The 71,119-nt window shown below is 45.4% G+C and overlaps 3 protein-coding genes across 8 annotated transcripts in view; 1 reads left to right on the plus strand and 2 right to left on the minus strand.

The window, feature by feature from the left end:
• The window catches only part of Cdc5l (cell division cycle 5 like), a 46,410-nt gene extending 45,090 nt beyond the window's left edge, over positions 1-1,320 (minus strand). Inside the window, exon 1 of the mRNA XM_027387423.2 lies at positions 1,182-1,320. Coding sequence (XP_027243224.1) covers positions 1,182-1,226 — 45 coding nt within the window. The 5' untranslated portion in view covers positions 1,227-1,320. The remainder of the gene's footprint in view (positions 1-1,181) is intronic.
• Positions 1,321-1,404: 84 nt separating this feature from the next.
• Positions 1,405-7,833, plus strand: LOC107978680 (Friend virus susceptibility protein 1). 3 transcript variants are annotated; one of them, XM_027387425.2, is made up of 3 exons: positions 1,405-1,542; positions 3,906-4,060; positions 4,378-7,833. In XM_027387425.2, exon 3 carries the CDS (start codon positions 4,597-4,599, stop codon positions 6,109-6,111), a length of 1,515 nt encoding a protein of 504 aa, XP_027243226.1. In that variant the 5' UTR covers positions 1,405-1,542; positions 3,906-4,060; positions 4,378-4,596; the 3' UTR covers positions 6,112-7,833. The 3 variants fall into 3 exon arrangements, with proteins under 3 accessions (XP_027243226.1, XP_027243225.1, XP_035308111.1); XM_027387424.2 differs by lacking the exon at positions 1,405-1,542 and adding an exon at positions 1,598-1,697; XM_035452220.1 differs by lacking the exon at positions 1,405-1,542 and having other exon boundaries at positions 3,573-4,060.
• Positions 7,834-12,435: 4,602 nt separating this feature from the next.
• On the minus strand, positions 12,436-58,896 carry Spats1 (spermatogenesis associated serine rich 1). Of its 4 annotated transcripts, none has more exons than XM_035452859.1 (10): positions 58,116-58,896; positions 54,425-54,543; positions 50,895-51,029; positions 37,951-38,101; positions 35,941-36,092; positions 27,197-27,358; positions 23,993-24,113; positions 22,690-22,752; positions 16,992-17,107; positions 12,437-13,346 (listed from the first exon to the last, which is right to left on the minus strand). In XM_035452859.1, exons 3-10 carry the CDS (start codon positions 50,923-50,925, stop codon positions 13,162-13,164), a joined length of 981 nt encoding a protein of 326 aa, XP_035308750.1. In that variant the 5' UTR covers positions 50,926-51,029; positions 54,425-54,543; positions 58,116-58,896; the 3' UTR covers positions 12,437-13,161. The 4 variants fall into 4 exon arrangements, with proteins under 4 accessions (XP_035308748.1, XP_035308750.1, XP_035308749.1 ...); XM_035452858.1 differs by having other exon boundaries at positions 50,659-51,029; XM_035452857.1 differs by lacking the exons at positions 50,895-51,029; positions 54,425-54,543; positions 58,116-58,896 and adding an exon at positions 45,964-46,221 and having other exon boundaries at positions 12,436-13,346.
• Between the last annotated feature and the right edge of the window lie 12,223 nt (positions 58,897-71,119).

Raw genomic sequence — 71,119 nt, forward strand, 5'->3', positions numbered from 1 at the left:
CCACGACAGGCTACAGAAAAGACCCAGCAAGATGTAGGCCCCCTGACTCAGCAGCTGAGCCCTCGACCTTGCCCGACCCCGCCAGAATTACTAGGAAGCAACTGCCAGATGCCCTCCATGAGGTAAGGAGCCAATGGCGGGCTCTGGACGTGCTTTATTGATAACAGCGGGATGCAGGGTGAGGTATCTAGCACAGATGGGAACCTTTCTGCAGCTGCAGCTGCAGCTGACCAATCAGGGCAGGTTCCCCCAGCCCGGAGGTGCACCAATCCTGAGACTGTAAATTAAAAACAATCTTTGCTTTTTTTTCCACCGGATCTGGTCTCTGGGAGGTTCGGGGAGTTCAGACTCCGGGCACAACGCTGGAACCACACACAAGTGCTTGCAAAACAAAGTAAGCTGTAGCAAATGAAAACGGGTGCCACAAAACCACTAGACAACTGACTCTTAGCAATATGATTAATTAGGCGGCGGACTCCAAGAAGTGCTCTGAGCTAGTCTGGAGGGTGGTCAGCAAGATGCCAAGCAATCGGAAGATATCTCAAGGGGGCACAAGACGTCAAGGTATTCATTCATTCATTCATTCATTCATTCATACATTCCGTGCGTTCGATCAAATGCACGGAAACTTAGGTTTCTATTTTACTTCCTTTCTTCTCCCGCTCCATTCACCCCTGGCATGATCTACTACGTTCCTGGAAGCAAACACCTAGGTTGTCCTAACTGGCTTCTATCCGGGCAAGGGTGGTGCGACTCAAAGGCAAGAGAAAAAGCCCTTGGGATCTGCAGAACGGACAGATTGTGCCCCGGTGCCGGATGAGCACAGAGGTGCAGATGTAAACGCGTCCCCTGTGCCGCCGTAGGTAAGGGGTCAATGGAAACCAAAGTCGCGGCCCCAGGGACTCCATCACTGCTGCCAAGCGCCGCGTAGGACGGAGCTGGGGAAGAGCTGCGCTCCCGCAGTATCCCTGGGAAGGGTGCGCGGCGCGCCCAGGGCCTGGCGGACGCCTGGCGGCGGGCGCGGAGCCACCAGACGGCCCACGGCCGCGCCCGCGCCCCGCGAGGGTCCCCCGCCGAGTCCCCGCCGGACCGCCTCGGCGCCCGGACCGGACCGCCCCGCGCGTGCGCACACGCTACCGGACCCGGCGCAGGGCCGCGGGCGGCGGGGAGAGCGCCCTCACCTCGGTATTCCTCCACACGCCCCCCTTGATCATAATCCGAGGCATCCTGGCGGCGGAGCGCGGCGGCCAGAGGCGCACAGGAGCTTCGAGAAGGTAGTAACGGCGCTCCGGTCACGGGCGCAGAGAGCCACTGCCTCCCAGAGCGACCTTCCGCTCCAAAGAGATCTGCGCAGGCGCAGCTGGGGGCCGCCCGCTAAGTCTCGCGAGATCCCGATGGTCCAAGCGGGGGGAAAAGATGCGGCCTGTTTGGAACCTGAGGACTGACAGAAAAGTCATCAAACCGCGGGCGCCCAAGCGCCCGACGTCGCGCGGAGGTCCGAGACGGGCCGGAGGGAAGCAAGACTCTCGCGAGATGACAGAGGTGGCGCTGGGCTGGGAGGGATCGCGGGGGGCGGGTACGTGGGAAGGTCGGGGGCGTGGCCTTCTAGACCCGGATTGGTAGCGGGGAGCGAGCCGCGGTAGCGTTCGGTGCGCGCGGCCCCCGGGAGCCGCGGGAGCCGCCTCTGCTCTAACCCGGTAAGTACAGTCTGCAGGGCCGAGCTCCGGGGACGCTGGGCCGCTCGCCGTCGGGTCCCCGCATTCCGTGTCGTCATCCCAAGAGTGGAGCAAAGGACGCCCAGGGTCGTAAATTCAGAGGACAGCTGCAATGCAACAAAAACTCGGGTGAAGTGGCGACCGTCCTCAAGCCCCCTGCCGGCTCCTCTTCCTGTTTTTTTTTGTTTTTTGTTTTTATTGGAAGTGGGAAATTATGTATCTTTAAATTTTCGCTGCTCTCCGTTGAAAGGGAGGTAGTGTAGTGTCATGGAGAACACGTGGATCTGGTCACCCACAGTCTCATTTCAGTGCTTCCTTGTAAAGATGTGTAACCCTTCCCTCCTGCCCAACCTTCCGACACATGTGCTCGGCTGTTAGGCTCATCACACACACACAGAGGCATACACACACATGCGCATACCAGCTGGTTAACCAGATCAAAGCAAAGCTAAACACACCTCCCTGAGGATTTTAACACAAGGATCCCAGAGAGGTTAGGTTAGTGTGTCTTCTGGCAGATGGATCTCCAACCTACCATTGTGTGACACCTACAAATTATGCACTACCTGTGTTCTGAACTACAGAGACAAAGATGGGAAGACATCACAGATACAGTGGAAAAAAAAAAAAATCAAAGCACAAACTCTAAAGACTTAGAAGTAGGTCCTGACCTCAACATGGTCCCTGGTTCAAGAACATTCCCAAGTCATAGCAGCTTCCCTTTTGGATTTGGCCATTGGAGTTAGGTTTCCAGATTTGTAAGCAAGAGTCCTAATTATTCCACGGTTGGTCCAGTCCTCTCCCAGAGCACTTTCAAATAGAATATTCCAAAGATCCATGGTGATGGCTTCTTCCCCTCAGGACCATTTCTATATCATCAGTTGTTACGCTAACTTGAAAAGGGTGTCTCTTCAATACGACATGTTAATGTCACCTGCTAGAAAGTTGTCACAAAGGATTGGTGATTTGAGAACAGGACACTCTTCTGCAGCCAATGTAGATGTACCATGTCTGTGGTGTGAATTAGAGTCAGGTGCACAAACGCTGCCCCTCTTATTATGTGAATTGGGCCTCTCAGTGATATGCATGCCCTTTCTGAGCACAGCAGCCCTGTCAGCTGTCCCTGAACACCTTTGAACACAGAGACTTTGTTTTCCCCTCAGGAACCAGTAGGTGGAAAATCCGAACCTCTGAGATGAGAGCCCCACATAAATCTGCTGTCCGAACTGTATCACTCCAGCCTCATCAGCCAGAATGAGATCCCCAAGTAAAGGGTTCCTCCAGCCCAGGGACTGCCACCACCAAGCAGCCAGACTGTCATCACAGGGAACCTTCAGCAAAGCAAATGGCCACTTCTTAAAAGAGGCTTAAAGAGAAAGGCTCCACGTCTTACCCAACTTTACTTTTCCCCAAATGTTCCTCAGAAAAATCAGTAACATGGAAAACTCCATAAATATGTTTCATGATTTCACTTCAAAAAAAAAAAAAAAAAACCCAGCATTTCCCGTCTCCACTGTACCAAAATGAAAGCCAGTAAGAACTTGTTAGATGAGGAAATACGTTTCTCCTTGTTGTATGTTGAAATACATCTCCAGATAGATACAGTCAAATCATAACCCCTGGCTGTATATGCGAACACATTTGGAAATAGCATCTTCACGGATGTGATCAAGTTAAAATGAGATTATACTGGTGTGGGCATAACTCTTTAGTCAGTGATCAGTGTCCTCAAAAGAAAAATGTGATATGCATTTTTTTTTTTTTTTTGGTTTTTTTGAGACAGGATTTCTTTCTCTGTGTAGCTTTGGAGCCTATCCTGGCACTCGCTCTGAAGACCAGGTTGGCCTTGAACTCACAGAGATCTGCCTGCCTCTGCCTCCCAAGTTCTGGGATTAAAGGAATGCGCCACCAACGCCTGGCTACATTGTGATTTTAAATTAAATTGTGATTAAGGTTTTTTTTTTAAAACCTTAGACATCAGTGCCTTTAGTTACACACCAGAACATATACATACGAAAAGATCTGTTGGAATGATTATTGCAGTTATCATAGCTTCCACAGTCACCACTGCAACTGCCACAGTGGCCTTAACTGCTTCTAGCCAAACTAGAACAACTGCAAAATCCAATTTTCAAATAAGCACTTGAAAATGGTGTTTGATAACTGACTGAACCCTTGTATGGTTTTCAGGACTGTGACGGCTATTCTTGGTTGTCAACTTGACTACAATCCAGACATGGAGGGCACACCTGGAGGGATTGTCTCCTTGATGTGAAGTAGATGAACCTTCTTCTAGTCCAGACCTTTGAGATAGGGAGACGCACACCTTTGATCTGGGTCTTGAGGTGAGAAGACACACCTTTAATATGGGCCACACCTTCTGCTGGAAGTCTATGTAAGGACACAGAAGAAGGAAGCTTTTGCTGTTGGACTGCTTACCCTCCCCTTGCTAGCCCATTGGGTTGGGTTGGTTTGGTTTGGTTTGGTTTTTCAAGACAGGGTTTCTCTGTGTAGCTTTGGAGCCTATCCTGACACTCGCTCTGGATAACGGGCTGGCCTCGAACTCACAGAGATCCACCTGCCTCTGCCTCCCGAGTGCTGGGATTAAAGGTGTGCGCCACCACCGCCCAGCTTAGCCCACCCATTCTTTCACTGGCATTAGAACCTACTTCTTTGGGATTCCAACCTATGCAGAAGATGAGCTGAGACATCCAGCCTTGTGAGCAACTACTGAGTTCTTGGACTTTCCATTCACAGCTAGCCATGCTTGGAGCCATTCCATGAGAGAGAGATTCATTCCGTAAGTTCTTTGACTCTAGAGAACCCTGACTAATACAGATTTTGGTACTAGAAGTGGTTCTAGAGAAACAGAAGTATCAAGATGAATCTTTTAAGCATCTGGAATAGGCTTTTCTATTCACCAGCGCTTTCAACTACTGAAGCCTCTCCAGTCAGGGAGAATGCTGAGAGCCCATGGTGTGAACTGTATTACAAACTTAAGGAGATGGATGCATTTGATTATCCCGATTCACCCATTGTAAATGGCAGTGAATTTGGTAACTCTGTATATGAAACTTTTGACAGTTTGGGGGAAAATAAGGAAAATGATGCTGCTGGTTGGTTGCTCTTAGGATCTCTGGGTAGACTGATAAAGGATAGGAATGAGCTCCGTGAGAAAATTAACCAACTTCAGAAGATGGTGAAGGGCAACGAAGAACTTAGTGATAAAGTTGACCAGCTCCAGATGCAGATAAACAGTCTAGAGGTTTCTAAGTGTGTCCTGGAAGAGAATCTCCTCGCCAGCAGCCACAGAGCTCAAGTTGCAGAAAATCAAACTAAAGCCCTCGTTATAAGGTTGGCTGAACTACAGCAAAAATTCAGGTCCCAGCCTTGGAGGGTGTCAGCAGTTAAAATAAGGGCATTAGTTGGTGAAGAATGGGATCCAATAACTTGGAGTGGGGATGTGTGGGAGGACCCTGTTGACAATGAGAACTTTGAACCCTCAGATGCTCCAGAGTTTATCTCACCTGACGAAGCGGTGCCCTCAGCCCCGCCCCTTGAAACATCGCCTTTTTCACCTTTGACTGAGAAAATTAATCCTCCATTGTCTGCTAAACCAGCAGTGACTTTCTCTGAAGGAGATGCCAGCCAAGACAATACTGATGTCCCTCGGGGCTCTAGACCTGAAACTAGGCCTAAAGCAAAGCAGGCTTCTAGCAGGAAGGTAGAGCGTGTAGTCCGTGGGAAGGTGCACTACACTACTAAAGAGCTTAATGAATTTGCTGTTTCATTCAAGCAGAAGTCTGGGGAGCATGTGTGGGGATGGGTGTTAAGGGTGTGGGATAATGGTGGAAGGAACATAAAACTGGATCAGACTGAGTTTATTGATATGGGCCCTCTGAGTAGAGATTCTCGGTTTAATATGGAAGCCCGCACAGTTAGAAAAGGTGTCAAAAGTTTGCTTGAATGGTTGACTGAAGCATTTATTAAAAGGTGGCCTACTGAAAAGGAGTTGGAGATGCCTGATCTCCCCTGGCTTAGTGTTGATGAAGGGATTTTAAGGCTCAGGGAAATTGCAATGCTAGAATGGATATACTGTGTACAACCTAATCCTCCACAGTGGGAAAGCCCAGAAGACATGCCCTTCACTAACCCTATAAGGCGAAAAATGGTGAGAGGGGCACCAGCACATTTGAAGAGTTTTGTTGTCGCCCTTTTCCTTGTGCCAAACCTTAGGGTTGGCGATGCTGCTGCTCAATTGGATGAATTAAACGCAATGGGTTTGATTGAGCCCCCAGGTGGCAGGGGCCAAGTGGCAGCACTGAATCACCAGAGGCAAGGTGATCATAGTTATCATATTGGCAGCACAGACAAAACAGTGTCCATAATGGCCTGACCAGTCAGAATAGTCAGCATAGGAAAAGTGAATTTCATTTTGGCATGATTCGTACAGCCATTTAGTACTGGCTAATCAATCATGGTGTTTCCAGGCATGAAATGGATAAGCCTACAGCATTTCTGTCTGATCTGGATAAGTAGAAAATTTCTCAAACAAATGAAAAAAAAAAAAAAAAGGCTACATTAGATCTTGATAAAATGTAGTCTTGCCAATGAATCAATTTCCAGATTTGAGCTAGTTTGCAGACGCAGAACCTCTTGAATGTAGGGGTGGCTGGGTTCCTCTGAGGAAGAACCCTGATCAGATACCTAAAAGTTTTTTGTTGTTGTTGTTGTTGTTTTTGTTTTTCGAGACAGGGTTTCTCTGTGTAGTTTTGGAGCCTATCCTGGCACTCACTCTGGAGACCAGGCTGGCCTCGAACTCACAGAGATCCACCTGCCTCTGCCTCCCGAGTGCTGGAATTAAAGGCGTGCACCACCAACCCCCGGCCAGATACCTAAAAGTTTTATACTTAGTCTTTCTCCAGTCCTTCCCCATAAGAACCAGAGGCCTTTCACAAGGGTGACTGTACACCGGGGAAAAGGAAACAATCACTTTCCAGGGTCTGTTGGATGCTGGTTCTGAATTGACAGATTCCAGGAGATCCCAAGAAACACCATGGCCCTCCAGTTAAAATGGGGGGCTTATAGAGGCCAGGTGATTAATGGAGTTTTGGCTGAAGTCTGACTCACAGTAGGTCCCCAAACTCATCCTGTGGTTATCCTCCCAGTTCCAGAATGTATAATTGGGATAGATATACTTAGAAGTTGGCAGAATTCTCACCTTGGTTTACTGACCTGTAGAGTGAGACTATTATGGTTAGAAAGGCTAAATGGAAGCATTTAAGAGTTGCAGAGGCAACTGCCAAGGAAAATAATGAATCAAAAACAATATTGCATCCCTAGAGGAATTGCAAAAATTAGTGCCACCATCAAGGACTTGAAAGATGCAGGGATGGTGGTTCCCACCACATCTCCTTTTAACTCTCCTATCTGGCCAGTGCAGAAGACAGATGGGTCATCATGTTAAGTGCTCACCAAAAGATGATGTCAGCTGAGGAGGAGTTCAGTAACCTAGTAGATAGCATGACACATTCTATAGACAGTTAGCCTCTTTCCCTAGCCATTCCTGTCATTGCCCAGTGAACAAAGTGGCCAAGGTGGCAGAGATGGGGTTATTCGTCAGCTCGACAACATGGACTTAGCCTCACAAAGGCTGACCTGGCTACAGCTGCTGCTGAGTGCCAGATATGCTAAGAGCAGAGACCAGCACTGAGCCCCAGATACGGCACTATTCCCTGGGAGGACCAGCCAGCAACCTGGTGGCAGGTTGACTACATTGGACCACTTTCTCTGTGGAAAGGACAACACTTTGTCCTTACTGGAGTAGATACTTATTCTGTTTATGGGTTTGCCTTTTCTGCACATTAATGCTTCTGCCAGAACCACCATCTGTGGACTTAGAGAATGTGTGATCCACCGACGTGGTATTCCACACAGTATTCTTCTAACCAAGGAGCTCACTCCACAGCCAGAGAAGTGCATCAGTGGCCCACGATCATGGAATCCCAGGGTCTTACCATGTTCCCCGCCATCCTGAAGCAGCTGGCCTGATAGATGGAATGACTTTTGAAGATGTTGGACCCAAAAGTGAAGTCCAACTCTGGGAGACGCACCCCACAGAGTCACTCACAGGACACAAGTTCGATGCAAAAGCAAAAGGATTTTATTCCAACAAGTTGGGGTCTCTCCCTGGGAAGAGAACGACCCAAGTTTCCAAAGCAGGCAGTTTTTATGTCTTTTTGGTCACTAGGCAAGAGTATGATAACATATTGATTGTTTGGCTATAACATACATGAGTCATTTACTGATTGGTTGGGAACTGAACTTACAATTTTGCCCACCAGGCGTTTGGAATGTTATTTTGTTTTTTACACCTGCAAGGCCATGGGACAGCTAGTGGTTTTTCTGGGAACAGAGTGACTTATACTTATTTTCAAAACTTGGGTGCTCTGGAGCAGGATAAACCTTAACAATTTTTAGAAACCAGACAGTTGTTGAAGATAATAGAAACTAGTAATAATAACAATTTCCAGAGACTGGTCATCATGACCGACCATTTCATGTGTTCTTCGTCCCAGAGCTGTGTGTGTGGCCAGAGTGATTTTCAAATATATGCTGGTGGGTATCAGGCTAGGCTTGAGTTGGGGTCTTTCAAAGACACAGTTACAGCATCAATTACATGGCAGCAGCCTGGAGGGCTGGGGCAAGGTTCTCTACAAGGTGGTATATGCATGGAATCAGTGTCCATTGTATGGTATGGTTTCTCCCATAGCAAGGATCCATGGATCCAGCAATCAAGAGGTAGAAAAGGGAATAGTTCCACTCACTATCACCCCTAGTGACCCACTAGGAAAAATTTTGCTTCCTGTGACCCTAAGTTCTGCTGGCTAGTTTTGGTTCCAGAGGGGAGAGGAGTACTGCCAGGAGCACAGCAAACATTCCATTGAACTGGAAGCTCAGCTTCCCTCTGGTCACTTTGGGCTTCTGATACCCTTAAACCAACAGGCTAAGAAAGGAATAACAGTGTTAGGAAGGGTGATTGATCCTGATTACCAAAGGGAAATTGGATTGCTTGTCCACAATGGAGGTAAAAAAGGATTATGTCTGCAGTACAGAAAATCCTTTAGGGCATCTCTTGGTGCTACCATGTCTTGTGATTAAAGTCAACAGGAAGCGGCAGCAGCAGTGAAGGTATGGGTCACTCCTCCAGGAAAAGAGCCAAGACCTGCTGACATGCTTCCCAAGGGTGGAGGAAATACAGAATGGGTACTAGAGAAAAGTAGCTATAAATACCTGCCAAGGCCACATGACCAGTTGCACAAAGAAAAAACAGAGAATTATTATTGACATGAGTGTTTCTACTGTATTTTGTTAAGAACATGTGCAGCAGAGGCAGATTGATCTCTGTGAGTTCAAGGACAACCTGGTCTAGAGCTAGTTCCAACCTGGTCTAGGCTACACGGGGAAACCCTTCCTCCAAAAAAAAAAACAAAAAACAAAACAAAAAACAAAAGAACAACAATATATGCATAGATACTTGTATTTTCTTTCAATTTCCTTGTCATATGTTATAACATTAATTAAAAGAATACTAATAGGATGTCCCCCAAGGGACATTGCCACCTATTCTAAATGCATAATGTGTTTCTGGTTGTATGAGGGATAGTTATGTTAGGTGTAATTATGACCTGGTTAAATACATAATGCATTTGTGATAGTGCATGGGATGATTACATTATGTTTAGGCATTATTATGGCCTGGATGTTGTCTTCATTTGGAAATGAATCATGATATAAGGATATATGATTGTATGTCAGGTTGACAAGAGGTGGACTTGTGATGACTATTTTTCATTGTCTCCTGTGAGAGATTTTTTACTTGGTTTGACGTGGATGAACCCATTCTCCTCAGAATCTTTGAGATAGGAATATACACCTCTGATCTGGATGTAGAGGCAGGAAGACACACCTCTGCTGGAAGTCTATGTAAGGACACAGAAGGAAGCTTTTGCTATTGGCCCGCTTGCCCTCGTCTTGCTAGCCCATCCATTCTTTCACTGGCATTGGAGCCTGCTTCTTTGGGATTGCAGCATATGCAGAAGACCAGCTGAGACAACCAGCCTTGTGGGACTGAACAAGTACTGAATTCTTGGACTTTCCATTCACAGCTAGCCATTGTTGGAGTAGCTGGACTGCAGGTTGTAAGTCATTCCAATAATAAATTCCCTTTATATAGAGAGTGAGATTCATTCCATAAGCTCTGACTCTAGAGAACCCTAACTAAGACAAGGACTTAATCTTAAGGTGTGATCTTTTACAAATACAGCCATTCTGTTTGTCTTCCTTCTCAAAGTCTTACTGTGCATTTGCCAACCTTTCAGAAGGAAAAATAAATGAAGTGGTGCAGATTCAGGCTATCCCTATAGTACACCATGCCTTAACCAGTTCTTTGCCAGTGACCGAATAAATCAGGAACTGTAGCAATGCATTATGATAAAAATATCTCTTAGCCAAGTGGTGGAGGCATACACCTTTAATCCCAGCACTCGGGAGGCAGAGACAGGTGGATCTCTGTGAGTTCAAGGCCAGCCTGGCCTATAGAGTGAGTTCCAGGACAGGCTCCAAAGCTACACAGAGAAACCCTGTCTCAAAATAAAATCTTTTATATTCTAAGAAAATAGAACTTTTCCTGGACTTCACAGACAGTTAATCATATACCTTGCGGTCACTTAAGACTGCTATCCTACTCAGTTTGTTTGTTTAATCTGCCTTTAAGAGAACAATGTAAAAGCCAACTTTACTTGTCTTGGATTTCCCATGTGATCAACTTTTGGTTTTCTTGTTATGTTTTGTTGAGGTTTTTTTTGGTTTGGGGAGAGGTTTGTTGTTTCTGAGAACTGGATCTGTGTAGTCCTGAGAGCCCTGGAACTTGTTTTGTAGACCAGACTGGCCTCCAACTCACAGAGATCCTCCTGCGTCTGCCTTCCAAGTGCTGGGATTAAAGGTGTGTGCACATGCCCAGCCCATATGATCAACTTTTACAAATTAAGCTAATACATAGATGTAATCTTGAGTTATCTACTCTCCCATGCTCCTGACCCAAGAGTCATGCATGTCTGTTTGACCAAGTGTTGTGCTGGAAACAGCTGATGGGCAGAAAGCAGTCTTATAAAATGAATATCCATAAATGTTGACGACAGTATTCAGATATTTCTTGATACAAAAGAAAAAGACGTGACATGGATCCACAACATAAACAGTATGTGAAGAATGGGGCAGCCGCGGGGATGCTGGTTCAAAGACAGAGCACCTGGTTTTCCCAGCAAACACTAGAGCAGTGGTTCTCAACCTTCCTAACGCTGTGCTGAGACCCTTTAATACAGCTCCTCATGTTGTGGTGACCCCCCAACCATAAAATTATTTTCATTGCTACTTCATAACTGTAATTTTGCTACTGTTACGAATCCTATATGTGTTTTCTGATGGTCCTGGGTGACCCCTGTAAGGATTCAGGCATTATGCTGGCCTGCCCCTGTCACCTGGCAGAATGTTCTCAGGCAGAGCTCTGGACCAGGGTTTCATGAATACTAGTCAGCCAGCAGGTGCAAAGGACCCCTTTAAAAGATGGACCCCACACACACACACTCTCTTGCTCTCTTTCTGCTCTTTCCGGCTCTCCTTTCTTTCTGCTCCTGTCTCCCTCTTCTCATCTGTCCGCCCTCTGTGTCTCTGTGTCTCTTTACTTTGTCTTTCCTTCCCCCACCTCCCCTTTCTAATAAAAATTCTCACTCTGCCAGGCGTTAGTGGCGCATGCCTTTAGTCCCAGCACTGGGGAGGCAGAAGCAGGCAGATCTCTGTGAGTTCAAGGCCAGCCTGGTCTCCAGAGAGAGTGCCAGGATAGGCTCCAAAGCTACACAGAAACCCTGTCTCAAAAAAACAAAAACAAAAACCACTTCTCACTCAAGCTCTGTCTGCCTGGCGTATTTCTCCCCCACCTCAGTCACCCTTTGCTGGCCAAACAGCATGCCACCCCCCCCCATGCAGGACCCCCTTCCAGCTTTATCCTAACCTAAGCAAAAGAACAACCCCTATGAAAGGGTCATTCAGACCTTCAAAGGGTCATGACCCACAGGTTGAGAACTGCTGCACTAGAGATAATAGTCATGAAATGCACCTTCTCCTGAACCTCCAAGAAGGACCCAACCCTGTGAACAACTTGTTTTCTGACTCTGCTTCTGAAGTCGGGAGAGAATCCATTTCTCTTTTTTCAAAGATCTTTTTAATGTGTATGGGTGTTTTGCCTGCATGTATGTCTGTGCACATTTGTGCAGTACCAAAGGAGGCCAGATGACAGCTTTGATCCCCTAGAACTGAAGTTACATACTGTTGTGAGCCACCATGTGGGTTCTGGGACCCAAACTTGGGTCCTTTAGAAGATAAGTCAGCACTTGTAACAGCTGAGCCACCTCTCCAGCCAGAACCCACTTCTCTTGTGTTATGCCATGGCAGCTCTAGAAGATAACACACTTTTCTTTTCCTTCTTATTTGGTATATATGAGTGTTTTGTGTGCATGTATATTGGATGCCCTGGAACTGGAATTACAGATGGTTGTGAGCTGTCAGGTAGGTACTGGGAACCAAACCCAGGTCCTCTCTAGGAACAGTATGCACTCTTAACTGCTGAGCAGTCTCCCCAGCCTTTTTTTTTTTTTTTAAGAATTTTCAAATTGATCTGACACAGAACCCTCTTTCACACAATAATACCTATTGACATGCAGGAAACACAATTTGGGAGCGCCTGGCTCCAAAAAGACAATAGTGGTGTACCTGACTTACAAAGGAAATTTGAAGCTACTTCATTCTCCATTTTGCCACCATAATCACCTTCTAGAACTGGATCTGCCTAAATTGACATTTACTTACCTAAGGAAAATACTTAAAATATCAACTTTATTAATTACTGGGGGGGGGGGTGCTGCAAGCCACAGCATACATGTGGAGGTCAGAAGAGTACCTCCAGGGTTGGGTCTTCCCTTCCACTGTGGCTTCCAGAGATCAAACTCCTGTCACTGGGCTTGCTTGGTAAGTGCTTTTACCATTGAACCATGTTGCCAGTCCTCAGCTATCTTTTAACATCAAAAGACTACACAGAAAAGGCAAAAATGAAAGTCAACAGCAACATTTAGACATAGCTGGGAATAGTATTAGTCACCATCCATAGTCCTCACAACCTCCCTCCCCAAATAAATGTACTCAATTTAACACAAGCTTTCTAGCTCTGCTCCCAACCCCCCAGACTGGCATCCCTAGACACCTCCTCTTATTTACTAATTAGCCCTCACTGGGCAAACTGGTGTCCTAGTGTCTTGACTACAAAATGAATTGCATGCACCCTACCATAGTAATTAATACCATATTGCAAAAACATTCTTTAAAGATTTATTTTTTATTTATGTGTATGTGTGCGTAAATATGTACGAAACCCGTGTGAGGATATCCGATGAGGCCAGAAGGTTTCAGTCAGCCTGACACTGGAATTACAGGGGGTTGTGAGCCTCTTTTTGACAACTGAACTTTTTTCTTCTGGAAGAGCAGCCAACAACCTTAACCGTGGAGCCATCTCCCCAGTCCCTGCAAAACAGTCTTAGTCACCTAATCTGGCTTGAGTTTCAGCTACCAGCATACTTTGTGGTGGACCCAATTGTGATTTTTCATTTTTTTTTCCTCTGGAGTTCATGTTTGTGGGTCCCTGAGGTGGGACAGTATTCCCAAAGAGAATTTGCTTTTCCTCAGGCCCCAGGGATTCAAGAGTCATTTTAATTCATTTCTTTGTTTGGAACCAATATCCCAGTCTGGTCATTAAAACTAGACCCTGACTGGACAGTGGTGGTGCACACCTTTAATCCCAGCACTTGGGAGACAGAGGCAGGTAGATCTCAGTGAGTTCAAGGCCAGCCTGGTCTACAAAGAGAGTTTCAGGATAGCCAGGACTGTCTCTGAGAAACCCTGTCTCTGAGAGAAGGAAAAAAAAAAAAAAAAAAAAAAACTAGACCCTGAATCCACATGTCCAACAGAGATTTTCTTTCTTTTTTTGTGGGGGGGTGGGGGGGTTTCAAGGCAGGGTTTCTCTGTGGCTTTGGAGGCTGTCCTGGAACTAGCTCTTGTAGACCAGGCTGGTCTCGGAGATTTTCTTTTTCACATACATATATTTATACCCCAGACTTTTATGCCAACTACATCATAGGCCTTTTTATCAGTGTATGTCACAGGCATCTCAAAATCAGTTTGCTTGATATTTGTTGCAAAATATTTGTTGAACTATGTAAAGATGTGTTGCATTTGGTTAATTATGTAAAGATGTGTTACTGTTTCACCTTGCCTGCCTAAGGCACCTGATTGGTCTAATAAAAAGCTGAATGGCCAGTAAATAGCAAGGAAGGAGGTATAGGCAGAAATTCCAGGCAGAGAGAATAAGTAGGAGGAGGAATTTAGGCTCAGGGAAGAAAGGAAGGGAGAAAGAAAAGAGACACCAGGGGCTGACCAGCCAGCAGGCATAGAGGAAGCAGGAAAGTAGGACATGGGGAGAAATAGAGATGAAGAGAAACAGGTTCAATTAAGTAATAATAAGAGCTAGTTGGGAATAAGCTTAAGCTAAGGCCAGGCATTCATAATTAATAATAAGTCTGTGTGTCTTTATTTGGGAGCTTATTAATGACCCAAAGAAAAATCCAACTACAGATACTGGCCTTCTCCTGGAAATGCGGTTCCACATGAATTTTTTATTTCAGGAAAAAGTACCAGACTGATGTGTGTGGGTGTATAGGAAGTTTACTGAACAATGAGCAAATAAGGTTTGAAATTTGGTTTACAAACAGTTCACTTGTATATCCCCTAGCTGTGCCCACTGAGAGGGAGATGTGTTTTGTTTTCTAATTATACAATGATACCATATGGGCTACAAGGGGCCCAATCTCCCTATAACTACTTTTCCTCCCCTCACCCTCAGTTCCAACATCCCAAAGGCTCCCTTAGTCCTTCTGTCTCCTATGTCTTCTCCCTTATGGTCACAGTAAGCTGCTGAATCCTGGTAATATGAATGCAGAATTCTGAGTTCTATTTGAAAAGAATTCATTTTAGTGCAACTATGCTCTGACCTACAGAATATGGCATTTAAAATGGTTTGTTAACTTAGGACTTTTCATGACGATGAGACACATCTGTTCCTGGCATCACCAATTACATCAAAGAGAATGATGGACATTGAAGAAACTTGTTACCGAGTTTGCCTTCAATATGGCAGAGAAAGCCATTTAGACAAACTGCTCTTGCCTAGACTGCTTGACTGTATGCTGTATGGAAAGTACTGTGGGATGCTACAGAATGTCTATAAATCTTTTATGGATTTGTGAAGTATAATATTGCTATAGTTTGGATATAACTTGGTCTTTGTGGTGACTGGCCATATTGTGGTAATAGATTTAGAAGATTGTCTGTGTCTCTGACAGTGTTTCCAGAGACATTTAATGGAGGAGAGAAACCCACCCTGCATGTGAGCAGTTTCAGCCCATGGGCTGGGGTCACAGATGAAACAAAATAAACACCAGCGTCTCTCTCTCTCTCTCTCTCTCTCTCTCTCTCTCTCTCTCTCTCTCTCTCTTCTCCTCCTCCTCCTCCTCCTTCTCCTCTCTCCTCCCCTCCCCTCCCCTCCCCTCTCCCTTCCCTGACATGCTAGACTATATCCCCTCTCAATAAACCTTAAGTTGCTTCTCATCTGATACAGCAATGAGAAGTGAAACTAATTCAGAACCCAACCCAAAAATGAAAAATTGATTACAGGCTTGCATTACCACCACCTGCCACTTGGGAGGCAGAGGCAGGCAAATCTCTGAGTTCAAGGCCATCCTGGTCTACAGAGTGAGTGAGTTCCAGGCCAGCCAGGGATACACAGAGAAACCCTGTCTCGGGGAGGGAGGGAGGGAAGGAGGGAGGGAGGGGGAAAGGGAGAGGGAGGAAGGAAGGAAAGAAAGAAAGAAAATGAAACTTGATAGGACTTTGGCAGAGCAAGGCATAACAGGAGGTGATCTAGTGGCAACTGTCCATGAGAAAAGTAACTCAAGGGGTCTTTCAGGAGGAGATTAGGTCCTTAGGAGGGGAGCATCAGGGAAGAAAGTGGGTCACTGGGAACAGGCCTCCTGGCTTTATTCCCTGGTCCTTCTTCCTGTTCACATTTGGACTGTTAATACAATGTGACCACCCAGCCTCCTGCTCCTACCGCAGTGCCTTCCCTGCCTGCTTCCATGTCTTCTCCACTGTGGCTGTCTGTATCCCTCTAGCCCTGTGAGCCAAAATAAATCTTTTTCCCTTAAGTTGCAAGAAGGCAGTGCCTCATCAGATACCAAATCTACCAGCATCTTGGGCTTGGACTTGCCAGCCTCAAGAACCATGAGAAGGAAATCTCTTTGTTTATAACCTACCCAGTCTCTAGTATTCTGTCATAGCAATCTGAGGGATCTGCCTATTACCATTGACCTATGGGCATTCAAAAAACAAACGTATCTGAGTAAAACCAAATGTGGGCTGTATGTTACTGTTAGGGCTAAATACCTTGCATTGAAAATTTACATACACCAGGTAGAAAATACCCACCACTTCAAGAGACATACACTTGAGGTATGAAGTCTGAAGCTGTAAAGGATTATGATGTGTGTCACTAGCTCTCAAGTGGGTCAAAAAACAATAGGAGAGGGGGAGAAAGAGAGAGAAATGGGATAAACGCTGCCAACAGTAGACTCTAGATGAAAGATATGCTGGTGTCTACTTTATGATTTGTGCAACTTCTCTATACATTTTGAAAGTTTCCACAATTGAGAGTTAAACAAGACAAATCATAGTGATTCCTTATTAGAGTCACATAAATGGTTTAGGGCAGAGACACTGTCAAAAACAAAGAATAGAAAAACCCAGCACTGGCAGAGGCTGGATGGAGGTCAGTCAGTGCATGCTTGGGGACTCATTTCTGGTCAGGGATGTCTCACAAAGTTGAAAATACCTGTGGATAGAGGTACAGCATTACAGAGTGCATTCCCTTACAAGCCCAACAGCTCTCAGCCAAGACATACAACTCTTAAAGCCTGGTGGGGACCTTTGCCCAGAGGATCCCATGGTGCAGAAGACACACCCACTTCAGGAGAGGCTCTGCCATCTCTGAGCTCCACATGGAAAAAAAAAAACTGCTTTTGAACAGGTCCTATAGTCTTTGAGATTTCGTATACCTACCAGAGGAGAAGAAACTTGATAGGAAGGGTGATGATGCCTGCCAGCTGTCCAGCTCCTCAACTTCCTTTATCTCATTACTCAAGTTGTTGGCCTTCTCCTTCTCCAAGAAAGGCAAGCTGGAGGAAGAACACAATCCTGTATGTCTTATTAAATTTACAAACATCACCAATAGATAAGGCACTATACCCCACAAAATGAAAGAGGCCTCCACGTCAGGGGGCTGGGGAGATAGCTCAGTGAGTAAAGTATAGTTGGACTTTCCTTTGGGCCACTAGCTCACAAATAAAGACATGGAGACTTGTTAATTATGAAAGCTAGACCTTAGCTTAGGCTTGTCCCACTATCTTTTATAACTTAATTAGCCTACTTTTATTAATCTATGTTTTGCCATGTGGCTTCTTACCTTTCATTCCGTATATCTAGCTCCCTCCATGTCTGACTGGTGTCTCCTCTGCACCTTACCTCTTCCTACCCACAAGTCCTCTCTCTGCCCACAAGTCCCGCCTATACCTCCTGCCTAGCTATTGACCATGCAGCTCTTTATGAAACCAATCACAGCAATATGTCTTCACACAGTGTACAAATATTCCACAACAGTAGATTGCCATGCAACTACAGGACCCGAGTTCAATCCCCAGAACCCACATAACAAAGCAGGTTGTGGTGGTGTGTGCTTGTAATCCCAGCACTGGGACAAGCAGAGACAGGCAGATCTAGTGGCTCTCTAGCCCAATCAAAAACCTCAGGACAGTTGAGAGTCCCTGTCTCAAAAAATAAATAAATAAATAAATAAAAGATGGCCAACACCTATGGATAACACCTAAGGTTGATCTCTAACTGCGACATTCACACATTCAAACAAAAGTATGTGTGTGCATGCATACAGAGAGAGAGAGATGGAATAAGTAAATAGACATATATATATGAATATAGATGTATATATTAAAAGGCAGACCTAAATACAAAGTAATTTAAAAGCAAAAGAATGATCTAAGATATATCAGCTACATGAAAATGAAATAGGAGACTTGTAATCTTAATATTTATAGACATGGATAATGAAAGTAATGCAATTGTATAAAACCAGGCTGGAGAGATGGCTCAGAGGTTAAGAGCACTGGCAGCTCTTCTAGAGGTCCTGAGTTCAAGTCCCAGCAACCATGTGGTGGCTCGAAATTGTATAAAACCCATTCATCCAGTAACATGGGAAATAAAAGGCCACCTGCAAATTTTGTTTCATAATTGAGGAAATGGGTAATCCAAGCAGACAGAGCACAGTGTTCTCAACAAGTCTGAAATGCCAGAGATAGATAAGTCATTAGAGAATCTTCAATGCACGGAAACAGCAGGGCAAAGCTGTGGGAAAGAAAGAGCTACACAGAAAATGAGCTTCTGAAACTTACATAGCAGTCCCCTTGAGTTTTGCTAAATGTTAAGACAACCATGTATAAGGTGGAATGCCATAGAAAAATGAAGTGGTCTATTGTGAGCTGTGCTGGATAGTTGTATGTCAACTTGACACAAGCTAACACCATCTGAGAGCTGGGAATTTCTCAATTAAGAAAATGTCTCTATAAGATCGGGTTGTAGTCAGGCATATAAGGTATTTTCTTAATTGGTGACTGATGGGGAGGGTCCCCAGCACATTCTCAGTGGCACCATCCCTGGGCCAGGGGTCCTGGGTTCTATAAGAAAGCAAACTGAGCAAGCCAGTAAGCTGCTCCCTTCATGGCAACTGCATCAGCTCCTGCTTCCAGAATCCTACCCTGACTTCCTTTGGTGATGAACAGTGATATGGAAGTGTAAGCCAAATAAACCCTAAGCATGAGCTAAGTTGTTTCCAGCTCTCGAAGAAAACTGAAAGATTCTTCTAGATCCTTCAACTAAGTTGAAGACTTCATTACTCCAAGCATTTGGTAGAGACTCCAAAGAGAAGGGTTAGTTACTCTGCACTATCCTAACAATAGTCAAAACATACTCAAAAAGGGTCACACCTTCAAAACCAAAGTATGAAAAGGCGGGGCATTGGTGGCGCACGCCTTTAATCCCAGCACTCGGGAGGCAGAGGCAGGCAGATCTCTGTGAGTTCGAGACCATCCTGGTCTCCAGAGTAAGTTCCAGGACAGCCTCCAAAGTTATACACAGAGAAACCCTGTCTCGGAAAAAAAAAAAAAAAAAAAAGTATGAAAAGATCATACCAAACTGCAAATGACTGTCAGAATAAAGCTGAACATTCTTTAAGGGACGATAACAAAACTCAGACACTCAACACCTTAACATCACAATGTTTCATATTCAAACAAAAATTACTAGGCCTCGCCAAGAATCAGAAAACTGTGATCAGTAATCAGATGAAATATCAGTCAGCAACAACAGACCCAGAAATGACAGAAATCATTTAGCAAACAAAAATACTAACATAGCTATGATAACTATGCTGATATATTTAAGGAAAATGAGGGAATCAATAAAAGATTTAAAAAATCATGCTGGGTGGTGGTGGTGCATGCCTTTAATCCCAGCACTCGGGAGGCCAACACAGGCAGATCTCTGTGAGTTTGAGGCCAACCTGGTCTACAGAGTGAGTTCCATGACAGCCTCCAAAAAAAGCTACACAGAGAAACCCTGTCTCAAACAAACAAATCAGAGTCAGCTCAGAGGATAAAAGCAATTTGCCAACAAGTGTGACGGACAGCCCACGTTCCATCCCCAGAGCCCACAGGACAGAATGAGAGAACCAACTCCCAAAAGTTGTTTGTCCACACACATACTCATGCACACATACATACACACAATACATAAATCAATGTAAAAAGTCACATGGAACTTCTGGAAATTAAAAATATTAAGCTGGCCATGGTGGTACATAATCCCAGTGTAACAATAACTCTTTCTGCCAACTGCCTGAGCTCCGCCGCCATGTTAGGCCCCCAAATAACACACAGAATTTTATATTAGTTACAATGCTGCTGGCCAATGACTTGAATTTCTTATTTGCTAGCTCTGCCTTAAGTATCAACCATAACCATTAATCTATATATTTTATAAAGACTTATCAAGGAAGCCAGCAGCATACTTCCTCTCTTCCCAGGATCACATGGTAGCTCTCCTCTTTACTACATTTCCCAGAATCCTCCTTCTCTCCTAATTCTGCCTAACTTGCTTCCCTATTGGCCAACAGTGCTTTATTTATCAACCAATAAGACAAACATATACACAGAAGGCCCTCCCCCATCATGCCAGCACTCAGGAGGCAGAGGCAGGTGAGTCTCTGTGAGTTTGAAACCAGCCTGGTCTACAAAGAGTGTTCCAGGACAGCCAGGGCTACACAGAGAAACCCTGTCTCGATAAACCAAAAGAAAAAAGTACTGGTGTCAGCTGGAGAAGTGGCTCAGTTGGTGGAGTGCTTTTGTAGCATGCAGGAAGCCATGGCTTGGTCCCCAGCACCACATAAACCAGGCGTGATGACGCCTATAATCCCAGCACTTGGGAGGTGGAAGAAGGAAAATCAAAAGTCCAAGGTCAGGCTGGAGCGACCACTCAGCTGTTAAGGCTAGGCTCACAACCAAAATTTCAAGGTCATCCTTGGCTTGAGTTTGAGGCCAGCCTGATCTACAGAGCAAGTTCCAGGACAGCAGGGGCTACACAGAGAAACCCTGTCTTGAAAAAACAAAAATAAATACAATATAATATGATAGAAAAACCATGCTGCTTGGTATTTTATGATTTATACATACAAATATATTTGCATGTATTTACAAAAAACTAAAGTAGTTGTGTAGAATGGCAAGATTAGGAGGCTGGTGGTATTTTAGGTATTCTTGAATAGTGTGTATAAAAAAGAAAGTACAAACATGAGAAGCCTAATTGTATGTTATAAGGAATAGGGAAACATAATGAAGGCGTTAGAGATGCCAAGTTTAGAAGAAAAGCCTTTTATTCCCACCGAGCTCTGGGGTTTGGTACTTCCACTGAGCCCTGGTGTGTGAGACTCGAGAACATGGGCTACCTCACCATACTTACATGAGACTATATTCGAAAATAGAAAGAGAGAAAGAGGAGAGGAAACTAAATACATGAGGTTCACACTGAGGCAGAGAAATCAGGGGTGGAGAGATGCTCAGTAGCAGTTAAGAGCACTGGCTGCTCTTGCAGAAGACCCTGGTTTGATTCCCAGCACCCATGCACTGGCTTGAGAATTCAGTTCCAGAGAATCCAAAACTCTCTACTGGTGTCTCTGGGTACTAGGTATACACATGGCATATGGATATACATGCAGGAAAACCACCCACACATGTTTAAAAACTAGTTAATTCTATAAGCATGTAATTAGGACCACTGAGATGAGCAAGTAATGACCCCTGCTGCCATGTATAAAAATCTGAGTTCCATCCTTGAGACCCACAGAGTAGGAGAGAACCAGCTCCCTAACTCACGGCACATGGGCCTCCATACACGTCTTAACACACTGTACATGTGTCTCCATACACATGTCTTCCCTTTAATTTAGTATAAAACAGAGGGATAGTCATTGCCTAAGTACAGGGTGTTCCAGTTGGGCAGTGATGGCACACGCCTTTAATCTCAGCACTCAGAAGGCAGAGGCAGGTGAATCTCTGTGAGTTCGAGGCCAGCCTGGTCTACAGAACAAGTTCCAGGGCAGCCAGGATTACACTGAGAAACCCTGTCTCCAAAAAACCAAATAAATAAATAAATAATGTGGAGTGTTCTATTGGGTTTCTCTTTGAAACTCTAACCAAGTTCCGCAGGTGCAATCATTAGACATGTGCTTTTCTTTCCCAGAACACTCTGTGATAATACTCTGAAAACAGGGTATTATCAATCTTTTTGCTCCATGTAAACTCCTCTCCCATGCAACCCAAGCACACTATGGCATCTGGCAGTCAGCTTGCATCATAAGTAGAATTTGCCCTCCTGTTGCCAGATGCCACAGACACTTGACCTCTGTGTTTCTCTCCTACTGTCCACATTATGTACTGCACTGACCCTGCTGCTGGGACACAAACGGTCCCCATGGCTTGACCGTCTGCAGGCCTCTCCATGGGAAAAGAATGTCTTTTTTTATGTAATATCTTTTTTTATTTTTTTATTTTTACTTTTTTTTTTCGAGACAGGGTTTCTCTGTGTAGCTTTGGAGCCTATCCTGGCACTCGCTCTGAAGACCAGGCTGGCCTCAAACTCACAGAGATCTGCCTGCCTCTGCCTCCCAAGTGCTGGGATTAAAGGCATGCCCACCAACGCCTGGCGTAATATCTTTTTTGTAAAGATTTATTTATTATGTATACAGTGTTCTTGTCTGCATGTGTCCCTGAAGGCCAGAAGAGGGCACCAGATCTCATTACAGATGGTTGTGAGCCATCATGTGGTTGCTGGGAATTGAACTCAGGACCTCTGGAAGAACAGTCAGTGCTCTTAACCTCTGAGCCATCTCTCCAGCCCATCCTTTCCTTAGTAATTTTCGTTTGTTTGTTTTACTTTTTGTTTTTTGAGACAGGGTTTCTCTGTATTGTTTTGGAGCCTGTCCTGGAACTAGCTCTGTAGACCAGGCTGGCCTTGAACTCACAGAGATCAGCCTGTTTCTGCCTCCCAAGTGCTGGGATTAAAGGCATGTGTGAGCCACACCCGGCCATCTTTTTAACAGAGATAGGACCATAGAAAACTTGGTGAGAAAACTCACTTGGGAATTGGTGGAAGTGGCTCCAGTGGGATAAACGTATCAAATTTTTTCTCATAAGGAGTCCTGAAAAAAAAAAAAAAAAAAGAGCAGTGGCAACAGCCATAAAATTGCAACAACCTCTTAAAACATGGAGACCAATGCATCGGCATTTCCAATATATGTCTGACCTTCCTTCTTGTATCCGTTCTCAAATGTGGGCTTCAAAACTGGATGGGGAATAATGCTTATTTTTTTGTTATGTTTCATCAAGGTCATTGACTCTCAAAACAGCTGTTTTCCTTTTTAGTTGAATGACTGTTCTTTGATCATATTTTCCTAAGTTCACCTCCACATTTAATGTCAACCTATGTACTAGTCACTAGCGATCAGACTGGGTCTGAAAGTTCTGAAGTCTCCAAGTATGTGGTAATAGAAATCAGACTAATGAGCAACTACTTCTTTCTTGTTCTATCAGCTTTTGAAAGTATAATATAATGGGTTTCCTGTTTCCATACATGTGTATCATTGGAACTGGATCATATTCAATCATCCATCACCCTCCCTTACCCCCCTACCCACTATCCCTCTTCCTTCCCCCAAATACTCCCCTCCCAGTGATACACTATACATACATATACACATATATATGCTATTGGAGTTTGAAGTTAAGGCCTTGCCTATGTCCACACCACCAATAAGCTATATCCCCAGCCCTTTTTGTGTCTTTTATTATTTCAATTCCACAATGTGTATAGTCACAAATTAACTAAATATGAACTTCTTAAGGAATTTTTCACTCCATCATATCTTATTGTTATCCACCCCTTAAAAAATAATTTCTATACAAGGAAGGACTAGGAAATGGTTCAGTGGGTAGGAGGCTTGCTATGAAAGCAACAGAACAAATCCCCAGCACCAGCATAAAAAGGCAGGCACAACTATGTGTGCTGTGACCCCAGCATTAGGGGGCAGACACAGGCAGATCTAGGAGCTCACTGGCCAGGCCAAAATGCTTTGAGTTCAGTCAAAACTCAAAATGCTTTGAGTTTTGTCTATTGTCACTTTGAGTCCAGTCTAAGCCATAGGGTGGAGAACAATTGAGGAAGACACCCAATGTCTTCCTCTGGCTTCCATCTGCACACGCAGGAGTGTACACACATGCACACATAAGTGCTCACAACACACACACCCACAGACACACACACACCAGAATACATAACTAAAATAAATAACCAGTTAATTAAATAGCACTAATCTATATGCAGCAGCAGACATTGGACTCCTTGACAGTTAATAGACTCCTCTGGAAAGAGCATGCACTCACAGCGAGAAGTTGACTGGCGGCAGAGTTGCTCCTGCTTTGAAGAACCCTTTACTCTGTTCTGGGAACATGTACGGATTATCCCCTGGTGTTAGCCTCGGGATTCCATTTCTGGGATCAATGTCTGTGGGAAACGTTTGAAAACATCACATGTAGGGCTGAAGCCAAAGCAGTGACATTACAGTGACAATCAAGTATCTCTATGCTTATTGTGAGATGAAGTTCTTGTCACCCTGCCTTAGGAAAGTCAAGTTCCCGGTGACTTTTTCCCCTACACTATGTTATCAAATATGATTATTTTAAAACATGGAAGACTGAGGAAGAGGGAGTGGAGAGAAGGTAAGAGCTAGAGGGTAGTGAGAAGTGTTGTGAAATATGGTCCCCTGGACGTGGTATGGCGATTGTACACAGGCACTCACAGTAGCTATGCAAGATTTGCATAAGGTCAAGCCAATTAAAATTTCACATAGATTGGGGGTAGTTTCCAAGGCCCTAGACCTGAGAATCTATTGTCACTTTTATTTAAGAGTATGGCCACTGGCAGGTTCCCCACACCCATGGATGACCTCACACATATGGGCAGCCCCAGTCGAAGGCTAAAAAAAAAAAAAAAAAAAAAAACTAATTTTTTTTAAAAGAAAAAAATAGGGTTGGGCCAGCCTTTAATCCCATCACTCAGGAGGCAGAGGCAGTCCGGATCTCTGTGAGTTCAAGACCAGCCTGGTCTACAAAGCTACACAGAGAAACCCTGTCTCCAAAAAACCAAAAAATAAAATAAAATAAAGCTGGCCAGAAGATGTGATAGGGTGGGGGAAGGGGGGCCCAAGAAGATTGGAGGTGGGAGGTGAGGTGTGAGTATGATCAAGACACACTATATACATGTGTGAAATTTTCAAATGATAATAAAAATCTAACAACAAAAGGAAAACACGGAGGATTGGGAATACAGTTCACTCATCTAGCATATATAAGGCCCTCGGTTCAATTTCCAGCACCACAAAAAAAAACCGAAAAGGAGTCAGGTGTTGGGGCCCATAAAGATGGCTCCACTTCATCTTGGCTCAAGGTCAGAGAGTTCAAAACTGTCTCTAGTAAGTCACAAGACCTAAAGGTCTAAGGTGTGGCTACAGGAGGATGATGGGAATGTCTTCTGTACATATGTTTATCTTATTGGTTGATGAATAAAGCACTGTGGCCAATGAAGCAGGATGGCAGGTGGGATTGGAGACAAGGAGGATTCTGGGAAATGTAGGCAGGGAGGGAGAGACACCATGTAGGATGCCAGAGGAGAAACAGGTCCGGACTCTCTCCGGTAAGATAAGACCCTGTGGAGATACTTAGATTATTAAAAATGGGTTATAACTTAGACAGAGCTAGCCAATAAGCAGCCATACCCAGGCCGGGCGTTGGTGGCGCACGCCTTTAATCCCAGCACTCGGGAGGCAGAGCCAGGCGGATCTCTGTGAGTTTGAGGCCAGCCTGGTCTCCAGAGCGAGTGCCAGGATAGGCTCCAAAACTACACAGAGAAACCCTGTCTCGAAAAAACCAAAAAAAAAAAAAAAAAAAAAAAAAAAAAGAAGAAGAAGAAGCCATACCCAGCGGCCAACAGTTTGATAATATAAGTCTTGTGTGTTTATTTGGGTGCTCAAAGGCAGCTGCAGAACCTGGCAGGAAGAATGTACCTAACAAAATGGTACCCTCAACGTGTGGCATGAACTTCCACTTAAAATTTGGCAAAAGCTTAAAAAGGGATTTAGAAATAAAAGAACAGAGGCAAGCACGGCTTTCTAAATGTACTTGGGTGTATATTATACACATGTGTGTGTGTGTGTGTGTGTGTGTGTGTGTGTATATGTATATATATATAGTATGTGTGTACATGTGCACATAGGTGTGCAATATGAATGTGCGGTTCTACCTGTGGACATCAACGGCCAATGCTGAATGTTTTCCTCAATTGCTTTTTTTCTTATTTTTTGACTCAGAGTCTCTCACTGAACTCATTTGTCTATATAGGCTGGCCAGTGAGCTCCAAGAGTCCATCTGTCTCAGCTCCCTCAGTTCCAGGGTTCCAGTGGATGACCCCTGCGCCTGACTTTTGTGGGGGCTCTGGGGATCAGAACTTGGGTCTTCAGCCTTGTGCAGCATCCATCTCTCCAGCCTGCATTTCCTCTGATTTTTTTTTTAAATTTTAAGTGTATGAGTGTTTTGCCTGCAGGTATGTCTGTGTACTACATGAGTGCCTGGTGGCCACAGAGATCACAAGAGAGCATTGGATTCCCCTAGAACTGGAATTATAGATGGCTGTGAGCCACCATGTGGGTGCTGGAAATAGAATCAGGTCCTCGGAAAGAGCAGCCAGGGCTCTTAACCACTGAGCCACCTCTGCAGCCCTGCATTTCCTCGTGCTGAACAGGAAGTTTAGGGTCTGGACAAGGCACGGGGATCCCGTGAGGACCCCACATCAATAGCCATGCTTGCAGGGTCCCCGGGATGGTTCTTTCTCCAGATAAAGCCAACCATAATTTGAAAATCCATTTGCCCTTTACATGAGTTTTACAAGAGAAGCTGCTGCTTACTCCTCTTTGCACAGCGTCTACAGAAACCTTATTCATCACTGAGGTGATGGCTGCCTCCTCCTACATGGGTATTTCTATAAGGAGGTGCCAAAAATGGCCCAGTGCGCAGCAACATCTTAGGATCTTTTTGAGAAGTCTATTCTGAGAGAGTAGGGGCAGATAATTCACCAGGTTATAAACCAAGGTAATCCATGGATTTGAATATGGTGTATGTATAATATTTCATCTTAGTTGTCTTTAATTAAAACTAACACTGTATACTTCATGCTAAGGCTTACATTACCAGTGGCATCTAACTGAAACACACAGGATTTTCTTGGGACTTCAATGAGGCTTCTACTAATGATCTGAAGTGACTCATTTGGTGACTTAAATGTCCCGTTAGCATTTCATGAAAGCTAGAGAAAGACAAAAGTGTGGATCGGTGTGCATTCTGAGTCCTTCATTAAGAAAGTGTCGCCTGTGAACTAGGCTCTCTGCCTTCCTCTCTTCCTGGCTGCACTGTGGGCAACAGGGTGACCCTGCAGAGCTGTCCCCAGGCAGAGAAATCAGAATCCACAGAGTCACAACTGAGAGCTTGTTGTCTGTTTGTTGTTTGTTTCATCTTGGATGGAATGAGACATATTACCATATTTCTTCCTCCCAAGGCTCTTGTCCACGGTGCTCTCCGCCACAGACTTCCTGTTGCCCCGGAAAACCCCACTGAAGAAGCACTGCTTTCCAGTGTGGTAGGTGTGGATATTGCTGCTAAACCTTGGATAAAATGTCCACTCAGGACGATGCCCGTCTTCTGCAAGATATCAGAAACCTTTTCATTAGCCCTGCTCTCTGCCCTCAATACAATTAGACAAGATGTAAAAACTCCTCAAGCTCTATTTAGCCTTCTCACATACACACTTTTTTAAAAATGTGGAAGAGTATTTGCCTGCAAGTATGTATGTGGACCACAGGCATGCAGTGCCCACAGAGGCCAGAGAGGGCCTGGATCTTCCTGGAACTGCAGTTACAGGCAGTTATGGGCCACCATGTGGGTGCCAGGAACCCAATCCAGACCCACTGAAAAGCAGACAGTGCTACTAGCCACTGAGCCATCTCTCCAGCCCTCACACTCTTTTGGCATTTAGATACAGTCTCACTATGTAGTCTAGGTTGACTTGAACTCTTTTGTGTGTGTGTGTGTGTGTACATGTATGTTTGGGTAGGTACATATGTGTAGGTGTACTTGTGAGTTTATGTACCACAGGTCAACATCAATGTCTTCCTCAATTGCTTTTTCATCTTTTTTTAATATTTATTTTTGTGTGTGCATGGGTGTGTTAAGGTGGAAGCTTCACCCAAGCCCCTTCCCTATCTCCCTCCAAACCCTGCTGCATCTCAGAAATCCCACCAAATGATGACCCCTCCCCCAGAGATGCTCAAGACCACTCCCACAGGGTATTTAAACTGTTCCCCAGAAACCAGACTTGTGGTTTTTACCGTCTCCCTTTCCTGTCTCCTCTCTGGGGGGCTGGAAGGCCTTCTAGGAGTGCTGTATCCATTAACAGTGGGCTTTTTCTAATTCAGTTTGATTTGATCTGATTTGGATTGCTGTATCAGCGGAGAGACTTATCCAGGTGTAGAAACTTTTCAGGGTGTTTTGCCTGCTTGTATTGAAGGGCACAGACCCTCACCCAGCCACCTGCTTTGGCAGCCATGACAGGCTACAGAAAACACCCAGCAAGATGTAGGCCCCTGACTCAGCACATGTGCTGAGCCTTTGACCTTGCCCAACCCTGCCCTAATCACTAGGAAGCAAGTGCCAGATACTCTGCATGTGGCAAGGAGTAGAAGTTAGCTGGCGGGCTCCAGATGTGCTTTACTGATAATAGTGGTGTGCAGGGCATAGCAACTGTCCTGGAAGGGCCTCCGGGCATAGCAACTTTTCTGCAACTGCAGCTGACCATTCAACTCAGGATAGGTTGCCCAAGCCCGGAGATGCACCAAACCTAAGACTGGACCCCCCCAAGACATTCCCCTTGCTCTACCCCAATATATGCCTGAAAGGAGTAAACTAAAGGATTCACTTCTAATAATTTACACTGGGGAGAAATTGTATAAATGTGACAAAGTCTTAAGTTCCCATTCAACTCTTATTATTCATCCTAGAGAGAAATAAAGGGACCAGACCCTCACTCAGACCCCTGCTTTAGCAGTCATGACAGGCTACAGAAAAGACATGCAGGCCTCTGACATAAGGAAACTCCAGATCCCCTGCACCAGCCCTGTCCACCTGTAGCCTAGGGCCAAAACTGAACACAAAGAAACTTCAGGACCCCCCCCTCCAGCCTCCTAGATATTTGGTTCCTGGGAACTGTTTGGCCACAAAAGAAACTCCAGGAGAGACCAAAACCTCCCCCGTAGTCTCCAGAATACAGTTCTGAAAACTATTGGTATCTATGAACAACAGGCCACCTGCAGGTAACAAGACAAAGCCATAGAAACCACAGAATGTTCCCTCTCAGCACTGACCAATGAGAATAATTGGTCCACAGGTATTTCATGCCAAAATATGACTTTGAAAAATTCTCCTAATTGTTCCCAAATGTCAACCAATCAGAAACCAACCTATACCTGAAAGGTTCAGGCTTTACACTGGCCTGGCCCTGTAACCTGGCAGAATCCACTCAGGCAGTGCCCTGGTCAGCCTAGGGTTTTATGAGAACTAGTCTGCACGCAGGTGTAAAGGACTCCTTTAAAAGACCAACCCCCCCCGCCCCGCCCATTTACTCTTCTCTTATCTTCCTCTTTGCTCTCTCACTCTCTCTCTCTTACTTTCCTATCTCTCTCTTACTCTCTCTTTCTCTCTCCCTCCCTCCCTCCCTCCCTCCCTCCCACTCTCGATCTCGCTCTCCCCCTCCCCCACCTGGAATAAACTATGGTTAATGTACTCTCTAGTTCGTGTCACAGTTTCTTTTCTTATATTTTTAAACTTTTACAAAATAACAATACCTACTGATGTAATCCTGTAACTTTTGTCTTTAAAACCTAGCAGTAGACAGGGAACATCGCTTTCTCTGGTGGCTGCTCAGTCAGCCAGCCAGCCAGGTCCCTGTCATGGTTGGATGAAATAATAAAACCTTGCTTTTACAGTTCAGTGGATCTGTCTCCATGGTGGTCTTTGGAGATCCTCACAACTTGGGCACAACAATGTCCTGCCCCAGTGCTGCTCAGAGTCCCTCCTACTCCATCCGCTGTGTCGATAGACAGAGGACCCTAGTTAACTTGTAAACTAAAAAGACTCTCTGCTTTTGCATAAAATCTGATCTCTTGGTAGTTTGGGGGTTTCAGTGTCTGGGGACAACAGTATGTCTGGGTACCACGTGAAGGCCTAGTGCCCAGGGAAGTCAGAGAAGGGCATTGACTCTGAAGGGACAAGCTCCCCATTTCGGCAGCCATAACAGCCTAACACGTGCTTGCCTGACCTTGCCTTGGTCACTAGGAGGTCAGATGCCTGCCTCGTGGCAAGGAACCAATCAGAAGTTAGCTGGTAGTGCTATGCTTTACGGCTCTGGGTGTGCTTTATGGACAAGTGCACAGCAATGACTTGAGCAATTACTTGAGAAATAAACAGGACTTTTTAAACAGAATTAGCTTAATATGGTTAAAATTTTAATTTATATTACCATTTTTTAAAATTTACTATTTGTAGACATGAGAAACCATAACAAACAGTTTACATTTTTCTCTTTTAACAATCTTTCCTCTGACCTTCTATGACTTGCTTTAACCCTCTATAACTTTCTATATACCCTTGGTTTACTCCTCCGATTTTCTTAGACATTCTTAGACAAATTTCTCTTTCCCTTTTTTTTCTATCACTTTACTACATTCTCATTTCTCAGTCAACATAAAAATGTTTATCAAAGTCCTTTCCATAGTTTTTAATAACTTTAAGGCCTTTTTTTTTTTAGAACATCCAAATCAGACCAGATAGCTCACCCACCCGAGCTCCACGTGCTCAGGGGAGAGACCAGTGGTCAAAAGTCAGACTGAGGGGGGTGGTTAGTACAGAGACAGACACAAACAGAAAAAACAGGACAGACATCAGACAGGATAAACTGTGCGGCAGAGGAATGGTGCCCCAAACCAAAATTACAAACAACCGTTGGACTTTCGTCCAGGGCGGGACTTCAGAGTCTAAACAACACGTCTGTTTCCCCCTGAGGTCCGAATACCAGTACAAATACGAGTCCTGCGCAGGTCAAATCAAATTCAAGTCATGGCACCAAACCAACAAAACAGCAGGAGACATACAGAACATTGAACATATAAGTTGTGAGCTCGAATCATCTTTTTTTTTTTTTTTTTGGTTTTTCGAGACAGGGTTTCTCTATGTACCTTTGGAGCCTATCCTGGCACTCGCTCTGGAGACCAGGCTGGCCTCGAACTCATAGAGATCTGCCTGCCTCTGCCTCCTGAGTGCTGGGATTAAAGGCGTGCGACACCAACACCCGGCTAAGCTCAAATCATCTTACTTCCAAGATCTAATCCACTCAGGTGAGGGGTGGTCACAAATCCAGGACGAGCCCCCAAATGTTAGACCCCCGGAAAAACTCAGGTATCCGGTGTCCCAGGCCACAACCTCGGTCACCCCAATCACCTGGCAGATTCCAGAGCTTGATGCAAACTGCATGAGGCTTTATTGTTTTTAACGAGCTAACCCCATGTTAGCTCAGGTCTTTCACCCACCCGCCATGGCGGATGGCTAGCAAAGACACCTCAAACCAGCTGCGGAGCGATCTTGTAGGGCAGCGTAAGGGGAGTGTCTGGGAGTACACACAGGCTCAGGATTGGTGTGACTCCAGGCTTGGAGGGTTTGCCCTGTGTTGATTGGCCAATTGGTTGTTATGGCCCATAGGCCCTCCCAGGGTGTTTGCTATGCTCTGCACATCATTGCTGTGCACTTGTCCGTAAAGTACACCCAGAGTCGTAAAGCATAGCGCCACCAGCTAACTTCTGATTGGTTCCTTGTCACGAGGCAGGCATCTGACCTCTAGTGACTAAGGCAAGGTCATAGCCAGCACGTGTTACTGTCATGGCTGCGGAAGTGGGGAGCTGGTCCCTTCAGTAGCTACTGTTTAAGGAATATAAAGTAACTATATGCAATTTAAATTCAACTGTGCTAAGTTCCAACTATTTTACTAAGTTAAAACCAGTTACAGTCAGACTGAAAAATTAATTAATTACAGAAATAAGGCTTTACCTAGCCACCTATGTGCTTAAGGCAAGTAACTAAAACAGACAGACCGCTAATGCTTCAGAGACCTGCAGAATATGGCATTTAAAATGTTGTTTTAAAAGTTTATAATATCAGACAGACTGCCAGATCCTGACAGTGACCCAAAGATTCCAAAGAAGATTATGAGGCACCCCAGTTCCTGCACCTGGATGATGAGGACGCTGACCAGTGAGCGAGATGCTCAAATATGACACCTGTTGCCTGCCAGAACCTGACTGTAGACAAAACTGCTGGACACTGGAAAATTGATTGCACCCCCTTTGCCTAGACAAAGCAAGGTCAGTCTTTTCCATGTCCCTCTTCCACATGAAAAAAAAAACAAAAACAAAAACAAAAACCTCTCATCTTACAGGCCTGGTGAAGATTGCTGTTCTTTGAGACTTCTGCCTCCAACAATAATGGAGAGACTTGGGTATGGCTAACTGTATATGGACTGTCTTCTAACTGGCTTCTGTTGCTTTTTAGTAGATTCGGAAACTGTATAAAATTTACCCTTCTCAGATCTCTGAAATTATTAATGGTTGTCAGCTTGACAGCATCAGGCAGTCAGATCCACTATAGACTATAGTCGGCTTGGTAGCTGATAAAGTAATGAGTACCTACTGTTCAGGCACAAGTTAAAGGTATTTAGGTTTATTTTGGTTGTCATCTAAGTATAAACTTAAAGGGTTTTTCATCAGGCTAAAGCACCTCTGTCCAATCCATGCCTAACTCTCTGGACAGAAGACAAATGTACATGCTTCTAGTCCAAATCTGTAGTTTTTGCTAGGACTCAAAGTTATAAATCTGTTCCTGCTGTTTGAACAGATATCCAGATATCTGCTTTTTTCTGCACTGTGGGTTTCAGTAAATAAGTTTTAACTTCTGTTCCTAGTTTAAACATGTCTTAAACAGGTTTCTGCTTCTGGCAGACATCTGAGTATCAGTTGCTAACTACAGGCTGTTCCTAAGTAGACTGCGAGCCCTGGACTTGCTGTGGATGTGAACCAGTCCAGCTGATGTGGACACCCCCTGTCTCTGCAACAGAGTCTGCCAACCAGAAGCTTCTGATGGATTCCCCATTGCCTAAATTCCCTTTTTGCTTTTGACTAGCATTTTAGCCTTCTTGGGTCCCTAACTTTTTCCCAAAGCCAACAGGAAGTAGCATGGGAAAGAATACGTTGCCCATTTTCCCTGGTTGAAATGCTAAATCAAAAGGAACTCTCTTACATAGGGGACGCCAATATCTCTCACTCCCTGATGGGGATGCTGGAGAGACAGCAATTCCATGATTGGAATCTCCTAAAAGAAAATGGGGGAATGAAGGGACCAGCTCCCCATTTCAGCAGCCATAACAACCTAACACATGCTTGCCTGACCTTGCCTTGGTCACTAGGAGGTCAGATGCCTGCCTCGTGGCAAGGAACCAATCAGAAGTTAGCTGGTGGCGCTATGCTTTACGGATCTGGGTGTGCTTTATGGACAAGTGCACAGCAATGACGTGTAGAGCATAGCAACCACCCTGGGAGGGCCTATGGGCCATAACAACCAGTTGACCAATCAGCACAGGGCAAACCCTCCAAGCCTGGAGGCACACCAATCCTGAGCCTGTGTGTACTCCTAGACACTCCCTTATGCTGCCCTATAAGATCTCTATGCCATGGCTTCACAGAGTCTTTCCCAGCCATCTGCCATGGTGGATGGATGAAAGGCCCGAGCTAACATGGGGTTAGCTCGTTAAACAACTGCAATAAAGCCTCTTGCTGTTTGCATCAAGCTTTCTCCTCCACCTGGTGATTGGGGTTGCTGTGGTCCTGAGCTGAGATCCTGGGGGCCTGAGCCTCTGGAGGGTCTTTCAACTCCTGGAACTGGAGTTACAGTTGTTAGCCACCATGTGAGTGTTGGGAATCAAACCTAGGTCCTTTAAGAGCAGCCAGTACTCTTAGCAGCTAAGCCATCTACACAGCCCCCTTCCATCCTACTTTTTGAAACAGGGTCTCTCACTGGACAGAGCTTACCCATTTGACTGGCTGGGACCTTCCTACCCTTGCTTTCCTGCTGGGATTACAGGCACAGCTTTTTTACATGGGTGCTGTGATCTAAACTCTGGTCCTGATGCTTGTGTGGCATGCACTTTGCCTACTGAGCCATTTTCTTATCCCCTCCCCCAGCCCTCACGATCACCCCCACCCCCACCCCCAATGAAGGAAGTACATTACTGGGGTTCTATGGCTTCCTATTTTCCACCCCCACTGCTTCCTCTCTGCTTCCCTAGCATTCTGGGGTCTATCCCTCTGAAACCGTAAGCTATAATAAATCTTTCCCCCCTAAGTTGTTTTTGGTCATGGTATATTATCACAGCAAGAGAAACATAGCTAATACTGGGGCTGCAGAGAGGGCTCAGCAGTTGAGAGCACTGACTGCTCTTCCAGAGGACTCAGGTTCAGTTCTCCGCACCTTGGACACCAAACACAGACCAGATGCACATACATACATGCAAACAAACACTCACATACATAAAATAAAAATAATAAATCTTTTAGGAAAAGAAAAATAACCAATGCAAACAGTCAGGAAAAGGTCTGTGAGGGAAAATACTTTGTATACCACAGCTCAGATATTCTCATGTGTGTCACTTGATGACTTGAGAAATGTGTCATTAGGCTGCTTCGTTCTCCTTTGAATACCACAGTGTCCTTACACAGACATACACAAAGAGGTCAGTGTGGTAGCTCTGGTGTCACCTTGATGAAATCCAGAGCCACCTAGGAGACACAGCTCTGAGCACATCTGTGAGAGCTTCTAGATTGGGCTAGCTGAAGTAGGAAGGCTTGGCTGTGGACTGAACCCTAGATTGAATGAAGAGGAGAAACAAACTGAGTACCAGCCATTCCCACCAACAGCCCTCTCCTTTCTGACGGTTGACACAGTGTGAGCAACTGCCTCCCAACCCTGCTGCCATGTGTCCCCACCACCATGTGGACTGTTGAGTCAAAACGAACCTTTTTATTTATTTGTGTTGTTGTTGTTTTTTGTTTTATCGAGACAGGGTTTCTCTGTGTAACAGCCCTAGCTGTCCTGAAACTCGCTCTGTAGACCAGGCTGGCATTGAACTCACAGAGATCTGCCTGCCTCAGCTTCTCGAGTGTTGAAACTAAAGGCGTGCACCACCACCACCCGGCAAAATGAGTCTTCTTTTTTAAGGTGCTGCTTCACCGGTGTGAAAAGGAATTAGTACAGTTGTTCACCCATATGGTTTCTTGATAATATCAAGAGGCACCCTAAGCAAAATGTGTGAGGCAGCCGTGTAGCCCAGCATGCTGTTGTATGGTTAACATTGTATTCTGTGCACTCGTGTGTGCATGCATGTGTGTTGCAGACCAAGAGGACAACTTCCAGGAGTCAGTTCTTCCCTTCCAGCATGTGCCTTCTGGGGATCAAAACTCAGTCTTAGACACAAGGGCCTTTGCCCACTAAACTGCCTTGCCCAGACCCCTTACCTTCTCATAATAAGTAGAGAGAGTACTTTACAATGCTGGTATAGTGTAGTATACTAAATATCTAAACCAGTGGTAAGGTTATTTATCATTGTCAGATAGGATGTGTGTGCTATGTTTTTATAGGACTGGCCACCAGTATCACCACAGGCACAAGTCATGTGTGTGTTATGACATCACCAGGCCATGGGAAGCTTTCAGCCACATCATATTTTGGTGGAACCACTGTCATATATGCAGACCACTATTGGCTAAAGCTGCATTATACAACACATGACTGCTTGTGTATGTACTCAGGTGTACATATTTCAAAATTCAGCTCTTCACAGCTATAGGGAAGAATATCGTTGGAGAATATTGAATAAGAGAGGGTTTATAGTCTATGAACTTCTTTCTATATTGCTTAATACCTTTTATGGCACTTACACTAAGGCCTTTCATGCATGAAAACCGTATGATCATATTCACCTCCCACACACCCATCCTGAGGACCCAAGAGGAAACATGCCAAAAGCCTGACACTGGGCAGGTCTTCCCTGACTTGGTCCATAATATGACAGATTTCTGAAAAGGTCGCAGGGGCAGAGGCCTGTGGAGGAAGGCCTGGGACCTACTCACTTGTCTGTGACTTAAGCAGGCTGAGTTCCTCAGGATGTATTTCCTTCTGGAATACAGGCAGTGAAACTTGAGAGGGGCACTTAGACTGTGCAGAGGAAGAAGAGGAGGAGGAGGAGGAGGAAGAGGACTTCTGATCCATCTCTGAAGCTTTGCTGGAAGGCAAGTGGCAGGGTTAAAATTGCCTCTCTGTTCAAACTGGCAACCAAACTGATCTTATACTAGTGGCACACAGAGTTCTCAGTAACAGAACTGGCTGGCCTCACTCTCTGTAAAATCCCTGAACGTGTAGTTTACTGACTCACAACTTGAAGGTACTAAAACGTAATCAAAAGATGCAAAAAGATGCATGCTTTAAAACAATCAGGTTAGCCTGGTGGTGGTGGCGCACGCCTTTAATTCCAGCACTCAGAAGGCAGAGGCAGGCAGATCTCTGTGAGTTCGAGGCCGGCCTGGTCTACAGAGCGAGTGCCAGGATAGGCTCCAAAGCTATACAAAGAAACCCTGTCTCTAAAAAACAAACAAACAAACAAACAAACAACAGGCTAATCAATTAGGAGCACTTGCTGATTTTATAGAACACCTGGGTTCGATTCCCAGCACCTACATAGTAGATCACACCCACCTGTAACTCCAGTTCTAAGAATCTGATGCCTTCTTCTGGTCTCCGCAGCACCAGCATGCATAGGATATACATACATACATATTTAAATCAATTTTTAAAAAAAAATCAAGGCACTAGCCCCTCATACATGGAATTGCTCCATGATCCAGGAATTCTACCCTTATGTGTAAACCCACAAGAACAGAAAACAGAAACTCAGGCAGACACTTGCCTATGGGCATTGCAGAAAATGAATAACTCCCAGCATTCGTCAGCAGGCAGGTGAATAATTGAAGTTCAGGGTACACAAAGGAATACAAGTCAGTCTACAAAAAAGTGGGGCTCTGCCACATGCTACCACATGGGTGAGCCGAGAGAAGGTGATTTGAAGTAAAGATTAGCCAGACGTAGAAGGACAAGTCAATATGGCTCCACTAAAGGAAGGGCAGAGAGCAGCTGAAGGGGAAGGGATACCCTTCAGTGACACGGTCTGTGTTGGGATTGGTGAGTTGTTTTGGAAATCGGCAGCGGTGGGGCTGGAGAGACGGCTCAGCAATTGAGAGCACTGGCAGAATTCTAGAGGACCTGGGTTCAATTCCCAGTACCCACATGGCAGCTCACAACTGTCTGTACCTCCTGTTCCAGGGGATCTGACACCCTGACACAAATATACAAGCAGGCAAAACACTAATGTGTATAAAATATAAATAAATATTCTTTTTTTAAAAAATAGGCAGTGTCGATGGTTGTAAGACACTATGAATGTAATTAGTGCCACTTCATTGTGCACTTAAAAAGGGATAAAATTGTATTTTAAAGATTTATTTTGTGTGTGTATATAATGTTTTACCTGCATTGCAAGGGTACTATGTACACACAGTGCCCATGGTGGCCAGAAGAGGCCATCAGATCCCTGGAGTTCCTGGTGGTTGAGAATCACCACATGGGTTCTGGGAACCAAAGCCAGGTGAGCCATCTCTCCAGCCCCAGTAATCATACTCTTAACTGTATCTCTTAGGATGCTCATTCTTTATTTTTTTTTCATTCTTTGTGTGTGTGTGTGTGTGTGTGTAACTCATTGTCCTTTGACCTCCACATATTCAAAATGGCATGCATGCACACACATGGGGGTAGGAGATAAATAAATAAATGTTAAAAAAAAAAGAGGCCCAGAGAAGTGATGCAATTTGCTCAAATTCACACAGATCATCAGTGGAGAGTTGGGATTTGAACTTATGTAGCCTAGCTCAAACTTCTTGCCTAGCAGTGCACACAGATCTCAGACTATCCCCTTCTTGCTCATAATTCATCCCAATATTGTCTTAATTTCAACACACACACACACACACACACACACACACACACACACACACACACACACACACGCACACACGCACGCACACACTTACTTAGAAAGAATCAACGATCCAGTGGATCCTGGTGGCTCATCGACTCTCGGACAAGCATTATCAGAAGACAAAAGGCTGCTCCTTCTATCAGAGCCCATCCTGCTGCTGGCCAAGGAACCACTGGATTCTAGACCATCAGTGTGTTTGGTATCTGCAACATAGATGTCACCATTTGAGTATATTGCTGAAATACCTGACAGCCTATATTTGAAAACTGGAGGAGAGGGATCTGGTGAGATGGCGCAGTGGGTAAAGGAGACTTGCTGCCAGACCTGACAACTTGAGTTCAATCCCCAGATCTCACAAGTGGCAATAGAGAACTGTCTCCTGAGGGTTGTCCTCTAACCTACACATGGCACTGTGTCACAAGCACATCTGTATTCACACACACACACACACACACACACACACACACACACACACACACACAATGAGGAAACAGGTCCAAAGGTTGCACATTTGCCTACATTCAGGGAAAAACTGAACATCTAGGCCCAAGTTTGATGGCAACATTGTAACGCCACAGTCTGAACTCCCAGCCACTAATCTGGATGTCTTGTGCCTCCACGAGCTCACCTGCCCACCACTGAGTGGAGGAGAGGTCTGAAGCAGCCAGGTGGCACATTCACCATGTGGACGCCTTGGCACAATCATCCAGAGGGTTTGCTCATGACGGGATGAATGAACACAGCTGGTGAGCATGACCTGAAGAAACTTCATGGGTCACCTCCCATTATCTAACCAGTCATTCACAAACATAACTTTGCCCCAGTGGCATCTAGAAGAGCGCCTGGCATGACTCAGACCTCAAGCAGCACTGGAGTGAATGAATGTAAAGAATTCCATGGGCTGAGGACATAGCTCAGCTGATAGCATGCTTGCCTGGTGTGCAGGAAGCCCTGGGTTCCACTCCCAGCGCTGAAGAAAGCAGCCATGGTAGCCCATGCCTGCGACCCCAGCACTTGGGAGGTGGGCAGGAAAATCAGAAGTTCAAGGTTACCCTTGGCTACATAAAGAATTCAAGGAGGAGGAAAAAGTAAAAGAAGGAAAATAATTCTAAACCTCCCAGTCACCCATAATGGCTGTCATACGGAGGGAAAACCATTCTTTTCAATTTGCTGCATGATTTATATTTTATAAAAGTCCATCTGTTCTTTACCATTTTACATCAGCATGTGCCTGGTTTAGTTACTTTTTTAAGATTTATTTTTATTGTTGTTATGTGTATGTGTGCATGCCCTGCATTCTGTGTGTGCACCATGTGTGTGCAGTGCTGCTCATGGAGGCCAGAAGAGGGCGTCAGATCCCATGGAGCTAGAGACACAGATGGTTTGAGCCACCTGATATGGGCACTGAAAACCAAACTCAAGCCCTCTGCAAGAGCCTCAAGTGCTCTTACTGGCTGAGCCACCCCTTCACCCTCCAATTGCTCATTAAAGGCTTGATGAGTAGACATTGGACTTCTTTGTGCATAATTTCATAGAGCACAGAAGCTCGGTGGACACTTGTGATATGAAAATTATACAGGCCAGGGGCTAGAGAGATGGCTCAGCGGTTAAGAGCACTGACTGCTCTTCCAGAGGTCCTAAGTTCAGTTCCTGGCAACCACATGGTGGCTCACAACCACCTTGAATGAGATCTGGTGCCCTCTGCTGACATGCAGGCAGAAGACTGTATATATGATAAATAAATAAATAAATAAATAAATACTATGAAAAAAAAAAGAAAGAAAGAAAGAAAAAAGAAAATCATACAGGCCAAGCTGTGATGGTGCACGCCTTTAGTCCCAGCACTCGGGAGGCAGAGGCAGGCAGATCTCTATGAGCTTGAGGCCAGCCTGGTATACAGAGTTCCAGGACAGCCAGGGCTATACAGAGAAACCCTGTCTCAGAAATTTTTGAAAAAAAAGAAAGAAAGAAATACAGAAGAAAAGAGATGAGAGAAAGACAGAGACAGAGAGAAAGGAAGGAGGAGGAAGTCGGGGTGGGGGGGGAGGGGATGAAAGGAGTGGGCACACACCACAGACTTCACACCTTTGTGCTGTGACTGGCACAGGTGGAAACATACCACAGCCTTCAGGGGATGATGCCTGTGATTACAAACCTCGAAGGTCAGCTGAGCTACTTTCCCTCCACCCTGTTTTCAGGTTTTCTGGGGTGTGGCACAGGACAGAGTCCTGTGACATCTACAGACTCCCAGAGCACTGAGAGCCAGAACCCAGAGTAGCCTTAGGTACAGTGAGGCCAATGGTTGCCAGAGGTTTGAACAGCTGTAATAAAGTCAAGGCCAGGGAACTGGACCAGAAAGCAACAGAGCTGTGAGGAGGGCAGGACAGTCTCCAGCAACCAGGGAAGGAACCATCTTTATCTTAGGCCACAAAAGAGCCAAAAAATGGCATGTGGACTCCACCCAGACCTCAACACAACACAATTAGAAATCAACAATAAAGACATCCCCAAGCCAAAACCCCACTGTAAGCTTGGGAGCTCAAACCACACTGCTGAATAATTCATCAAGAAGAAATCATAATGGAAATCACATTAAGGTACAATGAACTTGGGTCCCACACACCAAAACCTATGGGATTTAACTAAAACAGTAATTAGAAACTTGGATTCTTAAATGCAAATGCTGTATTTCACTGAGTATAAGGCACCATCAATTTTAACAACATTTATGCACATAAAACAAAGGCTGTCAATTAACGAGTGTGAATATATGCACCATGTGAATACTGGTTGCCGAGAAGTCCAGAAGAGGGCATCAGATCCCCTAAAACTGGAGTTGCTGATTGCTGTGAGCCACCCAATGTGGATGCTGAGAATCGAACTCAGGTCCTCTGCAAAAGCAGCAAGTGCTCTTAACCACGGAGCCAGCTCTCCAGTCCAGATGAGCTGGAATCTTTACTTTATCCCTATTGAGGTATTACTTTAGACTTTGATATAGGTTTTAATTATACTGTGGCATGGGCACATTCAAAGACTAATTGGTATTCATGGTATTCCTACACCTTATTCAAAAAATCTGGCTACTAAATCATTTTCCAACTTGGCCATTGATGTCCACATTTTCTACCTAATAATGACCCCAGTGCAATGAAAACATGGATGTTCCTCATTTGTCTCCAGAACGTCCTTCCAAGCTATGAGGGCATTTTTCATGCTCCGGGGCTCACACAGAAAAGACATAACAACTATCGCAAACCTCTTGCAGCCTGAAGAGCTGGTGACACCAGCTCTACCTTCAGAATGCAACCACGAGGTAGCTCAGCAGGGGACCAGCACTTGTCATGCAAGCCTAGTGACTTAAGTTCTATCCCCCCAAGACCCATGTAAACTTGGAAGGAGAGAAGTGACACCACAAACTTGTCATCTGTCCTCCTCAAGGTGAAACACACACACATATATACACACAATAGTAATAATTATACAATTATGTTTTAAAGCCAGATGTAGTGGCATGCACACATTTTAATTCTAGAACTCCTTCAGTAAGATGGAAGGTAGAGACAGGAGAATTGTCCTTATTGCTCACAGGCCAGGTAGTCTGGAGTACAAAGAAAAGAGAGACCCTGCCTCAGCAAGGCAGAAGGAAGAATCAATTTCTAAAAGTTGTCCTCTGACCTCCACACACACACACACACACACACACACACACACACACACACACACACACCAGAGGGGTTTGCCCTTTCACACATATTTTGTCTGTGTTGGAGGAGTTTGGGAGGTTTTTGTGGGGAGGGTGGTTTTGGGGGTTGTTTTTTGTTTGTTTGGTTGGTTGGGTTTTTTTGTTTTGTTTTGTTTGTTTTAGGTTTTGGGTTTTTTGTTTTGTTTTGTTTGTTTGTTTGGGTTTTTTTGTTTGTTTGTTTGTTTGTTTGTTTTTCGAGACAAAGTTTCTCTGTATTGCTTTGGAGCCTATCCTGGAACTCACTCTGTAGACCAGGCTGGCCTCGAACTCACAAAGATCCACCTGCCTCTGCCTCCCAAGTGCTGGGATTAAAGGCATGTGCCACCAATGCCACATTTAGGGGAGGGTGGTTTTTTTGAGACAGGATTTCTCTGTGTAACAGAGCTCTGGCTGTCCTAGAAATCACTTTGTAGACCAGGCTGGCCTCTAACTCACTGAGATCCTACTGCCTATGGCTCCCAGTTGCTAGGATTAAAGGTCGGCACCACCATAATCGGCAGGATTCAGGGAGATTTTTTAAAGTGCTACATCCCACCAGGTGGTGGTGGTGCATGCCTTTAATCCTGGTGGGAGGCAGAGACAGGATCTCTGTGAGTTTGAGATCTAAAGACCAACAGTGGTGCGGCACACCTTTTATCTCAGTGTTCCTGAAGCAGATGCTGGCAGATCTCTGTGAGTTCAAGGCCAGCCTGGTCGAGTTCCAGGACAGAAACCCTATCTTGAAAAACAAAACAAAAATATGTGTGTGCATGGGGGGGTGGGGGGGGAGGGGTAATGTGTATACATGAATGTAGTTGCCTATGGAGGCCAGAAGAGGGAGCTGGAGTTACAGGTGGTTGTGAACCTCCTGAAGCCAGTGCTGGAAAATGAACTCAGGTCCTCAGCAAGAGCAAGAAGGCCTCTCGACCCCCACTTGGGCTATTTCTCCACCCACCCCACCCCCACTTTGCTTTTTTAGACAGTGTCATCTTCTCTCATCCTACAGTGTTTTAGAGAATCGTAGCTTACTTGGCATTCATTACAGCAGGTCTCCTGGTGAATGGTGAACTGGAGGAGTGTATGAATCCTCACCACAGCTTTTGAGCTAGGCAACAAAAGGTGGCAGGAGCTGGGAGCTGGGCATGGGGAGGGAACTGACTTCCCCAGACAACTGTCAACATTAGCATCAGTGCCTGGGCAGGGGAGGCATCCTGAGGTCACATTTAATGCTCACTTTAACACTGGGATACTCCTAGGAAGATCCTGTAGTCAGCTTAGAATGGGGACCATGACATTTAGCAGAGAGATGGCTCTGACTACCCTTGGTGTCAGACAAGTTTTCCCATCATGGAAGTCTTGGACCACTGTTTTTGTTTGTTTTTGCTTTGTTTTGTTTTGTTTTTTCGAGACAGGGTTTGTCTGTGGCTTTGGAGGCTGTCCTGGAACTAGCTCTTGTAGACTAGGCTGGGCTGGAACTCACAGAGATCTGCCTGCCTCTGCCTCCCGAGTGCTAGGATTAAAGGCATGCGCCACCACTGCCTGGCGGGCCACTGTTTTATTAGAGTGTTGCTACTGTAAAACTTATTGGACATCAAGGGAGTATGCTGAGCTTTTAGGTGTAGCTCACTGTTCACTCATGTGAGGGATGTAACACTTTTTTGTTTTGTTTTGTTTTGTTTTTTGTTTTGTTTTTTGAGACAGGGTTTCTCTGTAGCTTTGGAGCCTATCCTGGAACTCACTCTGTAGACCAGGCTGGCCTCGAACTCACAGAGATCCACCTTTGTCTGCCTCAGGAGTGCTAGGATTAAAGGCATTGCTACCACTGCCCAGCCACATTAATTTTTTTTAATGAACATTTTTTTTAAAGACCAAGAGAAGGTTCTGGGAACGAGAAAGGAATTCAGGGGGAAAGATAATCTGGAAGAAAGTCTATGTCTTTGGTGCCATCTGTGAAACTCAAGGAGATTTCCACGTCTTTGGGTAGGAACAACAGCTTGCATAACCGAAGTGTGTTCTCACACACTTGTCTTCTCAGCTAACTCGAACCCCTCTGTCTGGCAGGGGGGAAGAATAATTCAGCAAACTGTGTTAGCTTAATATGGAGTGTTTTTAATAAGGAAAAAAAAAGCTCAGTTCCCTACTTCCTGCTTTTTCTGCTCAACAAGCAAGCTGAAGATATAGGGTGGGTACCTATTACAAGGAATCAACCCTACAGTAAGGGAAGTAATGGGCCCTCCCTGCTGGAAAAAAGCATGTACCCACACACTGCACAAGGGGCGAGTTTGGCCTCTCCGTTACCCAAAACCTGGACTCCCGGTTAAGCTAAACCTTAGCTGTGTCTCCTGAAAGGGTGTATTGAGAATAGAACACCGAACTAAAAAGCATGGGTCCTCCCTAGCTCACCCTTACAGTGGCTTCCTCCTTATTCCAACACAAATTGGAAAAAACAGAAAGTTCTGGAAGTTTCATGTAGGGTTCTGCTGAGCGGTGGTGGCACACACCTTTAATCCTAGCACTCCTGAGGCAGACGAAGGCGGATCTCTGTGAGAGAGACCAACCTGGTCTATAGAGCGAGTTCCAGGACAGGCTCCAAAGCTACACAGAGAAACCCTATCTCGAAAAACCCAAAAATAAATAAATAAATAAATAAAGTTGGGTTCCCAGGGATTGGAAATGTAACTCGGTTGGCAGAGCACTTGCCTAACATACATGAAGCTCTGGGTTCAACCCCCAGCATGAATAAGCCCAGATATGCTGGTGCACGCCTGTAATTTCAGCACTCAGAAGGTGGGAGTAAGAGTTCGAGGTCACCCTCTGCTACATTGTGAGTTTAGGCTAATGGGAAGGAAGGAGGGAATTGGGGGGCGTGGGGAGGGATCTTAGCACTCTTTTCTCCTTGCTACCCTAGCCATGTTGGTCTGTTGATGTTTCTAATTCCTCCAGTTTGTCAGGCCCAGTTCATAGCCGAGGATAGAGATTCCCCTCCCCACAATAATGAAGGAGAAGCAGGTATGAAGACCAGGGACGGAGGAAACTGGGGACAAGGCTCAGCTGGGCAAAGATGAGATTTCTCCAGCTCCTTCTGCAGCACACTGGCTCCTAGTGACCTACAATGATGACAGCTTGAGCCTGGAAGATTAACCCTGGACAGGCTTTTGGGAAACTGTGGCTATCCTCTAGACTCTGCGCCCTCAAGAGAACGGAGTTTCCATCCTTCCTTCTCCACCTTAAGAGCCAATTATGGAGGACGAGCATTAGCCATTATTTAATTTAAACCTGCCTTAGAGTGTTCACAATTTCCACCTGAAGTGTCCCAATCAATAAGCAGTACCAAATATCTACTAATATTTGGGCATGAAAATGGATGTGGACAGGCTCTAGGAGCAAGCAGAATCAAGCCAAAGACCAGCCTCAGTATTTATTAACCAAAGCCCCTGGCAGCTCAAGCCTCTGGCTCCCTTTATTCATTTGCTATATACTTCCCAGCTGTTTGGCGTTCCAGTCAACAACACATTTGAATCTGTTTTGTCTTTGTTGTTGAGAAAGGGTGTCCTGTAGCCAAGACTGGCTTCAAAGTGCTATATAACTGAGGACGACCCTGAGTTGATACCCCTGCCACCACCTCCTGAGTGCAGGCATTGCAGGTGTGTGCACGACAGCTTTAGCTCCTCCTTTTGATGGTATTCTCCACCTAATCAGATCATGAATATAGACATGAGCTCATTGTGTATGTCCCCTAACTAGCTCCTTTAACTTGGATATAAAATGTTCTCCAAAAACCCGTTTTAAAGACCTAGTTCCCAGTCTGTCACACTGTTGGGAGATGGAAATCTCGGAAGTGGAGAGATGTCTCAGCAGTTAAAACACTTGTTGCTCTTGCAGAGGACTGGGCTTTTATTCCCAGTAGCCATGTGGTGGTTCACAACCATTGTAACTTCAGTTGCAGGGGACCCAACACACTCTTCTAACTTCTGATGACACCAGGCACCTAAGCAGTACACACATGCAAACATGCAGGCAAGACATACATAAAATAAAGACAATCTTTAAAGAACAATTTGACCAAGAGGGGAGATGCCTTGGTCTGACATATGACGTCACTATGATATACCACCAGCAGTTCAAAACAACAGGGTCATGAACAAACTCTAAAACCTGGAACAACAGAGGCTTGTCATGATCCCAGCACTTGGGGCGGTGAGGCAGGAGGATGGAGAATTCCAGGGTAGCCTGGGCTACATAAAGGAGTAGCAGTGGTGCTCAATCTTTAAAAAATAAAATAAAATAAAATAAAATAAAAACAAAGCCACGAGCCATGGGATTTAAGCCCACCCAGAACTCAACTGTATCTCTTGGTCACGCCCGAGTCACTTTTCTCCAGAACCTTCACTAGCTCTCTAGTACTGGCTGCTCTTGAAACGCAAGGAAGTTGGCAGCCAGGTTTGCCGTTTCCATTACTCATGGTCTCTTCTGTGCGCAGTGATTTTAAACATGAAAGTAACCGGAGACAAACAAAGGGTCTTGTTAGAAAGACTATCTTTCAAAACCAATATACCCCATAAGCCTTTGAAAGTCAAGAGGCAGAACAGGGGGCTCCTAGTGGTGTTCTTGGGTTCGGACGCCAACTCCCCCTATGCCCCGCTACAACCCCCACCCCCGCCGTCCCGCCCTCCCTCCGGCCCCAGGGTCTCCTTTCATCCTCTGATTCCTACGCCCACTTCCCTGGGGGAGCCCTAGATCTACCCTTGGAGGAGTCCATGGAGGATATGGGCCAGATCAGCGCACCAACTGGCAGCCGAATGCCAGAATGCAAAGCGAAAGCAAGGGCGTTTACCGCCGCCTGCAAGGCTTGGTCCAGGGTTGCCACGACAACCCGCGACTTCCTGCGGGCTGGCGTGCTCGTCCCTGCACCCGGGCTCTGTGGCCTGGGTTGAGGATGGGGTCTCAGCCCTAAGGGCTGCAGAACCTCCTGATTTTGTTTTAGCTTGTGGCTCTTTTCCAAGGAACTGTCATCGCTACTCCCGAAACCTCTGGTGGCCGTGAACGATGCATCCGCCAAAGGCTTGCAGATGCGGGTTTAGAATTGGCCCTGATTAGGCAGGACTCACCCACCATCTACAGCGCCTTTTTCTGGGCCAGGCTCCCTGCTAGATGCTATCTTCCCTCAACAGCCAGCTGCGTTTTTCAAAATAGAAAACTGACTTTGGGTAAAGGCTCATTCAAGGTCACCCAGAAAACGGATTCACGCCCAAGTTTCAACCTTACAAATCTACCGTTCTTTCCATGGCATAGGTTGCAATTTATCTTTCTTACCCTTTCCCTAGTACATCTTGCATAGAAAATTGTTGGTTTGGGGATTTTTTTTTCTCCAACTCAAGCTTAGTCTCTAAATTTGCATTGAGACCTAGTTTCTCATATGGTTAACTGGAAAAAAATACAAATGTTTTAATTAATCTCAACACTCATATTTGTGCTTGTGCTGTATGCATGCGTGTGCACATGGGTGTGTGAGGCACACTGGCCTGTGCACGTGCATGGGGCATCCAGAGGTTAATGCCATCAGTTAGTTGTCTCCATTGCTCTCCACCTTGTTTTTTGAAACAGGGCTTCTCATTGAACCTGGAGCTCTCACTGTTACAGCCCCAGGAGCCCCAGGAGCCCCAGGAGCCCCAGGGGAATCCACTCATCTCTGCTTCACAAGGCCCTTAGTGGATGCTGGGGATCCGAACTCAGGTCCTCACACTTGTACAGCAAGCACTTACTCACTGAGCCATCTCCACAGAGGATTTTATTTTAAATTATTTCATTGACTATCGAATAAAAAACAGAGAAACGGTGGAAATCTTGAAACTGAGCCAGCCAAACTTTACATAGATGGGGAGTGCTCTCCAGGCCACACCCCTTACTGAGGAGCTGTCCAGTTTATGATAGTCCCTAGGGTTATAGAAAAGACAGACTCTAGCAGGGCAGGGCATGATGGCTCAGGCCTTTAATTCCAGCACTTGGGAGGCAGAGGCAAGTGGATCTCTGTGGGGCCAGCCTGGTCTGCAAAGTGAGTAACAGGACAGCCAGGGCTGTTACAAAGAGAAACCCTGTCTTGAAAATCAAACAAACAAACAAAAAGACTGACCCTCTTATTAGAGGGTGTCAGAAATGTTGCCAGTGTTTGCCTGCAGGTTGGTTGCCCGACTGATGCCTCAGTGCCACACTCTGTCATCAATGGGTACAAGCGGGTTCTGGATTTGTCTGTGGAGACTGAGTCCACCTTCCCACTTGCTGAAAAGGTCAAGGCCTTCTTGGCTGATCCATCTGCATTGGTGGCTGCTGCCCCTTTGGCCACCACGGCAGCTCCTGCTGCTGCTGCAGCCCCAGCCAAAGCTGAAGCCAAGGAAGAGTCGGGGGAATCAGACGAGGATGTGGGATTTGGTCTTTGACTGATTCCCCTCAAAGCCACCAATTCAACCATCTTAATCTGAGGTAGATAGAAATAAAAGCTTACTTCTGTTAAAATAAATAAATAAATAAATAAATAGGACTGAAGGGCCACCTGTGAGTTCAAACACGGTTGAAGGATTGTCAGTTTCACAGGAATGGATTTCAAGAAATGTTAGCATTTACTAAAACGCTAGAATTCCTAGCAGGGTCCCCGGCAAAGTGAAAGGCACGTGAGGCAAAGCATTGTTAGGCACTGGCAATTACAGTTGTCCATCAGTGGTAAGTCTTTACTCAGCATCCCTCTCATTGTGATTTCTTCTTCTTTAAAAAAGCTAAGATGTTAGAGCCAGGGTGGCTTGACTCTTATTTTATTTTATCGAGAGAGGGTATCACTATGTAGCCACAGCTAGCCTGGAACTCTCTATGTAGACGCACTGGCCTCGAATTCAGATTTGCCTGCCCCTGCCTCTGTGTCCTGAGTGCTGAGATGAAGTGGTTTGCTTCTCCACTGACATGTGTTAGGTCTCTTCCAGGAGCCCTGACAGCATGATAGGACTGTCCTCCACACAGTCAGGCCGACTGCCCTTATGCTGGCAGTAGCCACGCTGACACTCCCAGGACTTGAGGAAGTTACATAGCTACCCAACAACTAGAGCAGCTTGCTGCTGGAGCTCTCTGGCTCTTGGAGGTGCAGCCCCACCCATGAGTGCTTCAAACAGCTTGCATTGAATTCATTGTCATAAAAAGCTATGGTAAACTCTAAATGATCTTGCCCTTCCCACCCAAACCAGAAGAGGAAGACTTTCCTGGCAGCCCAGCAGAAAACCTGTAACTGATGCAAGCCTAGTCATTCATTTGCATGAAAGTCCTCTGTGACTGGTGCAAACATCCTTTCTCCGTCTGTGTAAGCCAGTCAGCTCCTTTTGTGAACAGATGGGTGGAGACCTCTTCTTGCTGCCCCTTGGTAGGCCCAATAAAAAGGCTTGTTTCTCTCAATAAAAGGCTTGTTTCTCTCAAGTGATCTTTTCATGGTGTGTGTGGAGGGTGGGCATGTGTGCATATAATGGAAATGGCAATGTTCTCTTCAGTCACTCTCAACCTTATTTTCTTTTGCTTTTGTATTTGGTTTTGCTTTTTGTTTTTGTTTTTTGTGTTTTTGTTTGTTTGTTTGTTTGTTTTTGAGACAGGGTTTCTATGTGTAGCCCTTCCATCCTCACTCTGTAGACCAGGCTGGCCTCAAACTCACAGAGATCCACCTGCCTCTGCCTCCCGAGTGCTGGGATTAAAGGCGTGCGCCACCACCACCTGGCTTTCCAGGTTATGTTTTGATAGAAGGTCTCTCATTAAATAGTTTACCTCTTCAGCCAGCAAACCCCAGGGATCCATTCATCTCTGCCTCCCTAGTGCCGGGATCACATTCCTCCAGGCTTTTTAAGATGGGTTCTGAGGATCAAACATGGCTTGCAAGCTCTTCACAGACTGAGCCATCTCCCTAGGCCTTTTTTTTTTTTAATTTTTTAATGATTCCTTTATTCTTAGATGCATTGGTGTTTTGCCCTCATGTATATCTGTGTGAGGATTTCAGATCCCCTGGAACTAGAATCACAGACAGTTGTGAGCTGCCGTGTGGGTGCTGGGAATTGAACCCAGGTCCTCTGGAAGAACAACCAGTGCTCTTAACCACTCAGCCATCTTTTCGGCCCCTTGTCTTCTCTTTTCACCACACCTCCCAAGGCCTTCTTGCCTCCTCCCTTAGTACAATGGACTCATCTAGTAACAGGGAGAAGGAAGACTATAAGGTGAGCAGGCAGCAGTGGGGATAACGGCAGTAGATCAAGAAAGCGGGAGTTTCAGAGAGCTTCCGCGCCTAAGAGCCAAGTTTCCAAAGAGCTGTGGAGAGCTAAGATTCCAACAGCCTCCTTTAATCCCAGCACTTGGGAGGTAGAAGCAGTCGGATCTCTGTGAGTTCAAGACCAGCCTGGTCTACAAGAGCTAGTTCCAGGACAGCCTCCAAAGCCACAGAGAAACCCTACCTGGGGGGCGGGGGAGGGGGGATTCCAACATCGTAAACACAACACGAATGACATGGGTTGCTGCATGAGTCAAGGTCCTACCTAGAATCTGAGACCTGTCAAGAACTGTAACCCTAGAAGGTGCCATCTGCTGCGGCTTCAGTCTGCTACCACTCCTGCCAGCGGTGGAGGATTCCAAAAACCACTAAGCGCTGGGCCGCTTCTAAAGGACTTAGAACTCTACATCTCTGGGGCTTGGGCACTCGGCTCAGTTTGCCAAGACCAGAAGATCTTCTCCTCAACACCCTGTGATTCCTATAGGGCTCCTGCCATCTGACAGGGGACAGAGAGAGGAACTGCCTGAAGCCTGCATCCCTGGCCTTCAGTCTTCAGGACCTGGCTTGTCAGTTCAGGGACCTGGAGTGTGGCTCCAGGCCGGGAAGCGGGAGCTGCGGGCAACACGCACAGCTGCAGACGCTGGGCCGGGAGAGCAGCTGGTCTTTTGTTCCCCACATCTCCTGCAATCCCACCCCAGCAGTGGAAATTAGGTGTCTAGGGATAAAAGAAAGCCAGCAGCCGAAGAGAAAGATACCAGATAAACTCTCCCTCTTCTCTCGTGGGTCTTGGCAAAGCAGGAAGTGATGCTGTGAAAAGAAACTTGAGTCAGGAATTATCTGATGGCCGAGGAGTCGCATGCATTGGTAAGAAGGCCGTGTGTTCGTTCAGGCCCAAGAGCTGCAAGCTAAGTTGACGGTTGGAGGTCCAGCTGCACTGGCAAAACACTTAGAAGAAGCCTTTCTTCTTCAATGTCAGAAAAAGGTCACCCACCGCAAATCATTGCTGCGCCCGTTTGTACCATCAGTGTCCACCAGAGGGCAGTATAATCCCGGGTATGGAGAAGAAGATGCTGGCTCCTCTTTCACAGCTGAGGCCTTAGGAGTTGGAGTGGGGTGTCTTAGGGACCTGGGAAATAATAGTTGAATGATTATTGATACATAGTCTGCTGAACCTTCAGTGGCAGGCTGAGTTACAAAATGGGGTGAGAAAGTATGAGTGTCCCCAAATGCGGCCTCCACATCTACAGTGGAGGATAATTAATCTCCACATTTAGTATCAACTCAGGTTGGGACCCATAACCACTTAGCTTCTGTGTTCCAAGGGCAGTTCTCAGTGCAGAGACTCAAAGGTGAATAAAACAGTCTTGGGAGCTGGTGATATGGTTCAGGCTGTAAAGTGTTTGCTCCCTAAGTGGAAGGACCTGAGTTCAATTCCCAGAACCCACATAAAAGAACCAGACCTGGGGCTGGAGAGATGGCTCAGAGGTTAAGAGCACCGATTGCTATTCCAGAGGTCCTGAGTTCAATTCCCAGCAACCACACGGTGGCTCACAACCATCCGTTATGAGATCTGGTCCCTCTTCTGGTGTGCAGATATACATGGAAGCAGAATGTTGTATACATAATAAATAAATAAAATCTTTTATAAAAAAAGTATAAATAATGTTATTCAGGCTGTCAATCAGCCAGCACTGTGAAAACCAACACAGTAACATGATACCTGATGCTGACTCCTGCAAAATACTCCAGGAGCCTGCTCCCTACCTGTGAGGCAGAATGTGAGCAGTGCCTCCCCCAGCAGGGTTCACAACCTCAGCTATCCCCTAACCTGCGCAGCAGGACTTTGAGGAGGGACGCTAGATTCTCAAAGACTGAATATGATCTGTCAGGGTACACCCTGCCCACACCCCTTGCCCCCATTTTCATTTCCTCAGTAGGCAAGTATGTTTGAACATTTGGTCTCCAACTAATAGTGCTGTTTGGGAAAGCCTCACTGAGGGTGAGGCTTGAAGTCCTATGGCCCCACTTCCTGCTCTCTGCTCTCTCTGACTCAGCAGTAATATGATTAACCCCCTCATGCTCCTGCTATTATGGGTGCCCACCAGAATAGAGCACTCAGACACAGTCTATAGTCAATTGAAAGTCTTTATTCCAGCCAGTGGAACTACACTCAAGTTATTTGGGACCCAAGTGTTTAGAGTAAGTGTAGTCAGAAATTTTTTAGGGGCCATAGGCTCTCCAATAATGACAGAGACTTCTTATTAATTATGAAAGCTTAGCTGGTAGCTTAGGCTTGCTTCTGAATAGCTCATAACTTAAATTAACCCATTTTTATCAATTTACTTTCTGCCTCGTGGCTCTATGACCTCATCTCCGTATCGTCCCCTGGCATCTCCCTTTCTTCTTCCCAGTGTCCTCTCTGCGATGAAAATCCCGCCTAGCTACTGACCATTCAGCTTTTTATTAAACCAATCCAAATGACATTATCTTCACAGTATACAAAAAGATTATTCCACACATTTCTCCCTTTTGTCTAAATAAAAATGAAAGGTTTTAACTCTAACATAGTAAAACTATATACAATAAGAACAATTATCAAGTATTGTCTAAATAGAAAGGAATTCACTTTAACAAATGAAACTATATACAATAAGAACAATTATCAAGTAAGAATTACATTCACAATGCCCAGTCCATTTGTATTTGGCAAATACAGAGAAAATATTCAATTAACTATCCTTTCTTGATGAGTCCAGAATTTTGTACCTAATTTACATTCTATCGTGACTAAGGAAAACTCTATAACTGTCTAGTCTTCAACACCATCAAAGACACCAGAAGGATATATTACCTGAGTAAATAGGAAGTACAGAGCAAGCAACTTCTAAACTATAGAATTGACAGAGACATCTGGCTGCCTGGACAGTTAGTTACCCAAGGTTACTGTGCAATGTTGGGACATCCATTTTTAGCCTACAGACTTTTCTGTGAAGCAGGAATTTTCAAAGGACTATCTTACTCTGTCTTGGTAAAGTTCAACAATCACTTTCTTTTGTGTCCTTCTGGTCCAGTTTGGACAGCATACTGTCTGCAGTCTAGGCAAGGGCAGTTTCTTGCCCAAATGGCTAGTTTTTGCCACAATGAAAGCAAACTCCAGTTGGGCAGTGGTGGTGCACACCTTTAATCCCAGCACTCAGGAGGCAGAGGCAGGCAGAGCTCTGTGAGGTTGAGGCCAGCCTGGTCTACAGGGTGAGTTCCAGGACAGCCAAGGTACACAGAGGAAACCCTGTTTCAAAAAAACAAAAAGAAAGGAAGGAAGGAAGGAAGGAAGGAAGGAAGGAAGGAAGGAAGGAAGGAGAGAGGGAGGGAAGAGGGAGGGAGGGAGGGAAAGAGCAGAGAGAGAGAGAGAGAGAGAGAGAGAGAGAGAGAGAGAGAGAAAAGAAGGAAGGAAGGAAGGAAGGAAGGAAGGAAGGAAGGAAGGAAGGAAGGAAGGAAGGAAACTTCATATAGAGTTTCTTTGATGTCCACCATCCTTTCTTGAAGTAAATTGGTGGTACCAGGAACAGACATGTCTCACTGTCATGAAAAGCCGTAGGTTATTAAAACATTGTGTCATATTCTCTGAAGTGTTTGAAGACCAACTATCTATCTAAAATATATCTTTGTATGGCCTTGAAAACATACCTAACATGACTCTAAGTTTGATTGCTATAGACGACTAACTGTTAACCTGTCTTTCTTTATTATCCTAAATAGCTTTCAAGGACTAAAACTTTACATTACAATTTTAAAATGAGCTGTATAGGTACAATACCTTAAACAAGAACAGAAACATATATACACTATAACAAAAATAACTTTAAATTTATATCAATATACAAAATTTATATCAATATACAAAAATCCATACCAATGTAAAATATTTGAGACTAGTGGTTGTTCAAAAGTAGACTCAACAATCACTTTATCACATCATTCTGTATTATATCCCCCTTTTCTCTTCAGAGAGAGATCTCTGAATACAATCGCCTTTACTTAGCTTTCTCCCTGACCCTTACCAGTAACAATTTATAACCAACTCCCTAAATGATGACAAACATCCATAACCCACTAAACATAAAAAAAAAAAAATGCCCAACCATCTCTTGGGAATGTGGGCATTGTGTTCTCTAGACTGCTTCCTATTGTCTGGCGATGCTAGAATCTTTGGGGTACCCTGAGAAAATTAGGTTAATGGTCAAGATCTGGGTAGAATAGTCTGTGAGGCTGGACCATCTCAGTCAGTAGCCTTGAAACTGCTGTTCTGGGTGCAGAACTCTGAGGAAACTGCAACAGAGGCATTCTGAGAGCAGCTGGGCCACCCATTTTCACTAGTCTCTGACCCCCTTGCTCTGAAAACACATTAACTTTCGAAGGTAACATACATGTCCGCATTAACACAAGTATGCTCTGTGCATTGTACACAAGTCAGCCAAAGATAATTTTTTTTGTTCTATGTTGAGCAGGTAAAATATACATCACCTGTCTTGTAGTTTTTCTAAGTTTATTTCTTTGTGACTGCAGCCAGGATTTCATGGGGTCTCCCCCTCCATCAAATCTGATCTCTAGCAACCTTGAATGGATCCACATCCTTTCGTTTTCTGTGGAAACAAAAGCATAACCTCTTGATAGGTGTAGATTAGATTGGGGAACAATTGTTCCCATTGGGGAACAATGTAGCATATTTTTTACTTTTGTTTTGAAGTTAAGGCATTTTAAAAATACATAGGTTGCTTTAATTTAGTAGTTTTCATAATCCAGTGTCTCTCAGCAGCTATTGTTTGCTTATCAGCAATCAAAAATTTAAAGTTAATACAAAGCATACAGGTTCCAGACTCCCCATGTATTTCCCAACTCTATGTGGCTTATTCTTTTTATATTATTTTATTTTCTCTTTAAAGACTTTATCTTATTATTTATAAACCATTTTTCTATGTCTATCTATACCCACTGTCTTTTCTTTTTTAAGCCTATACACATTTTTTTAAGCACACTGTAACCTTTTAGAGGTTTTTTCCATCTGGATCTGTCTTTACTACATATCTGCAACTATTTCTGTCTGCGTGAGAAAAACTTAAACCTCTACTTGGCTTAGCTTAGCACATGGTACTGGTGGCTGGCTCCAACACACAGGCAGTGGCCCATAGCTGCATCTCTGTATATGAGACTGCAGGACTAGGAAGCTATATCTGCTCTTTATCCAGAACTTGTTTTTGCACTTTCTCAGGCCTTTTGGCCTATGTTTGGATATTCAAGTCCCCACTTTGGATGCCATTTGTAGTCAGACTTTTTCAGTGGGGCTGTTAGCTGCCCAATAATGACACAGAGACTTCTTATTAATTATGAAAGCTCAGCTGATAGCTAAGGCATGTTTCTAACTAACTCTTACAACTTAAATTAACCCATTTATTTTTATTTTTATATATTTGAATTACAAACAAGATTGAATTACATACAATCCCAGTTCCCTTTTCCTTCCCTTCCTCCCCTACCACCCCCCAACTAAAATCCTACCTATCATCATCATTTCTTCTAATCTACACCTATCATATGTCCTTTCTTCTAATCTACACCTGTCATATGTCCTTTCTTCTAATCTATACCTATCATATGTCCTTTCTCCTAATCTACACAAATTAACCCATTTCTATTAATTTACTTTCTGCCTCGTGGCTCTTTTACCCCATCTCCGTACTGCCCATCCTGCTTGCTCTCTGCGTCCCCTGGCATCTCCCTTTCTTCTTCCCAGTGTCCTCTCTGCCATGAAAATCCTGCCTAGCTATTGGCCATTCAGCTGTTTTTGTTTTATGTTTTGTTCTGTTTTGGGTTTTTTTGGTTTTTCGAGACAGGGTTTCTCTGTGGCTTTGGAAGCTGTTCTGGAACTAGCTCTTGTAGACCAGGCTGATCTCAAACTCAGAGATCCGCCTGCCTCTGCCTCCCGAGTGCTGGGATTAAAGGTGTGCGCCACCAATGCCCGGCAAGTAAGAGTTTTTTAAGGCAAGAAAACAAACAAAATCCACATCCTGACATCTTGTTCAGCAGTTGAACAGGGAGGTTTGCACAAGCAAACAATTTAACAGAAGCTAAGGAAAGTTAGCTGGGGCATCTTGGCCTCTGGTTCCTAGAACAGAGCTGGGCAATTTTCCACAGGGCTTCCCATCAAGGAGATCAGATCCTACTTAAGTCTAAATGGCCTCCACAAGAATACAAGATAGAAGAACCTCTGTTCTTTTGTTTGTTTTTGTTTTTGTTTTCCAGACAGGGTTTCTCTGTATTGGTTTGGAGCCTGTCCTGGAATCGCTCTGTAGACCAGGTTGGCCTTGAACTCACAAAGATCTATCTGCCTGTGCCTCCCGAATGGGATTAAAGGTGTGTGCCAACGCCCGGTGGAAACTCTGTATTGTCTTACCCTGTCACACTGACATCTTGACTTCCCCTGCAAAGATGGATGAACCTGTATCTAAAATAAATCCCTCCTCTCTAAAGTCAATTCTTGTCAGATATTTGGTCACAGCAAAAAGACAAGTCCCTAGTCCAGCCTGCTTGCCTCTCTGCTGACCTTTGAACCAGAACCAAGGACAACAAGCCTGGGTAGAGTTGGCTTTAGAAAGGCGGTGAGGAAGATTCCTTCTTAGGACAGATGGGTCTCTGCACACAAAATCTAAGAAGAAATGCTAAGCGGGTTGGACAGGGACCTCAGTGTGGGATAAGCCCCACCTGAAAATAAGAGTGCAAAGCTGAACCACAGCAAAGCCCAAGAGAGGAGGGAAAGCAACACGCTGGTGCAAAGGTATCAGTTCAGCTAACAATGCTCCAGCTCATGCTGTGACTAAAGGTCACAGGCACAAGTACAGCAGAGTGAGTGGTCACCCAGCCACCCTGAAAGAGTGACTGTGCCCATAGCCCAAGCTGGTGGTAGGGTGGGATGGCCTGCTGAGCCCTGTGGTTCAATCCCCAGGGCCAACTTTGCTTGTTTGTTTTTGTTTTTCAAGACAAGGTTTCCCTGTGTAGCATCATTAGCTGTTCTATAACTTGCTCTGTAGACCAGGCCAGCCTCTACCTGCCAAGACTGGGATCAAAGGTGTGTGCCACCACGCCTGGCCTTGTTTTCGTTTTTTTTTTTTTTTTAAAGAGAATATACCCATATGCTCATTAGGTAATTACAAATAAATTCCCAATGGTTGGTGGTGGTATACGCCTTTGATCCCAGCACTAGGGAGGCAGAGGCAGGCGGATCTCTGTGAGTTTGAGGCCAGCCTGGTCTACAGAGCTAATTCCAGGACAGACTATTACACTAAGAAACCCTGTCTCTAAAAACAAACAAACAAACAAAAAAGACAGTTTCCCTGAGAAAAGAGTAAACTAAGGCCAGCAGATTGGCCAGTGAGAAGCTGAGGAAACAAAGTGGGGGAGACAGGTGCAATGTTCACAAATGACTGTGTGTGTGTGTGTGTGTGTGTGTGTGTGTGAGTGTGTGAGTGTGTGTGTGAGTGTGTGTGAGTGTGTGAGTGTGTGTGTGAGTGTGAGTGTGTGTGTGTGTGAGAGTGTGTGTGAGTGAGTGTGTGTGTGTGTGTGTGTGTGTGTGGTGTGTAAAATGAAGGGACCAGACCCTCACCCAGCCCCTTGCTTTAGCAGCCATGACAGGCTGCAGAAAAGACCCAGCAAGATGTGCTGAGCTTCCTGACCTTGCCTGACCCCCTAGTCACTAGCAGGTCAGATACCCTCCATGTGGTAAGGAACCAATCAAAAGTTAGCTGGTGGGCTCTGGACAACAGCCTTGGGAGGGCCTATAGGCCATAGCAATCAGTTAACTAATCAACACAGAACAGGTCACCCAAGCCCGGAAGTGCACCAATCCTGGGACCGTTGCATACCCCTAGACACTACCTTTACACAATCCAATAAATTCCCTGCCTCGAAGCCCCTTCAGGTCCTTCTCACACCAATCTCTGTGTTGGACTGATAAGGGATTCGAGTTAAGACAGTTAACTCGTTAAATAATAAGACTTTGCTTTTGCATCGGAATGGGTCTCTTGGTAATTTTGGGGCTCAGCATTTTGGCACAACAGTGTGTGCATCATTTTCTGCTACTTAGCCCCTGATGGAGTTGCACCATCAACCATCACTTCCTGTTTGCCACACACACACACACACCAGCATTTACTTCACTTACCCTTTTACTTCTGGCCCCTGTCATTTGTTCTGTGTATTAGTCAGCTCTGGCCACAAGAACGTTGCGTAACAAACTTCTCCCAAACTCAGCTGCCTACAGCAGCCAGCATGGGGTTTTCTCATTCATGCGTCTGGAGATCGGTGGTACCAGTCAGCTTCAGGCTAAAGGCAGCCCGGATGCTGGGTGCAGCTCAAACTCAGGATCTCTCCCTGGGTTTGTTTCGCTGTCCTGGGAACAGCAGCTGCCCGAGTAAGGGTGTTCTCGTGTCAGATGGCAAAGGCAGGAGGCCAGTAAAACAGAATGACTAATGATTTAAACTTTCTGAAAATGTCACATTGTCACTTCCCTCTGAGCTGTTACTCGGAGTCACAGGGAAAAGCCCAAGTTGGGGGGGTTGAGAACATAGATTCCATCTGAGGCAGGGCAGAAAGAGGAAAATTAAGAGGATGTGAAAGGGGGAAAGGAGTCTGGCTGGAGCCTCTCACAGTCTGGGCATCAACTCCAACATAGACACAGTATTTCTTTTTTAATTAATGTATTATGTGTGTGCACGAATTCGAGTGCCTGCACCCATAAGAGTCAGAAGAGGGCAGCAGATCCCTTGGAACTGGAGTCATGGGCTGTTGTGAGCCATCTCTCACCCCCCATCCCCATATGGATGCTTGGAACAGAACTCCCGTCGTCTGGAGGAGTAGTAAACACTCATAACCGCTGAACCATCTTTCCAGTTATAGGGACTTTCTTCTGATTTTTGTTTGTTTGTTTGTTATTTTTGAGACAGGGTTTCTCTGTGTAGCCCTGGCTGTCCTGGAACTTGCTCTGTAGACCATGCTAGCTTCAAACTCAGAGATTCTGCCTCCCAAGCATTGAGATTAAAGTACCACCACACCTGGTCTGACAGTATTTTTTTTTTTTTTTTTTTTTTTTTGGTTTTTCGAGACAGGGTTTCCCTGTGGCTTTGGAAGCTGTCCTGGAACTAGCTCTTGTAGACCAGGCTGGTCTCGAACTCACGGAGATCGGCCTGCCTCTGCCTCCCGAGTGCTGGGATCAAAGGCATGCACCACCACCGCCTGGCAGTATTTTTTTAATATTTATTTATTTATTATGTATACAGTGTTCTGCCCAGGCCAGAAGAGGTCGCATTACAGATGGTTGTGAGCCACCATGTGGTTGCTGGGAATTGAACTCAGGACCTCTGGAAGAGCAGCCAGTGCTTTTAACTTCTGAGCCATTTCTCCAGCTCCCAGTATTTTTTTTAAGAATGCAAAAATAGCCAGTCGGTGGTGGCACATGCCTTTAATCCCAGCACTCACGAGGCAGAGGCAGATGGATCTCTGTGAGTTTGGGGCCAGCCTTCAGAGTGAGTGGCAGGACAGGCTCCAAAGCTGCAGAGAAACCCTGTCTCAAACAAGCAACAACAACAAAAAGAATGTAAAAATAACAATAAATCAGGAGTAAAACCTATGTGTTTGCAGTCTCAAGTATGCCCTCCCTCCTCCACAGAGTTCTCTGGTATCTCACAAACAAGATTATCTGTAGCACAAATTCTAATTGGTCTTAATAATAAAATCCTGCAGCCAGATATGGGGCAAATGCTAGAAGATCAGAGAGAGAAAGAGCAAGCCACAGGCAGCTCTTAATGTTGTTAACTCCTCAGCCCAAAGAGACGAGTTTCTGTCTCCTCCCACCTTATATTCCTCTCTCCTCCCAGCCATATCACTTCCTGTCTGTCTGTATCTATGGTTAGCTAGTGGCCAGCTCCACCCTCTGGCCTTCAGGCAAGCTTTATTTGTTAGAGCATAAACAAGATGTTCACAGCTATCAGCTCTTGAAGGGAGCTCATCATTCCTGAATCTTTACCTAGTGAGTCACCTTCTTTGTCACAGGCAAGTCAGGAGTCACCCTGTGTACACACATTCCTTAATGACACCTGGAGATGATAACCTCACAATTCACCAAAACTGTACAGATTGTGATTGTGAAGACAACGGAGTGTGACACCCCTTCGAGAAGCCCACCCCAACCTCTCGGGTGTGCCCCACTCTTTCTCCAAGCGCCTCTTTCTATTAAGCCCTGTTTTTTTTTTAATGTCTTTTTTTTTAAAGATTTTACTTATTATGTATACAACATTCTGCTTCCATGTATATCTGCACACCAGAAGAGGACATCAGATCTCATAACAGATGGTTGTGAGCCACGATGTGGTTGCTGGGAATTGAACTCAGGACCTGTGGAAGAACAGTCAGTGCTCTTAACCTCTGAGCCATCTCTCCAGCCCCCTTAAATGTCTTTTAATAAAACTCCAATCCTGACTCGTCACTGGCTCACCTTGAAATTCTACCTGAGTGAAGGTCTCGACTCTAAAGGATAAAGGAGCTCTCAGGCTGCTGGTCTGTCCCCAAGGCTGCTGCACCTCCATAAGCAGGAGGGGAAAAAAAAAAGTCACGTGACCCAGAGCGGCTGTTCAGCTCCAACAGCGAAGAGTTAACAATGATAATCCAGTGAAATTTACCTTCTCAACAGCGCACCCCAAGACATTTGGGGGGAAGTAACAGGTTCTGGCAAGTGTGCAAAGAGAAAACCCTCCTCTTCTGCCTTTTTCTACTCCCAGGAAGGAACTTATGGTCCATATTCACGGCTGCTGCATGGCGCCCTCTACAGGGCTTTGGGACAAGAAAAACTTCAGAGCAAATGTCAAGATTCCTGTGCCCTGGATCAGACAGGGACACATTCTCCCAATGCACTTCAGTCTTCTCAGAGTTTATTCTGCTCCTTTACTTCCCAGCAGAGGCCCAAACCTAATGTGCCTTTCTCGGAATGATAAAGTGAGCCTGTGAAAAACACAGCTGTTCTGACAGCAGAACAGGCTTCAGATGTAGGGTAAGGAGAGCAGAAGAGAAACAGGTCTGCCTGCTCAAAGTTCATTTTAAGGTAAGAGTTATTTTATTTGCTGTGCGTGCATGCATGCCTCTCTCTCTCTCTCTCTCTCTCTCTCTCTCTCTCTCTCTCTGTGTGTGTGTGTGTGTGTGTGTGTGTGTGTGACAACCATCTGTCACTCCAGCTTCCAATGATCTGATCTGGCACCCTCTTCTGGCCTAACCACATATATGCTATATATGCATGATACACACACACACACATACACTGCGGTGCTGGAACTGAACTGTGGCTCTCTGCAAGGGCAACAAGCACTCTTAATCACTGAGCCATCATTCCGGCCCCCAACGCTATATTATTTTTAATAAGCACATGTTTGGGTATAAGGTCTACCAATTTGGAAAGAAATCTTTCAGAGAAGAGCCAGCGAGATGGCTAAGCAGGTAAAGGTGCCTGATAACTGGAGTTCGATCACGAGAACCCTCATGGTGGAAAGAGAGAAAAGTTTCCAGTAAGTTGTCAGCTGCTTTCAACACACATGCTGTGGCACATGAGCAGAGAGAGAGAGAGAGAGAGAGAGAGAGAGAGAGAGAGAGAGAGAGAGAGAGAGAGCTTTCAGAGCAGGTGAACAAAAAAGAAAGATTCCAAAACCATCACTGGCAGAGGCAGCAGCTCCAAGCACAGCTTTCATGCCTGAGAGACCATGCCCACTGAACAGCCCCTGCCTCATGCCGTCTACTTACTATTGAGATCAGCAGAAAGTTCGCTGTGAAGTTGGCAGTTCCTGTTACACACGCTAGGGACCATGGTGAGAGTCTGAATACAGCCGAACAGCGGCTTCTCCCAGTGGTGACAGGTAATGAGAGAAAACTCCACAGTAACAGCCCTGGGGGTACCACAGCTGGCTGCACACTGGCATCACACGGTTGAACGCTAAGAACTTACAGCAAATATAGAGAAACCGGAGCAGTATGGTTCCTGCTGTTTGGGGTAACAGCCAGTCCACACCACACCACATGTCCACACCTGGAATGGCCATATTCACAGAGACAGGAAGTGGATTAGTGGCTGCCGGGCACTGGGGAATGTTTAGAGGGCACAGAGCTTCAGTATGGAGATGGAAATTGGTAACAGTGGCACAATAACGTGAACAGTCGTTTTAAAGGGTTAAACGGGGGTTGCAGAGATGGCTCCATAGTTGGAGCACTAGCTGCTGTTTGGTTTCCAGCACCCAAGTGAGGCAGCTTATAACTGTAACTGTAGCCTGTAACTCCCGATCCAGGGGGTCTGACACCCTCTTCTGGCCTCGTTGAGCACCAGCATTTATGTGTGCATACACACAGACACACAAATACATCGTTAGAAATAATTTTAAGCCGGGTGTGGTGGTGGAGGTGCACACCTTTAATCCCTGCACTCAGGAGGCAGAGGCAGATGGATCTCTGTGAGTTGGAGGTCAGCCTGGTCTACAGAGCAAGTTCCAGGACAGCCAGGCCTATGCAGAGGAACTCTGTCTTGAGAAAACAAACAAACAAACAAACAAAAAGCCCAAAGCCCAGGTTCAATACCAGCACTCCATACAGCAGATAATCTGAGCACTCAGAGGTGGAGCCAGGACGCTCTGGTTCAAGGTTGTTCATCCTAGCTACAGAGAGAGTTTGAGGTCAGCCTGCCCGAGTTGAAAACCTGCCTCAAAATAGCAAAGTCTCAAAATAACAACAACAATAATAGTAATAATAATGTTTGGGGATGGTGGCAAATGCTTGTAATCCCAGCACTCAAAAGGCTGGGGATCAATAAAGTTCAGGGTCAGCCTAGTCTATGTAGTCACTTTCAGACTAACCAGGGCTACATGAGGCCCTATCTTAAAAAAAAAAATTAAAATAGTACATACATAATTTTAGTTTTAAAGTTCATGATCTCTGGGAAATCCACCCAAAGGTTCATCTTGGAACCTTTCTGCAACTATCATACTTGGGTGGCAATGAGGGCGGGGGATGCCCATGTGTGGGTGTGGAGAAGCCAGAGGATGATGGAGACCTTCCTCTCTCGGTTGCTACTTTATTACTCTGAGACATGCTCTCTCTGTGCTTCATGACTACTGGGACTGCAGGTGGATCCACACTCCCCGACTTTTATGTACATTCTGGAGATCTAAATTCTGCTCCTCACACGTTTACAGCAAGTGATTTATCCACTGGCCGGCCTCCCTGAGCCCTGCCATTTTCCTCTTCCAGCTAAGCTGGCAGCCAGCAAACCCTAATGATCCTCCTGTCTCTGAGTCACAGACACACAGCTGTGCCCTGCTTTTTATGTGGGCACTGGAAGTCTTCACTCTGGTCCTCATGCCTAGGCAGCAAGCACTTTACCAATTACGCCATCTTCCCAACCCTGCTGGAAGTGTTTGCAGGACAGAGAAAGAAATACGGAAATGAGGAGGGGAACTAAACACTAAGAAGTAAGAGAAACTGAATGTGTATGGAGATACATAGAGGAGACAGGCAGGGCTTGGCACCTCAGGACCAGGTGGACCATGCTGCGGATTGAATTTTCCTATGAACATCAGGAAGCAAGTTTATAGGTTTTGTGGGGGGGAAGCAAAAATTCAAGTACTGGGTGTAACATACTAAATATTGGAGGCTCAGTATACTTACTGTGTCAAAGAGGGCAGTGTCATTCACTGAGAATAAACTGCAGGGTTTCTCAGGCACACAAGTTACATTTTCACTTTGGCCATATTCAAGGGTTTTCATCTCAGTATGTTATTTACTCTGTTGTAATATAAATTTTCTAATCTTCTAACAAAGTTTTGCCTGAAAAACAATTCTGACAAGTCTTTTCTTATTGAAAGTCAAATTAGAGCCTGCAAGATGGCTCAGCATGTAAAGACACCTGCCACCAAGACTGATGACCTAAGATGTCCCTGACACTCACGGTAGAAGGAAAGAATTGACTCCTTCAAGTTGTCCTCTGATCTCCATGCATGCCTGCCCCCCCCCCACGCAAACACAAATAAATACATAAAAATTTTAAAGTTCAAAACTAATTTAAGTCAAATGAAGGTCAGGGATGTAGCTTAGCATTTGGATGCTTACCTGGCAACACAAAGCTCAGGTTCCATTCCTAGCACTGTGAAAAAGAAAATAGAAAGCATCTGAATATGTGCATACATGTGTGTATATATCTGTGTGTACATACACATATGTACACGCATATGTGCATTAGCTTATATGAAAGAAAGCAATTTTCCTGAAAATAAAATTAGAGACAGTTTTCAAGCTCATGACCATATGCTTCGGGATTTGACTCTGACTCAGAGCTCAGTCTGAATCAGCTCATCTCTTGAATCTGAAGACTACAGAAGTGAGGTAAAGTCGCCTGAGACTCCAGGAAAGCCAGCTTTGAGGGAGAGCGCTCTACTGGTTGAGCCTGCCACTGTCTCTTGTCTTTCCCTCTTTGTCACCTCCCTCTTCCCAGCTGCCATCATCCAGACCTCTTCCTGAGCTCAGTGTCTGAAGAAAAGAAAATGTCAAGTGTCTCTCAGACATCGATATTTCTGCAAGTCTGTTCCAAAGTCATTCATTACTGAGAATTTTTTTTTCAGCTTCCCAAGTGCCATTTAATACCTTCAATTCATCATCCCCTGCGGTCCCCACTTGTGGAAGGGCTGCATCACCATCCACAGACCTGACAACCAGGGTTTTTAACTCAGTGTCTGTCTGCCTGTCACTGTGGGCAAGGCTGTCTGTGAGTGCTGTCCCTAGCCTCAAGGCCCCACTGCCACCCCCTCTCCCCACTGCCTAAGGATGAGGGAGGAAACTGGATATGAGGGGACATACTATAATCCCAGCATTTAAAAGGTGGAGGAAAGATCAGAAGTTCAAAGTCGTTCTTGGCTACAGAGAAAACTCAGGCCCACAGGACATGGTGGTGCATGCCTTTAATCCCAGCCCTCAAGCAGAGTTTATGAGTTTGAGACCAGCCTGGTCTACATAGTGTGCTCCAGGCCAGCCAAAGCTACATAGTGAGACCTTATCCCAAAAGAAAGGGGGAGAAAGAAGGAAGAAAGGGAGGGAAAGGGGGAAGGAAGGCGTGGTCTTGGACTTGAGACCTTGTCTTTTAAAAGAGGATCAAGGAAGGCAGTAGAGGTGAATACCCTCTGTTGCCCAGATGACAGCTGGAGGTGACACCTTGAAGTCTGCAAGAGCCTACTTCCAGGTGGGAGAACCTTGGAATAAAAGGGAAACCAAGGAACTCAAGATGGAAGTTTCTGTGGCAGCATATATTTCTCTAGACAGAGAAGCTCTCTGGCTTCCCTTCCATTGAACAGGGATAAGCCTTTACTTAAGAGAATTCTCATATCACCTAGCAAAGAAGTTCCTGAGGCCCAGCACAGAGTCTGCTTGGACACCACCAGAATCTTCTTTTTCTTCAGTACCAGGTCTAATGTAGGCCAGACTAGCCTAGAACTCAGTGTAACTATATATTGAGGATAACTTTACTCTTCTGATCCTCCTGGCCATGAAAGAGAAAGAGGATGGAAGGATCTCTGCCACCCAGCTGTGGGGATTATGGGTGTGGACCATCACATCTGCTTCATGGGGTGCTGAGGATCCAACCTTGGGCTTCATGCATACTAGGCAAAGCACTCTACTGGCTGAGCCCACAAAGAGCATCTTGGTCCCCAAATCAGAGTCACAGTGTGTGTTCCCCAACTACTGACCTCTTTTCATCTCTACACATTCTCTTAACTCTACCCTCTACGACCATAGTAAGGTTCTAGCTTGACCTGAGTGCAGGATCTTGCACCATAACACTGGCCCTGGTCTGTTTCTCGACCTGCTTCCCAGTGCTACAGACAGACAAACCATTGGTGGGTTATGCTATGCTCTGTGACTGGACACTGGTGCTCTCAGAGCCAAAAACATGTCTGGCATTATCTTTGATGTGAGTGTGAGTTAAACCAGGTACATTGCAGCCAAAGGGAAGTCATTCCTGTCCTGGCCACAGTAAAAAGCCCCTCCTTTTGACCCAAATGGCAGGAACCCAGCTGTCCTGCTGCTACCTTTAACCATGCCTCTGCCAACAGGTCTCCAGTAAACTGTCCTCTGTGACCCTGACTCTGCCTTTTTCTTCTGTCTCTTAGCATCTTTGCAGTCAACTGTTCTCCACTGCATTTTCCTGGGACATCCCAGACACATGCACACACTGAGAGCTCCCTGAGGGCAAGGACTCTGTCAGTCTTACTGGGCACACAGTAGTTACTCCCCACATTTGCAGAACTGAATGGAATGTATGTACACTCTTAATTCTAGCAACCAAATATAACCCAGCCCACCCTCTTCTGCTACGGTTGAGGAATTTTCCAAGGGTGTTTCTGAATCATTGAAGTGCCCCTGCTGATCCTCAGAGCTGCATGGGTTACTCCACTTACTCTAGCATGCTCTAAAGATTTCCTTGGCTTGCATCCAAAATAGGGCAAATATATCGTAATCTGTCTTTTGCCACCTATGGTGCATCTATCAACTTGCAAATCTGGCTGCAAGTAGAGAGACTTAGGTGAGTCAAACAAGAAAGGCTGTTTCTCTTGCCCCTAGCAATGCATTCTGAGGTTTCCCCTTGACTCTGTTGTGGTCAGATGTGGCCCTTCCCACATCCAACCTGTAAGTTTGTGTCTCAGCCTATGAGGAACAGAAGACAGGCGGGTAGAGTTTGTATCACTTGGAACAGATTGCTTCTGCCCCCATCCAGGGACAGCTCTGAGCTACGTGCCTGTGCCCAGCAGCAAGAAACTCAACCACCATGGTCCTCGGTAAAGTCTTCACTGTGATGAGTGGGCTTTCTAGTGAGCCTGTTTCCTAACCCACTGAGAATTAGAGTCATGAATACATGGACTTCCGGAAGTGTGTGTATTTCACACACACAGAGTTAACAGTGTGTGTGTTAGAGCCAGGCTGTGGAGTTCAAATCCTGCTCTAGCACTTATTGCCTGATTGTTATTAAACACATCACTCAACCACTCTCTCTCTCTCTCCCTGTGTAAAATAAGGTTAATAACAGCTTAACATGAGAAGCAAATGTTACTACATGTAAAGCATGTTACCAAAGACTGGGTATGTAGGGTCAGTGATGGAGAGCTTACCGAGCATGCAGGAGGCCTGGGTTGGAGTCCCAGTATGAAGGGGAAGGAAAACACATTGCCTGACACATACGAGGTGGTCAGTAAAAAGTAGCTACTATTGGGAACATATGTCCTCTGCTGAGTCCCGGGTCCCAAGTGACAATGGCAGACAGCCTCATAGAATTTGCCTTCCTCGGCTCTGACAGCTCTTACCCGGCTTGGAGGCCCTTTTCCTTCACACTGATGCTCTCTCTGCTTTGGGCTGTGTCCCAGATGGCTGAAAGCCATTGGAAGCCAAAGGGCTGGGAATGGAGTGCCACCACCAATTAGAATCAACTTGTATTTTGATATGCCCCATCTCGCTCACATCCTGAATGCATTTTTAATGACATTTGGAAGGGTAATGGGGTAAGCTGATAGCAAATGAAATCTGCACTTCAGTTAGATCTTCAGTTCTGTGTTTACATCTCTGCTCTCCAGACGTCCTAACAGACAGGCAGAGGCCCCATTTCAAGATGGGATAATGGAACTCTGTGTTCTGCTTTATTAAATATTTTTTTCCAACAGAGCTTCCTAAATCAAAGCCGTAGTGACTGCCTCCACCCATGACAGCTAAATGACAAAGAAGGGAGCTACAGGGACGTCAAATACCTGGATAAATGAGCCCCAAGCATCTCATAACACCTTCTGCGGTAGCATGTGTTCCAAAAGATAGCTCTCTTTTCATACCCCAAATCCCACCTCTGAGAAAGGGACCCGGCCAGATATCTAAAACAGAGATGGATTTTGGAAAATAAGCAAATGCTGCTTCTGATTCTTTGTTCTTGGAACAAGAACCTGGAATAAGAAAGCAATTACCTAGTTTACAAACTCAAAAATTACAAAAAACAGGGCTGGAGAAATGGTTCAGCTTACCAAATGCTTGCCATGAGTTCACAAGGCCCCGGGTTTGTACAATCCAGTGCAGCAGTGCTGGGATGGGAAGACAGGGGATCCTGGGACTCTCTGGCCAACTAGTGTAGCCAAACTGCCCAGCTCCAGGTCCAGTGAGAGACCCTGTCTGCAAAGCATATGGTGCGAAAACAGCTGAGAAAGACACAAATGCCAACCTCTGGCCTCCATGTGCATCTGTAAGACACACCTATGCACAAATGCATACACACAGACACCCCCAAAACCACCTCTGCAAAAAGGTATCCAGAGGAAGCTTTGACAAACCCCACCCATCTCGCCTAGCCCCACCCCTTTTCCATCCCAAAAGCCCTTGTCCTCAGGTACCTCCCCATAGTTATAAAGCAGATACAAAGATGCTCACCTTTTCACACAGGAGCAGCGCCCAGCACACCAGCAGCATGCTTTCCTTTCAGTTTTGCAGGTCTGATGATAATGCTACAACAGACCTTCCCCCACTATAACACCATTCCAGACTTTCCGAAGGAGTACACCCATTTCTCTTGAAGAAAGCAGCATGCAGGCTTGCTTGTATTGAACAGAAAAGAACAAACTAGAACATGGAAAAAACTGATAATAAAATAAAATAGGAATTTAAAAGCAACCAGCACAGTATCTCTAGTGCCTGTGTTTCCTTATATTTGTTTCATTTTACTATGGTATGCTTGATTTTGAGACAGGCTCTGGCCATGTAGCCCAGACTAGCCTGGAATTCATACGCAGACCATGCTGGACTCAAGTTGAAGCAACCTCTGATCTCTATCTCTTACATACTAACTAGGATTATGGGTGTGCATCAGCATGCCCAGTTTAAATTAGTTTTGAAATAGCATTTTGAGCTGGGCAGTGGTGGCACACACCTCTAATCATAGCACTAGGAGGCAGAAGCAGGTAGATCTCTGAGTTCTGGCCAGCCTGGCCTAAACAGAAAATTCCAGGCCAGCTAGGGCTACTCAGTGAGACCCTGTCTTAGAGAGAGAGAGAGAGAGAGAGAGAGAGAGAGAGAGAGAGAGAGAATTCATTTTGAACCTGGGGCTTTTAGAAGTGGCTGATTGATTCCAGGGCAAGAAATATATAGTATACCCGGGCAGAGGTGGCTCATGCCTGTAATCCTAGTACATAGGAAATAGAGGTATGAAGATCAGGAGTTCAAGGACAGCCTCAGCTACATAGTCAGCTGGAGGCCAGCCTGAGCAACAAGAAATCCTTCTCAAACAAACAAACAAAAAAAGTAAAGAAAACATATATAAGATAAGCCGTAAATATAACAGATTTAAAAAAAAAGTACTACTAGTTGAAACTAACAGAAGTAATAATTCTACTAGATTACTAATCATTCATAAGAACGCAGGGTATTGGGGAAATGAACCAAGGATAAAACGCTTGCCACACAAGTGTGACCATTAGCACTCAGACCCCCAGAACCCACATTCAGCCAGATGCAGTTGGGCACATCTGTAATCCCAGCACTCTTACACGGAGATGGGAGACAGACATAGGAGCATCCCCTGAAGTTTGTGGGCCAACTACCTTGGCAAACCAAAGGCCCAGATTCAAATAAGGTGGATGGTGAGGTCCAACACCTGATGCTGCCTTCTGACCTCCACATGAGGAGGGAAACGAAAGATTTGCCCTTTTCTATACTAACTATGCTACTGGCTAATCAACAGGTCAGGGGAAGTGTCTCCTTATAGCAAGACTCCAGCTGAACAATGACAGTGACAAGAAAGAACTACAACTGGTCATGTTGCAACTTCTAGTGAATTAATAGGAACAGGCATGATGCTATTGAAGTTGATAAGGGGACAAAAAGACAGACACTGAACTATGAATGCACTGTTTGGGATAAGAGCATCTACAGGGCACTGGGGAAATGATTCGGCTGGTACTCCAGTACCCACATAAACACCAAGCAGGGGTGGTAGCCCACCCGGAATTCCAGTACTCAGAGAGTAGAGTTCCCCCAGAGCAAGCTGGCTAGCTAGACTAGTCATTTCAGTGAGCCCTGACTTCAAGTGGGAGATCCTGCCTCAAACAATAGTGTGGACAGCAATAGAGAAAGATTCCCAAGGGCAGCCTCCAGCCTCCACATGCAATGTTAACCCACACACACGCACAGTGCACATGCAGAAGCAAAACAAAGGCGCAGCTGTCGTCTTCCCAAAGGGACCCAAACCTGTGCCTAAGAAGTCTCCACAGCCAGGTGCTGAATTGCATGAAATAAAGACAGAGGAGCATCTGCTGAATACTGAATACAGTCAACAAACAGCAGACAGTGAGGGACAGCACAGGTCAAAGGTGCTAGAAGGAAGAGGCTGAAGCAGAACACTCTGGATGGAAAGACATCACACGCACTACACCATAGGCTGGCTGTGGTGCTGCAGGTCTACAGTCCCAGCAGTGCTAGAGGGGCTGAACTGCAAGGACCATGTCAGCAGAAGAGTTTGAGGTCTAGAGACCAGAGGTGGTGACGCACGCCTTTAAGCCCAGCACTCAGGAGACAGAAGCAGGCAGATCTGAGTCTGAGGCCAGCCTGATCTACAGAGTGAGTTCCAGGATATCCAGGGCTACACAGAGAAACCCTGTCTCAGAAAACAAAAACAACAAAACAAATAAACAAAAGAACGAATTTGAGATCTAAGACTGGACAGGTAACTCATTGGTTACGAGCACTCATGGTCTTGCAGAGGACCCAGGTTTGGTTTGCTCCCAGCCCCTAGATAGTGGCTCAGGACCAGTTCCAGGAGATACTACTATGTTCCAGAAGATACAGCCTCTTCTGGCCTCCACAGGCACATACACACATCATATACATAAAATGGAATGACAAGAGTTTGAGACCAGCTTGGGCATTAATAGGATGCTGTCTAAAAACACAAGGGAACGGTGGGATACTGTGAGAGTTAAAAACGCACATTTGGCTGATAAAAAAAAATGCAAACCAGGGGTGGGGTTGTGGTTCCTTTGGTAAAGTACTTGCCTAGCATGTATAAGGCCCTGATTCTATCCCTTGCCCTGGTTGTCCTGGAACTCTCTCTGTAAACCAGGTTGGCCT

This window comes from Cricetulus griseus, assembly GCF_003668045.3.
Source record: "Cricetulus griseus strain 17A/GY chromosome 1 unlocalized genomic scaffold, alternate assembly CriGri-PICRH-1.0 chr1_1, whole genome shotgun sequence".
In the NCBI taxonomy this organism is placed as follows: Eukaryota; Metazoa; Chordata; class Mammalia; order Rodentia; family Cricetidae; genus Cricetulus; species Cricetulus griseus.

Bases quoted from the DNA above. Each gene is read 5' to 3' on its own strand.
- Spats1 (XM_035452857.1), bottom strand. From the start codon at position 46,081: ATGAGTAATGGAAACGGCAAACCTGGCTGCCAACTTCCTTGCGTTTCA. The intron at 38,102-45,963 runs GTTGAGTTCTGG...TCTATGTTGCAG, and splicing joins GGGCGTGACCAAGAGATACA to ATACCAAACACACTGATGGT. The intron at 27,359-35,940 runs GTGAGTAGGTCC...GATATCTTGCAG, and splicing joins CCTGCTTAAGTCACAGACAA to AAGACGGGCATCGTCCTGAG.
- LOC107978680 (XM_027387425.2), top strand. From the start codon at position 4,597: ATGAATCTTTTAAGCATCTGGAATAGGCTTTTCTATTCACCAGCGCTT.